This window comes from Telmatherina bonti, assembly GCF_933228915.1.
Source record: "Telmatherina bonti genome assembly, chromosome: 17".
In the NCBI taxonomy this organism is placed as follows: Eukaryota; Metazoa; Chordata; class Actinopteri; order Atheriniformes; family Telmatherinidae; genus Telmatherina; species Telmatherina bonti.
In genome coordinates this window covers 4,816,196-4,886,387 of record NC_136615.1, presented here as the reverse complement: position 1 = coordinate 4,886,387, position 70,192 = coordinate 4,816,196, and the positions used below count along the sequence as shown (strand labels likewise).

The 70,192-nt window shown below is 50.9% G+C and overlaps 4 protein-coding genes across 4 annotated transcripts in view; 2 read left to right on the top strand and 2 right to left on the bottom strand.

Moving 5' to 3' along the window:
- Positions 1 to 18,378: 18,378 nt before the first annotated feature.
- On the bottom strand, positions 18,379 to 23,193 carry cops4 (COP9 constitutive photomorphogenic homolog subunit 4 (Arabidopsis)). Its single transcript, XM_079256884.1, has 10 exons — positions 22,986 to 23,193; positions 21,804 to 21,883; positions 21,577 to 21,728; positions 21,378 to 21,481; positions 21,152 to 21,305; positions 20,932 to 21,082; positions 20,676 to 20,846; positions 19,596 to 19,711; positions 19,438 to 19,522; positions 18,379 to 18,831 (listed from the first exon to the last, which is right to left on the bottom strand). The coding sequence occupies exons 1-10, from the start codon at positions 23,057 to 23,059 to the stop codon at positions 18,698 to 18,700; spliced, it is 1,221 nt and encodes a 406-aa protein (XP_079113010.1). The 5' UTR covers positions 23,060 to 23,193; the 3' UTR covers positions 18,379 to 18,697.
- A 1,100-nt stretch (positions 23,194 to 24,293) lies between these two features.
- lin54 (lin-54 DREAM MuvB core complex component) lies at positions 24,294 to 41,744 on the top strand. Its single transcript, XM_079256062.1, has 14 exons — positions 24,294 to 24,403; positions 27,130 to 27,896; positions 32,671 to 32,782; positions 32,857 to 32,987; positions 33,069 to 33,218; positions 35,393 to 35,591; positions 35,669 to 35,742; positions 35,823 to 36,020; positions 36,092 to 36,183; positions 38,511 to 38,582; positions 39,059 to 39,161; positions 39,259 to 39,396; positions 39,465 to 39,667; positions 40,775 to 41,744. Exons 2-14 carry the CDS (start codon positions 27,159 to 27,161, stop codon positions 40,974 to 40,976), a joined length of 2,412 nt encoding a protein of 803 aa, XP_079112188.1. The 5' UTR covers positions 24,294 to 24,403; positions 27,130 to 27,158; the 3' UTR covers positions 40,977 to 41,744.
- A 2,618-nt stretch (positions 41,745 to 44,362) lies between these two features.
- Positions 44,363 to 51,079, bottom strand: ppp1r3b (protein phosphatase 1, regulatory subunit 3B). The gene is made up of 2 exons (XM_079256891.1): positions 50,949 to 51,079; positions 44,363 to 46,048 (listed from the first exon to the last, which is right to left on the bottom strand). Exon 2 carries the CDS (start codon positions 46,015 to 46,017, stop codon positions 45,181 to 45,183), a length of 837 nt encoding a protein of 278 aa, XP_079113017.1. The 5' UTR covers positions 46,018 to 46,048; positions 50,949 to 51,079; the 3' UTR covers positions 44,363 to 45,180.
- Positions 51,080 to 62,636: 11,557 nt separating this feature from the next.
- Positions 62,637 to 70,192, top strand: part of lmbrd2b (LMBR1 domain containing 2b) — a 30,358-nt gene continuing 22,802 nt past the window's right edge. The window contains exon 1 of the mRNA XM_079256850.1: positions 62,637 to 62,773. The gene's annotated coding sequence lies outside the window, so the exon portion shown is untranslated. The remainder of the gene's footprint in view (positions 62,774 to 70,192) is intronic.

Sequence of the window (70,192 nt, the reverse complement as noted above, 5' to 3'; positions counted from 1 at the left end):
TGATGAGGTGGAACGGGAGTTTCTCATCATGATCAGGTGGAACGGGAGATTCTCATCATGATGAGGTGGAACGGGAGATTCTCATCATGATGAGGTGGAACGGGATATTCTCATGGTGATGAGGTGGAACGGGATATTCTCATCATGATCAGGTGGAACGGGAGATTCTCATCATGATGAGGTGGAACGGGAGATTCTCATGGTGATGAGGTGGAACGGGAGATTTTCATGGTGAAGAGGTGGAACGGGAGATTCTCATGGTGATGAGGTGGAACGGGAGATTCTCATCATGATGAGGTGGAACGGGAGATTCTCATGGTGATGAGGTGGAACGGGATATTCTCGTGGTAAAGAGGTGGAACGGGAGATTCTCATGGTGATGAGGTGGAATGGGAGATTCTCATGGTGAAGAGGTGGAACGGGAGATTCTCATGGTGATGAGGTGGAACGGGAGATTCTCATCATGATGAGGGTGAACAGGAGATTCTCATGGTGATGAGGTGGAACGGGAGATTCTCATCATGATGTGGCGGAACGGGAGATTTTCATCATGATGTGTCGGAAAAGGAGATTCTCATGGTGATGAGGTGGAACGGGACATTCTCATGGTGATGAGGTGGAATGGGAGATTCTCATCATGATGAGGTGGAACGGGAGATTCTCATCATGATGTGGCGGAACGGGAGATTTTCATCATGATGTGGCGGAAAAGGAGATTCTCATGGTGATGAGGTGGAACGGGACATTCTCATGGTGATGAGGTGGAACGGGAGATTCTCATCATGATGAGGTGGAACGGGAGATTCTCATCATGATGAGGTGGAACGGGAGATTCTCATCATGATGTGGCGGAATGGGAGATTCTCATCATGATGTGGGGGAACGGGAGATTCTCATCATGATGAGGTGGAACAGGATATTCTCATGGTGAAGAGGTGGAACGGGAGATTCTCATGGTGATGAGGTGGAACGGGAGAATCTCATGGTGATGAGGTGGAACGGGATATTCTCATCATGATCAGGTGGAACGGGAGATTCTCATCATGATGAGGTGGAACGGGAGATTCTCATGGTGATGAGGTGGAACGGGAGATTCTCATGGTGAAGAGGTGGAACGGGAGATTCTCATGGTGATGAGGTGGAATGGGAGATTCTCATGGTGATGAGGTGGAACGGGAAATTCTCATCATGTTGAGGTGGAACGGGAGATTCTCATGGTGAAGAGGTGAAACGGGAGATTCTCATGGTGATGAGGTGGAATGGGAGATTCTCATGGTGATGAGGTGGAACGGGAGATTCACATCATGAGGTGGAACGGGAGATTCTCATGGTGATGTGGCGGAACGGGAGATTTTCATCATGATGTGGCGGAAAAGGAGATTCTCATGGTGATGAGGTGGAACGGGAGATTCTCATCGTGATGAGGTGGAACGGGAGATTCTCATGGTGATGTGGCGGAACGGGAGATTTTTATCATGATGTGGCGGAAAAGGAGATTCTCATGGTGATGAGGTGGAACGGGAGATTCTCATGGTGATGTGCCGGAACGGGAGATTCTCATCATGATCTGGTGGAACGGGAGATTCTCATCATGATGAGGTGGAACGGGAGATTCTCATCATGATGAGGTGGAACGGGAGATTCTCATGGTGATGAGGTGGAACGGGAGATTCTCATCATGATCAGGTGGAACGGGAGATTCTCATCATGATGAGGTGGAACGGGAGATTCTCATGGTGATGAGGTGGAACGGGAGATTCTCATCATGATGAGGTGGAACGGGAGATTCTCATCATGATGAGGTGGAACGGGAGATTCTCATGGTGATGTGGCGGAACGGGAGATTTTTATCATGATGTGGCGGAAAAGGAGATTCTCATGGTGATGAGGTGGAACGGGAGATTCTCATGGTAATGTGCCGGAACGGGAGATTCTCATCATGATCAGGTGGAACGGGAGATTCTCATGGTGAAGAGGTGGAACGGGAGATTCTCATCATGATGAGGTGGAACGGGAGATTCTCATCATGATGAGGTGGAACGGGAGATTCTCATGGTGATAAGGTGGAACGGGAGATTCTCATCATGATGTGGCGGAAAAGGAGATTCTCATGGTGATGAGGTGGAACGGGAGATTCTCATGGTAATGTGCCGGAACGGGAGATTCTCATCATGATCAGGTGGAACGGGAGATTCTCATGGTGAAGAGGTGGAACGGGAGATTCTCATCATGATGAGGTGGAACGGGAGATTCTCATCATGATGAGGTGGAACGGGAGATTCTCATGGTGATGAGGTGGAACGGGAGATTCTCATCATGATCAGGTGGAACGGGAGATTCTCATCATGATGAGGTGGAACGGGAGATTCTCATGGTGATGAGGTGGAACGGGAGATTCTCATCATGATGAGGTGGAACGGGAGATTCTCATCATGATGAGGTGGAACGGGAGATTCTCATGGTGATGTGGCGGAACGGGAGATTTTTATCATGATGTGGCGGAAAAGGAGATTCTCATGGTGATGAGGTGGAACGGGAGATTCTCATGGTAATGTGCCGGAACGCGAGATTCTCATCATGATCTGGTGGAACGGGAGATTCTCATCATGATGAGGTGGAACGGGAGATTCTCATCATGATGAGGTGGAACGGGAGATTCTCATCGTGATGAGGTGGAACGGGAGATTCTCATCATGATCAGGTGGAACGGGAGATTCTCATCATGATGTGGCGGAAAAGGAGATTCTCATGGTGATGAGGTGGAACGGGACATTCTCATGGTGATGAGGTGGAACGGGAGATTCTCATCATGATGTGGCGGAACGGGAGATTTTCATCATGATGTGGCGGAAAAGGAGATTCTCATGGTGATGAGGTGGAACGGGAGATTCTCATGGTAATGTGCCGGAACGGGAGATTCTCATCATGATCAGGTGGAACGGGAGACTCTCATGGTGAAGAGGTGGAACGGGAGATTCTCATGGTGATGAGGTGGAACGGGAGATTCTCATCATGATGAGGTGGAACGGGAGATTCTCATGGTGGTGAGGTGGAACGGGAGATTCTCATCATGATGTGGTGGAACGGGAGATTTTCATCATGATGTGGCGGAAAAGGAGATTCTCATGGTGATGAGGTGGAACGGGACATTCTCATGGTGATGAGGTGGAACGGGAGATTCTCATCATGATGAGGTGGAACGGGAGATTCTCATCATGATGAGGTGGAACGGGAGATTCTCATCATGATGTGGCGGAATGGGAGATTCTCATCATGATGTGGGGGAACGGGAGATTCTCATCATGATGAGGTGGAACAGGATATTCTCATGGTGAAGAGGTGGAACGGGAGATTCTCATGGTGATGAGGTGGAACGGGAGAATCTCATGGTGATGAGGTGGAACGGGATATTCTCATCATGATCAGGTGGAACGGGAGATTCTCATCATGATGAGGTGGAACGGGAGATTCTCATGGTGATGAGGTGGAACGGGAGATTCTCATGGTGAAGAGGTGGAACGGGAGATTCTCATGGTGATGAGGTGGAATGGGAGATTCTCATGGTGATGAGGTGGAACGGGAAATTCTCATCATGATGAGGTGGAACGGGAGATTCTCATCATGATGAGGTGGAACGGGAGATTCTCATGGTGATGAGGTGGAACGGGAGATTCTCATCATGATGAGGTGGAACGGGAGATTTTCATCATGATGTGGCGGAAAAGGAGATTCTCATGGTGATGAGGTGGAACGGGAGATTCTCATGGTAATGTGCCGGAACGGGAGATTCTCATCATGATCAGGTGGAACCGGAGATTCTCATCATGATGAGGTGGAACGGGAGATTCTCATCATTATGAGGTGGAACGGGAGATTCTCATGGTGATGAGGTGGAACGGGATATTCTCATCATGATCAGGTGGAACGGGAGATTCTCATCATGATGAGGTGGAACGGGAGATTCTCATGGTGATGTGGCGGAACGGGAGATTTTCATCGTGATGTGGCGGAAAAGGAGATTCTCATGGTGATGAGGTGGAACGGGAGTTTCTCATCATGATCAGGTGGAACGGGAGATTCTCATCATGATGAGGTGGAACGGGAGATTCTCATCATGATGAGGTGGAACGGGAGATTCTCATGGTGATGAGGTGGAACGGGATATTCTCATCATGATCAGGTGGAACGGGAGATTCTCATCATGATGAGGTGGAACGGGAGATTCTCATGGTGTTGAGGTGGAACGGGAGATTTTCATCGTGAAGAGGTGGAACGGGAGATTCTCATGGTGATGAGGTGGAACGGGATATTCTCATCATGATCAGGTGGAACGGGAGATTCTCATCATGATGAGGTGGAACGGGAGATTCTCATGGTGATGTGGCGGAACGGGAGATTTTCATCGTGATGTGGCGGAAAAGGAGATTCTCATGGTGATGAGGTGGAACGGGAGTTTCTCATCATGATCAGGTGGAACGGGAGATTCTCATCATGATGAGGTGGAACGGGAGATTCTCATCATGATGAGGTGGAACGGGAGATTCTCATGGTGATGAGGTGGAACGGGATATTCTCATCATGATCAGGTGGAACGGGAGATTCTCATCATGATGAGGTGGAACGGGAGATTCTCATGGTGATGAGGTGGAACGGGAGATTTTCATGGTGAAGAGGTGGAACGGGAGATTCTCATGGTGATGAGGTGGAACGGGAGATTCTCATCATGATGAGGTGGAACGGGAGATTCTCATGGTGATGAGGTGGAACGGGATATTCTCATGGTGAAGAGGTGGAACGGGAGATTCTCATGGTGATGAGGTGGAATGGGAGATTCTCATGGTGAAGAGGTGGAACGGGAGATTCTCATGGTGATGAGGTGGAACGGGAGATTCTCATCATGATGAGGTGGAACGGGAGATTCTCATGGTGATGAGGTGGAACGGGAGATTCTCATCATGATGTGGCGGAACGGGAGATTTTCATCATGATGTGGCGGAAAAGGAGATTCTCATGGTGATGAGGTGGAACGGGACATTCTCATGGTGATGAGGTGGAATGGGAGATTCTCATCATGATGAGGTGGAACGGGAGATTCTCATCATGATGTGGCAGAACGGGAGATTTTCATCATGATGTGGCGGAAAAGGAGATTCTCATGGTGATGAGGTGGAACGGGACATTCTCATGGTGATGAGGTGGAACGGGAGATTCTCATCATGATGAGGTGGAACGGGAGATTCTCATCATGATGAGGTGGAACGGGAGATTCTCATCATGATGTGGCGGAATGGGAGATTCTCATCATGATGTGGGGGAACGGGAGATTCTCATCATGATGAGGTGGAACAGGATATTCTCATGGTGAAGAGGTGGAACGGGAGATTCTCATGGTGATGAGGTGGAACGGGAGAATCTCATGGTGATGAGGTGGAACGGGATATTCTCATCATGATCAGGTGGAACGGGAGATTCTCATCATGATGAGGTGGAACGGCAGATTCTCATGGTGATGAGGTGGAACGGGAGATTCTCATGGTGAAGAGGTGGAACGGGAGATTCTCATGGTGATGAGGTGCAATGGGAGATTCTCATGGTGATGAGGTGGAACGGGAAATTCTCATCATGATGAGGTGGAACGGGAGATTCTCATGGTGAAGAGGTGAAACGGGAGATTCTCATGGTGATGAGGTGGAACGGGAGATTCTCATGGTGATGAGGTGGAACGGGAGATTCACATCATGAGGTGGAACGGGAGATTCTCATGGTGATGTGGCGGAACGGGAGATTTTCATCATGATGTGGCGGAAAAGGAGATTCTCATGGTGATGAGGTGGAACGGGAGATTCTCATCGTGATGAGGTGGAACGGGAGATTCTCATGGTGATGTGGCGGAACGGGAGATTTTCATCATGATGTGGCGGAAAAGGAGATTCTCATGGTGATGAGGTGGAACGGGACATTCTCATGGTGATGAGGTGGAACGGGAGATTCTCATCATGATGAGGTGGAACGGGAGATTCTCATCATGATGAGGTGGAACGGGAGATTCTCATGGTGATGTGGCGGAACGGGAGATTTTTATCATGATGTGGCGGAAAAGGAGATTCTCATGGTGATGAGGTGGAACGGGAGATTCTCATGGTAATGTGCCGGAACGGGAGATTCTCATCATGATCTGGTGGAACGGGAGATTCTCATCATGATGAGGTGGAACGGGAGATTCTCATCATGATGAGGTGGAACGGGAGATTCTCATCGTGATGAGGTGGAACAGGAGATTCTCATCATGATCAGTTGGAACGGGAGATTCTCATCATGATGTGGCGGAAAAGGAGATTCTCATGGTGATGAGGTGGAACGGGACATTCTCATGGTGATGAGGTGGAACGGGAGATTCTCATCATGATGAGGTGGAACGGGAGATTCTCATCATGATGAGGTGGAACGGGAGATTCTCATGGTGATGTGGCGGAACGGGAGATTTTCATCATGATGTGGCGGAAAAGGAGATTCTCATGGTAATGAGGTGGAACGGGAGATTCTCATGGTGATGAGGTGGAACGGGAGATTCTCATCATGATCAGGTGGAACGGGAGATTCTCATCATGATGAGATGGAACGGGAGATTCTCATGGTGATGTGGCGGAACGGGAGATTCTCATCATGATGAGGTGGAACGGGAGATTCTCATCATGATGAGGTGGAACGGGAGATACTCATGGTGATGAGGTGGAACGGGATATTCTCATCATGATCAGGTGGAACGGGAGATTCTCATCATGATGAGGTGGAACGGGAGATTCTCATGGTGATGAGGTGGAACGGGAGATTTTCATGGTGAAGAGGTGGAACGGGAGATTCTCATGGTGATGAGGTGGAACGGGATATTCTCATCATGATCAGGTGGAACGGGAGATTCTCATCATGATGAGGTGAAACGGGAGATTCTCATGGTGAAGAGGTGGAACGGGAGATTCTCATGGTGATGAGGTGGAACGGGATATTCTCATGGTGAAGAGGTGGAACGGGAGATTCTCATGGTGATGAGGTGGAATGGGAGATTCTCATGGTGAAGAGGTGGAACGGGAGATTCTCATGGTGATGAGGTGGAACGGGAGATTCTCATCATGATGAGGTGGAATGGGAGATTCTCATGGTGAAGAGGTGGAACGGGAGATTCTCATGGTGATGAGGTGGAACGGGAGATTCTCATCATGATGAGGTGGAACGGGAGATTCTCATGGTGATGAGGTGGAACGGGAGATTCTCATCATGATGAGGTGGAACGGGAGATTCTCATGGTGATGAGGTGGAACGGGAGATTCTCATCATGATGTGGCGGAACGGGAGATTTTCATCATGATGTGGCGGAAAAGGAGATTCTCATGGTGATGAGGTGGAACGGGACATTCTCATGGTGATGAGGTGGAATGGGAGATTCTCATCATGATGAGGTGGACCGGGAGATTCTCATCATGATGTGGCGGAACGGGAGATTTTCATCATGATGTGGCGGAAAAGGAGATTCTCATGGTGATGAGGTGGAACGGGACATTCTCATGGTGATGAGGTGGAACGGGAGATTCTCATCATGATGAGGTGGAACGGGAGATTCTCATCATGATGAGGTGGAACGGGAGATTCTCATCATGATGTGGCGGAATGGGAGATTCTCATCATGATGTGGGGGAACGGGATATTCTCATGGTGAAGAGGTGGAACAGGATATTCTCATGGTGAAGAGGTGGAACGGGAGATTCTCATGGTGATGAGGTGGAACGGGAGAATCTCATGGTGATGAGGTGGAACGGGATATTCTCATCATGATCAGGTGGAACGGGAGATTCTCATCATGATGAGGTGGAACGGCAGATTCTCATGGTGATGAGGTGGAACGGGAGATTCTCATGGTGAAGAGGTGGAACGGGAGATTCTCATGGTGATGAGGTGGAATGGGAGATTCTCATGGTGATGAGGTGGAACGGGAAATTCTCATCATGATGAGGTGGAACGGGAGATTCTCATGGTGAAGAGGTGAAACGGGAGATTCTCATGGTGATGAGGTGGAACGGGAGATTCTCATGGTGATGAGGTGGAACGGGAGATTCACATCATGAGGTGGAACGGGACATTCTCATGGTGATGTGGCGGAACGGGAGATTTTTATCATGATGTGGCGGAAAAGGAGATTCTCATGGTGATGAGGTGGAACGGGAGATTCTCATGGTAATGTGCCGGAACGGGAGATTCTCATCATGATCTGGTGGAACGGGAGATTCTCATCATGATGAGGTGGAACGGGAGATTCTCATCATGATGAGGTGGAATGGGAGATTCTCATCGTGATGAGGTGGAACGGGAGATTCTCATCATGATCAGGTGGAACGGGAGATTCTCATCATGATGTGGCGGAAAAGGAGATTCTCATGGTGATGAGGTGGAACGGGACATTCTCATGGTGATGAGGTGGAACGGGAGATTCTCATCATGATGTGGCGGAACGGGAGATTTTCATCATGATGTGGCGGAAAAGGAGATTCTCATGGTGATGAGGTGGAACGGGACATTCTCATGGTGATGAGGTGGAACGGGAGATTCTCATCATGATGAGGTGGAACGGGAGATTCTCATGGTGATGAGGTGGAACGGGAGATTCTCATCATGATGTGGCGGAACGGGAGATTTTCATCATGATGTGGCGGAAAAGGAGATTCTCATGGTGATGAGGTGGAACGGGACATTCTCATGGTGATGAGGTGGAACGGGAGATTCTCATCATGATGTGGCGGAACGGGAGATTTTCATCATGATGTGGCGGAAAAGGAGATTCTCATGGTGATGAGGTGGAACGGGAGATTCTCATCATGATGAGGTGGAACGGGAGATTCTCATCATGATGAGGTGGAACGGGACATTCTCATGGTGATGAGGTGGAACGGGAGATTCTCATCATGATGAGGTGGAACGGGAGATTCTCATGGTGATGAGGTGGAACGGGAGATTCTCATCATGATGTGGCGGAACGGGAGATTTTCATCATGATGTGGCGGAAAAGGAGATTCTCATGGTGATGAGGTGGAACGGGACATTCTCATGGTGATGAGGTGGAACGGGAGATTCTCATCATGATGTGGCGGAACGGGAGATTTTCATCATGATGTGGCGGAAAAGGAGATTCTCATGGTGATGAGGTGGAACGGGAGATTCTCATCATGATGAGGTGGAACGGGAGATTCTCATCATGATGAGGTGGAACGGGAGATTCTCATGGTGATGTGGCGGAACGGGAGATTTTCATCATGATGTGGCGGAAAAGGAGATTCTCATGGTAATGAGGTGGAACGGGAGATTCTCATCGTGATGAGGTGGAACGGGAGATTCTCATCATGATCAGGTGGAACGGGAGATTCTCATCATGATGAGGTGGAACGGGAGATTCTCATGGTGATGAGGTGGAACGGGAGATTCTCATCATGATGAGGTGGAACGGGAGATTCTCATCATGATGAGGTGGAACGGGAGATTCTCATGGTGATGTGGCGGAACGGGAGATTTTTATCATGATGTGGCGGAAAAGGAGATTCTCATGGTGATGAGGTGGAACGGGAGATTCTCATCATGATGAGGTGGAATGGGAGATTCTCATGGTGAAGAGGTGGAACGGGAGATTCTCATGGTGATGAGGTGGAACGGGAGATTCTCATCATGATGAGGTGGAACGGGAGATTCTCATGGTGATGAGGTGGAACGGGAGATTCTCATCATGATGAGGTGGAACGGGAGATTCTCATGGTGATGAGGTGGAACGGGAGATTCTCATCATGATGTGGCGGAACGGGAGATTTTCATCATGATGTGGCGGAAAAGGAGATTCTCATGGTGATGAGGTGGAACGGGACATTCTCATGGTGATGAGGTGGAATGGGAGATTCTCATCATGATGAGGTGGAACGGGAGATTCTCATCATGATGTGGCGGAACGGGAGATTTTCATCATGATGTGGCGGAAAAGGAGATTCTCATGGTGATGAGGTGGAACGGGACATTCTCATGGTGATGAGGTGGAACGGGAGATTCTCATCATGATGAGGTGGAACGGGAGATTCTCATCATGATGAGGTGGAACGGGAGATTCTCATCATGATGTGGCGGAATGGGAGATTCTCATCATGATGTGGGGGAACGGGAGATTCTCATCATGATGAGGTGGAACAGGATATTCTCATGGTGAAGAGGTGGAACGGGAGATTCTCATGGTGATGAGGTGGAACGGGAGAATCTCATGGTGATGAGGTGGAACGGGATATTCTCATCATGATCAGGTGGAACGGGAGATTCTCATCATGATGAGGTGGAACGGCAGATTCTCATGGTGATGAGGTGGAACGGGAGATTCTCATGGTGAAGAGGTGGAACGGGAGATTCTCATGGTGATGAGGTGGAATGGGAGATTCTCATGGTGATGAGGTGGAACGGGAAATTCTCATCATGATGAGGTGGAACGGGAGATTCTCATGGTGAAGAGGTGAAACGGGAGATTCTCATGGTGATGAGGTGGAACGGGAGATTCTCATGGTGATGAGGTGGAACGGGAGATTCACATCATGAGGTGGAACGGGACATTCTCATGGTGATGTGGCGGAACGGGAGATTTTTATCATGATGTGGCGGAAAAGGAGATTCTCATGGTGATGAGGTGGAACGGGAGATTCTCATGGTAATGTGCCGGAACGGGAGATTCTCATCATGATCTGGTGGAACGGGAGATTCTCATCATGATGAGGTGGAACGGGAGATTCTCATCATGATGAGGTGGAACGGGAGATTCTCATCGTGATGAGGTGGAACGGGAGATTCTCATCATGATCAGGTGGAACGGGAGATTCTCATCATGATGTGGCGGAAAAGGAGATTCTCATGGTGATGAGGTGGAACGGGACATTCTCATGGTGATGAGGTGGAACGGGAGATTCTCATCATGATGTGGCGGAACGGGAGATTTTCATCATGATGTGGCGGAAAAGGAGATTCTCATGGTGATGAGGTGGAACGGGACATTCTCATGGTGATGAGGTGGAACGGGAGATTCTCATCATGATGAGGTGGAACGGGAGATTCTCATGGTGATGAGGTGGAACGGGAGATTCTCATCATGATGTGGCGGAACGGGAGATTTTCATCATGATGTGGCGGAAAAGGAGATTCTCATGGTGATGAGGTGGAACGGGACATTCTCATGGTGATGAGGTGGAACGGGAGATTCTCATCATGATGTGGCGGAACGGGAGATTTTCATCATGATGTGGCGGAAAAGGAGATTCTCATGGTGATGAGGTGGAACGGGAGATTCTCATCATGATGAGGTGGAACGGGAGATTCTCATCATGATGAGGTGGAACGGGAGATTCTCATGGTGATGTGGCGGAACGGGAGATTTTCATCATGATGTGGCGGAAAAGGAGATTCTCATGGTAATGAGGTGGAACGGGAGATTCTCATCGTGATGAGGTGGAACGGGAGATTCTCATCATGATCAGGTGGAACGGGAGATTCTCATCATGATGAGGTGGAACGGGAGATTCTCATGGTGATGAGGTGGAACGGGAGATTCTCATCATGATGAGGTGGAACGGGAGATTCTCATCATGATGAGGTGGAACGGGAGATTCTCATGGTGATGTGGCGGAACGGGAGATTTTTATCATGATGTGGCGGAAAAGGAGATTCTCATGGTGATGAGGTGGAACGGGAGATTCTCATGGTAATGTGCCGGAACGGGAGATTCTCATCATGATCAGGTGGAACGGGAGATTCTCATCATGATGTGGCGGAAAAGGAGATTCTCATGGTGATGAGGTGGAACGGGAGATTCTCATCATGATGTGGCGGAACGGGAGATTTTCATCATGATGTGGCGGAAAAGGAGATTCTCATGGTGATGAGGTGGAACGGGACATTCTCATCATGATGAGGTGGAACGGGAGATTCTCATCATGATGAGGTGGAACGGGAGATTCTCATGGTGATGTGGCGGAACGGGAGATTTTCATCATGATGTGGCGGAAAAGGAGATTCTCATGGTAATGAGGTGGAACGGGAGATTCTCATGGTGATGAGGTGGAACGGGAGATTCTCATCATGATCAGGTGGAACGGGAGATTCTCATCATGATGAGGTGGAACGGGAGATTCTCATGGTGATGAGGTGGAACGGGAGATTCTCATCATGATGAGGTGGAACGGGAGATTCTCATCATGATGAGGTGGAACGGGAGATTCTCATGGTGATGTGGCGGAACGGGAGATTTTTATCATGATGTGGCGGAAAAGGAGATTCTCATGGTGATGAGGTGGAACGGGAGATTCTCATCATGATGAGGTGGAATGGGAGATTCTCATGGTGAAGAGGTGGAACGGGAGATTCTCATGGTGATGAGGTGGAACGGGAGATTCTCATCATGATGAGGTGGAACGGGAGATTCTCATGGTGATGAGGTGGAACGGGAGATTCTCATCATGATGAGGTGGAACGGGAGATTCTCATGGTGATGAGGTGGAACGGGAGATTCTCATCATGATGTGGCGGAACGGGAGATTTTCATCATGATGTGGCGGAAAAGGAGATTCTCATGGTGATGAGGTGGAACGGGACATTCTCATGGTGATGAGGTGGAATGGGAGATTCTCATCATGATGAGGTGGAACGGGAGATTCTCATCATGATGTGGCGGAACGGGAGATTTTCATCATGATGTGGCGGAAAAGGAGATTCTCATGGTGATGAGGTGGAACGGGACATTCTCATGGTGATGAGGTGGAACGGGAGATTCTCATCATGATGAGGTGGAACGGGAGATTCTCATCATGATGAGGTGGAACGGGAGATTCTCATCATGATGTGGCGGAATGGGAGATTCTCATCATGATGTGGGGGAACGGGAGATTCTCATCATGATGAGGTGGAACAGGATATTCTCATGGTGAAGAGGTGGAACGGGAGATTCTCATGGTGATGAGGTGGAACGGGAGAATCTCATGGTGATGAGGTGGAACGGGATATTCTCATCATGATCAGGTGGAACGGGAGATTCTCATCATGATGAGGTGGAACGGCAGATTCTCATGGTGATGAGGTGGAACGGGAGATTCTCATGGTGAAGAGGTGGAACGGGAGATTCTCATGGTGATGAGGTGGAATGGGAGATTCTCATGGTGATGAGGTGGAACGGGAAATTCTCATCATGATGAGGTGGAACGGGAGATTCTCATGGTGAAGAGGTGAAACGGGAGATTCTCATGGTGATGAGGTGGAACGGGAGATTCTCATGGTGATGAGGTGGAACGGGAGATTCACATCATGAGGTGGAACGGGACATTCTCATGGTGATGTGGCGGAACGGGAGATTTTTATCATGATGTGGCGGAAAAGGAGATTCTCATGGTGATGAGGTGGAACGGGAGATTCTCATGGTAATGTGCCGGAACGGGAGATTCTCATCATGATCTGGTGGAACGGGAGATTCTCATCATGATGAGGTGGAACGGGAGATTCTCATCATGATGAGGTGGAACGGGAGATTCTCATCGTGATGAGGTGGAACGGGAGATTCTCATCATGATCAGGTGGAACGGGAGATTCTCATCATGATGTGGCGGAAAAGGAGATTCTCATGGTGATGAGGTGGAACGGGACATTCTCATGGTGATGAGGTGGAACGGGAGATTCTCATCATGATGTGGCGGAACGGGAGATTTTCATCATGATGTGGCGGAAAAGGAGATTCTCATGGTGATGAGGTGGAACGGGACATTCTCATGGTGATGAGGTGGAACGGGAGATTCTCATCATGATGAGGTGGAACGGGAGATTCTCATGGTGATGAGGTGGAACGGGAGATTCTCATCATGATGTGGCGGAACGGGAGATTTTCATCATGATGTGGCGGAAAAGGAGATTCTCATGGTGATGAGGTGGAACGGGACATTCTCATGGTGATGAGGTGGAACGGGAGATTCTCATCATGATGTGGCGGAACGGGAGATTTTCATCATGATGTGGCGGAAAAGGAGATTCTCATGGTGATGAGGTGGAACGGGAGATTCTCATCATGATGAGGTGGAACGGGAGATTCTCATCATGATGAGGTGGAACGGGAGATTCTCATGGTGATGTGGCGGAACGGGAGATTTTCATCATGATGTGGCGGAAAAGGAGATTCTCATGGTAATGAGGTGGAACGGGAGATTCTCATCGTGATGAGGTGGAACGGGAGATTCTCATCATGATCAGGTGGAACGGGAGATTCTCATCATGATGAGGTGGAACGGGAGATTCTCATGGTGATGAGGTGGAACGGGAGATTCTCATCATGATGAGGTGGAACGGGAGATTCTCATCATGATGAGGTGGAACGGGAGATTCTCATGGTGATGTGGCGGAACGGGAGATTTTTATCATGATGTGGCGGAAAAGGAGATTCTCATGGTGATGAGGTGGAACGGGAGATTCTCATGGTAATGTGCCGGAACGGGAGATTCTCATCATGATCAGGTGGAACGGGAGATTCTCATCATGATGTGGCGGAAAAGGAGATTCTCATGGTGATGAGGTGGAACGGGACATTCTCATGGTGATGAGGTGGAACGGGAGATTCTCATCATGATGTGGCGGAACGGGAGATTTTCATCATGATGTGGCGGAAAAGGAGATTCTCATGGTGATGAGGTGGAACGGGACATTCTCATGGTGATGAGGTGGAACGGGAGATTCTCATCATGATGAGGTGGAACGGGAGATTCTCATGGTGATGAGGTGGAACGGGAGATTCTCATCATGATGTGGCGGAACGGGAGATTTTCATCATGATGTGGCGGAAAAGGAGATTCTCATGGTGATGAGGTGGAACGGGACATTCTCATGGTGATGAGGTGGAACGGGAGATTCTCATCATGATGTGGCGGAACGGGAGATTTTCATCATGATGTGGCGGAAAAGGAGATTCTCATGGTGATGAGGTGGAACGGGAGATTCTCATCATGATGAGGTGGAACGGGAGATTCTCATCATGATGAGGTGGAACGGGAGATTCTCATGGTGATGTGGCGGAACGGGAGATTTTCATCATGATGTGGCGGAAAAGGAGATTCTCATGGTAATGAGGTGGAACGGGAGATTCTCATCGTGATGAGGTGGAACGGGAGATTCTCATCATGATCAGGTGGAACGGGAGATTCTCATCATGATGAGGTGGAACGGGAGATTCTCATGGTGATGAGGTGGAACGGGAGATTCTCATCATGATGAGGTGGAACGGGAGATTCTCATGGTGATGAGGTGGAACGGGAAATTCTCATCATGATGAGGTGGAACGGGAGATTCTCATGGTGAAGAGGTGAAACGGGAGATTCTCATGGTGATGAGGTGGAACGGGAGATTCTCATGGTGATGAGGTGGAACGGGAGATTCACATCATGAGGTGGAACGGGACATTCTCATGGTGATGTGGCGGAACGGGAGATTTTTATCATGATGTGGCGGAAAAGGAGATTCTCATGGTGATGAGGTGGAACGGGAGATTCTCATGGTAATGTGCCGGAACGGGAGATTCTCATCATGATCTGGTGGAACGGGAGATTCTCATCATGATGAGGTGGAACGGGAGATTCTCATCATGATGAGGTGGAACGGGAGATTCTCATCGTGATGAGGTGGAACGGGAGATTCTCATCATGATCAGGTGGAACGGGAGATTCTCATCATGATGTGGCGGAAAAGGAGATTCTCATGGTGATGAGGTGGAACGGGACATTCTCATGGTGATGAGGTGGAACGGGAGATTCTCATCATGATGTGGCGGAACGGGAGATTTTCATCATGATGTGGCGGAAAAGGAGATTCTCATGGTGATGAGGTGGAACGGGACATTCTCATGGTGATGAGGTGGAACGGGAGATTCTCATCATGATGAGGTGGAACGGGAGATTCTCATGGTGATGAGGTGGAACGGGAGATTCTCATCATGATGTGGCGGAACGGGAGATTTTCATCATGATGTGGCGGAAAAGGAGATTCTCATGGTGATGAGGTGGAACGGGACATTCTCATGGTGATGAGGTGGAACGGGAGATTCTCATCATGATGTGGCGGAACGGGAGATTTTCATCATGATGTGGCGGAAAAGGAGATTCTCATGGTGATGAGGTGGAACGGGAGATTCTCATCATGATGAGGTGGAACGGGAGATTCTCATCATGATGAGGTGGAACGGGAGATTCTCATGGTGATGTGGCGGAACGGGAGATTTTCATCATGATGTGGCGGAAAAGGAGATTCTCATGGTAATGAGGTGGAACGGGAGATTCTCATCGTGATGAGGTGGAACGGGAGATTCTCATCATGATCAGGTGGAACGGGAGATTCTCATCATGATGAGGTGGAACGGGAGATTCTCATGGTGATGAGGTGGAACGGGAGATTCTCATCATGATGAGGTGGAACGGGAGATTCTCATCATGATGAGGTGGAACGGGAGATTCTCATGGTGATGTGGCGGAACGGGAGATTTTTATCATGATGTGGCGGAAAAGGAGATTCTCATGGTGATGAGGTGGAACGGGAGATTCTCATGGTAATGTGCCGGAACGGGAGATTCTCATCATGATCAGGTGGAACGGGAGATTCTCATCATGATGTGGCGGAAAAGGAGATTCTCATGGTGATGAGGTGGAACGGGACATTCTCATGGTGATGAGGTGGAACGGGAGATTCTCATCATGATGTGGCGGAACGGGAGATTTTCATCATGATGTGGCGGAAAAGGAGATTCTCATGGTGATGAGGTGGAACGGGACATTCTCATGGTGATGAGGTGGAACGGGAGATTCTCATCATGATGAGGTGGAACGGGAGATTCTCATGGTGATGAGGTGGAACGGGAGATTCTCATCATGATGTGGCGGAACGGGAGATTTTCATCATGATGTGGCGGAAAAGGAGATTCTCATGGTGATGAGGTGGAACGGGACATTCTCATGGTGATGAGGTGGAACGGGAGATTCTCATCATGATGTGGCGGAACGGGAGATTTTCATCATGATGTGGCGGAAAAGGAGATTCTCATGGTGATGAGGTGGAACGGGAGATTCTCATCATGATGAGGTGGAACGGGAGATTCTCATCATGATGAGGTGGAACGGGAGATTCTCATGGTGATGTGGCGGAACGGGAGATTTTCATCATGATGTGGCGGAAAAGGAGATTCTCATGGTAATGAGGTGGAACGGGAGATTCTCATCGTGATGAGGTGGAACGGGAGATTCTCATCATGATCAGGTGGAACGGGAGATTCTCATCATGATGAGGTGGAACGGGAGATTCTCATGGTGATGAGGTGGAACGGGAGATTCTCATCATGATGAGGTGGAACGGGAGATTCTCATCATGATGAGGTGGAACGGGAGATTCTCATGGTGATGTGGCGGAACGGGAGATTTTTATCATGATGTGGCGGAAAAGGAGATTCTCATGGTGATGAGGTGGAACGGGAGATTCTCATGGTAATGTGCCGGAACGGGAGATTCTCATCATGATCAGGTGGAACGGGAGATTCTCATCATGATGAGGCGGAAAAGGAGATTCTCATGGTGATGAGGTGGAACGGGACATTCTCATGGTGATGAGGTGGAACAGGATATTCTCATCATGATGAGGTGGAACGGGAGATTCTCATGGTGAAGAGGTGGAACGGGAGATTCTCATGGTGATGAGGTGGAACGGGAGATTCTCATCATGATGAGGTGGAACGGGAGATTCTCATGGTGATGAGGTGGAACGGGAGATTCTCATCATGATGTGGCGGAACGGGAGATTTTCATCATGATGTGGCGGAAAAGGAGATTCTCATGGTGATGAGGTGGAACGGGACATTCTCATGGTGATGAGGTGGAACGGGAGATTCTCATCATGATGTGGCGGAACGGGAGATTTTCATCATGATGTGGCGGAAAAGGAGATTCTCATGGTGATGAGGTGGAACGGGAGATTCTCATGATGATGAGGTGGAACGGGAGATTCTCATCATGATCAGGTGGAACGGGAGATTCTCATGGTGATGAGGTGGAATGGGAGATTCTCATGGTGATGAGGTGGAACGGGAGATTCTCATCATGATGAGGTGGAACGGGAGATTCTCATGGTGATGAGGTGGAACGGGAGATTCTGAATGAAGAGGACGGTACCAGAAGGTGGTGTTGATGAAGAAGACGATGGAAACTGCAGCTGCAGGACAGATGTTTTAGCTGGAACAACTTAATTTTGTGTAAATAGTACAAATCATTTGCAAATTTCTTCTGAAGAAAAAGACACGAAGATGAAGGTGAGGAAGGTTTTTTTATTTTAAATTTATTTCTCTGGACTGAAAATGAAAACATGCACCAACAAACCAGTTACAGATGTTTTGGCATCATCATTCTGAAACAGCAGAATATGCAGGAACATCTGCATCATCATGTCCAAATTTAAACATGTCAACAACATGAAGTCACACGTGATCATGTGATCATTTAGAGACGGATCAGAGAAGTGGTGCTGAGAATTCACCAGAAGAGAAGTACCTAGAACAAGTGAGACCGGATCCTCGGGTGCTTCTACTGCTGTTCTTCATTGCTGAGGAACAGCTCACAGGGAGGTGCTGACATGTTTATTGGCTCATCTGGGCTTCCATAGCTTGTGCGGCCCATTCTGGAGCAGCTTGGCGGATTTTTTCTAGAAGATTGTTGACTTGGAAGCATAGAGACTGGATCTGTTTGTCCCAGGTCGGAAGGGGCTCCCGCGCTGCCAAACACAAAAATCAATCATTAAAATCTTTATGACATTGAGGCTGAAGCTTCTTCACACTGCACCAGTCAGGAGGGTGATGAGCTCTCTGCTGCCGCCGTCTGGCTGCACACGCTCACTACATCGTCAAGTAAAACGAAGTCTCCATCATGTTGCCTCGTTAATTAAAACGTAACGTTTCTACTTCATAAATCTCCTCCTTCAGCATGTCTGATTTCATTTTCTGTCCCCGTCTCGGACGTTACCGTCAGTTTAAGCTCTCTGATTGGTGGAAAGTCTGACAGGAAGTGTCTTCATCATCATGTCCAGGTGAAAATAGAGGTCTCTTAGCAACATGGTAGTGATGGTGATGAAGATGTGATAAATAATGGTGGATTTACCATCTAGAGTCTCTGAATAAACACTACATGTTGTGTCTGGATTGTAAACCTCCTGGACGGATAGAAACGCTGGAAAACCTCCGCAGACCAGCTGGAGGGTCACATGACCATCCCAGTTACACACTGCTGGTCTGGGGAACTATCGGAGAGAGCGCTTGCGGAGATCTGCTGGAGTTTTACGAGCTAAATCTATTTCGAGCTCGCGTGTGTTGCTTTCACTCACTCTCAAAGTGAACGATGCCATCGATCTGGTCGATGAAGCCGTTCATTCGTCCTTCTGTGATCATCTGCGAAGCGATCTTCTCTGCCTGAAGGCACGAGGAAAAGCCGTTACCATGGTTACTGGATGCAATGGGCCGGTTGGTGCAGACGCCGCCTCACCTTTGCAGGGGGGATCTCCAACAGCGCTCCCAGTTCTTCAAAAGTGATGTTGTTGTAGAGTTTACTGGCAGACAGGAGGTTGTGTTCGATCACCGCCCGGTCCAGGATGCTGGATCCTGTCAGCAGGAGAAGACGTGTCTCAGGTGTCACCTGTCTGGTTGCTTATTACAACATGAGATCCTACTATGTTCACAGCTGCTCTGAATCAGGTGGGATGAAGGGAAACATTACCGGTGTGTTCAGACCAGACGTGTTCTGAGCAGCAGGAAAGTCCACATGGAGGCGCGTCAAGCTTCCTCGCGGCGCCTTTTCAGCGTTTGAATTGAAAACATGTCATAAGGGTGACGTGTGTTATGCGCTGCAAACACCAGAGATGGAAATCCGACCTTCTGCTGCTTGACGCAGAGCGTCAACCAATCAGAGCGATGTATAATTCAGCTCAGCAGGTTGTCAAACTGGGCCGGGTCAACGGAAATAGTGCTGGAAGCGAACCTCATCAGCACGCAGCACCAAACTCAGAACGCCGACGATTCATCTGGTGAACCCAGACACGGGGCTGAGACGCCCTACGACGGCCTTCTCTGTTTATGAAAGAAAACTCTCTACTGCACCGCCATCATTCAGACTGACCAGAAGGAAAGCTCCGCCTCTCCCTCTCTGCTTCGCCGCGCTTGCCGCTCGCTTCAGACAAGCAGCAAGCGCAGCAGGAGCGTTTTGGGCGTCGGACACTAACGTGACAGTTTAGTGAGCCGCGTCGAGCGTTTCTGACGCTCAAACACGTTTGGTCTGAACACACCGTTACTCGGAGATAATGGCGAGCTGTTTGGGGGGGGGGGGGGGTGCTGAGCTATTTAAGTCTCTAAACCAGAGGTCGGCGACTCCAGTCCTGCAAATGTTAGGAGTTTCCCTGCTGCAACGCAGCTGATTGTAACCAGGAGACTTGATGTGAAGCTCTGCACACGTCTGCTGGTTGGGTCTGATGTGAGCCAGGCGTGTTAGACGCCGTCAGCCCCCACCACGGCTGGGACATGATCCAGCAACCTGCCGTCGGGACCCCGCCGTGGACAGAGGGTCTCTTACCGTCTGCTGTGGTGGCTTTCTGGTGAGGCATCAACATGGCAGCAAACTCCTGCAGCTGGTTTCCTCTGATGATGCGGTCCAGGTACATCTTCTCCAGGATGCCGTACGCCGCCAGCTGCTGGCAGCGCTCATCCTTAAAGAGGGTGGCCAGCATCCGGGAGCGCTGCTGTCCTGAAAGGATCCAGTAAAACAACAGCAAGTGGAGCTTCTGCAGCTCTGAACCGTCTGAACATGGCGACAGGACTGCGGCTGGTACCTGCAGAGGCCAGTATGGTGCAGTTCAGGGCGTGTTTCAGTGCTTCCAGGCGCTCACTCTCGTGCACTATTGACTTATAAGACAGCTCGTTGTATCTCTGTGCTGCTTCGATGAACTTCCTCCTGAAATCGAGCACTCTGGCGTAGCACACCTGTGGAGCAGAGCAGCGTCAGACCCAGCGTGGAAGCTCCGGTCGACACGGGGACGGTGGATCCTTCACCTTGTAGTGAATCTGCAGCTGTTCGTTGGAGGACTCGTTCTGAAGCAGCGAGGCTCTGTTGATGTAGGCCTCGGCCTGCACCGGGTCGTCGTCTTCCAGGTAAAGCCGCGCTATTTTCAGGTACGTGTCCAGCTTGTAGTCAACGTTGTATTGCCTGAAGAGCAAAGCAAAGCGGCAGTGAGGGAGGGAGACGTCTGACAGCGTGGAAAACCTGAGGACAACCTACTTCTGGCCCGTTTCCAGGGGAATGCCCACCAACACCTGCGCAGCATTCCTCCAGTCTCCCTCCTTCTCATAAATGGTTGCTAGGTGCTGTCTGATGGAAGCTACCTGAGGAGCAACACGGTTCACACACAGCAGTCAGCATTCCTCGTCTGGAATGTCGCGAACAGTGACAAACAGGCGAGGCAGTGAGAGACTTCTACCTGCTCCTCGAACGAGATGACCCTCGGCTGAATCTTCTCCAAGGTGAAGTGATACACCGCCTTCGCCGTGGCGTCCGGCAGGTTGGGCAGGTGTGTGCAGAAATCCGTCAGCAGCTGTCTGGAGATGACCAGGCTGACATTTTCATTGACCACTGTAAAGGCAAAACTCAGTCAAAGCGCGGACATTGAAACGGTCACCGTGCAGGACGGGAGCAGCCGCTGCATACTTGCTTCCACAAAGGCCTTCAGGGACTCCAGCTGGTCTGCGTCTGTAAACTGAATGGCCTTCTCCAGGATCTGTCGATACCTGCAACAGATTCACTGATCAGAAACCAGCTTTCTGGGGGCAGACGTCAGGAATGACGAACGGACAGCGAAGGAGAGGAAAGTGGCAGAATATTCACACTGATGAGCCACTTTCACACACAAACAACAATCAGAAATATGTTGCTCCATCATTTTTCATGCTTTCTGGTTACAGCAGGGGATCCATGTGGAGGTGTGCTTTCACATCTGGAGACAAAACATCTGTCTCACTTCCACAGGAGGAAGACGTCTCTGTACTACGACTCATAAACTCCTTGACGACCGTTTTAGACACATCTGGAGCATCTCTGCACATGTCCTGATGGACAAACTAGTCTTGAGCATTGTTGGTGGAAAGAAAAGCTGAAATATTCTTGAAGGAGTGTGTTTTTACCGTGTTACTGGTGAACACAGCAGCTCTGAACTGGACCAATGCAACATCTTACCTGCAGGAATGTGATCCTGCTGCTGCTGAAAGGACCAAACATGACTGCTGCTACTGTAGGACTTCATGCAAAAAGTTGCAGAATTAGCTCATGTATAGATTTTCTCCATTGTAGACCCTTAAACATTCCCAGTTTGGATTTAGATGCATATGAAGACAGAATATTGAACACATTCTGATCAGATTTCTGGCAGGTCAACAGTAGCTTCATAGTCACATAATTTATAACAGATACAGTTACTTAGGGTGCAGAAAACTGCATTTTGCATCCTACATATCCCATGTTAGTGTTTTATGAAGCTGGTAAGGCTGATGGTGATGGTAAACCTGAAACAGATACAGCATCACACTAGCAGGGAAGCTAACCAGCTAGCTTCCAGATTAGCTCGCATTCTAACAGACAACTTAAACATTGGGTTGGTTCTCTGGATTTACTTTACATTAACTAATAGTTACATGAAATAGTGACAGCATAAAAAAATTAAATAATAAATGTAAAGCTGCATTTCTGTGATTTCCAGCCGGTCATGTGCACGGAGCGTGGCTAGCTAGGAGGCTAGCATTAGCTTAGCTCGCGCTGTTGCATCTGAACAGGAAACGTGTTTGTTTACTCCAAACAACAAACAGTAAACAATCACCACAATCAGCTGCTACATACTTCGCAGCAAGATCTTTGTGAGATCCGCTAGAATTCATCAGCTGGGCTAGCTCCTGTCGCACTTCGGCCGCCATCGTTTCCCCGGTCGAAGCGTCAACAATACCGGTCTCCTCCTCCTCCAACAGCGGGTCCTCCTCCTCCAGAGCGGGTCCTCCTCCTCCAACAGCGGGTCCTCCTCCTCCTCCAACAGCGGGTCCTCCTCCTCCAACAGCGGGTCCTCCTCCTCCAACAGCGGGTCCTCCTCCAACAGTGTTCCGTCTGCAGCCCCTCCTGGAGGCGAGGCGCGTTCTGAAACAACGAGGCGACGCAAGTGGTCGCGGGAGCGCGCACGCCGAACTACAAACGAGCCATTGTGCAGATAGATAGATAGATAGATAGATAGATAGATAGATAGATAGATACATACATACATAAATTGTATTGTACATAAATGTACAATAACCGAGTTTCAACTTAAAAATAGAAAATTCAAATGGCTCAGGTGGAAATAATTTGCACAACAAAAACTTTATTTACACTGTGGATGCGGATCATAAACTTTTCTTTAAATTAACTATAGCTTCACACAATTCATAAACAGTGCAACTCATATATCAGTGATATATATTGATTATATATTTAAACGTTTCTTTTATTATGTTATTTTCTTTTTTTTTCAACTTTTGTGCAATTTATTCTGCATATTTATTTATCTGTAATACTAATTGTCTTTCATATACTTTCATTTACTATAAATTATTGCTAGCATTATTCTTTGTATCATAACATAGGTGATATTATGGGGTAGGAAGGAAGTAATCAAACAAACAAACAAAAAAAGGCTGTAGCACTTCATGTAAGGATTTGTGTCCAACTGGACAGTCCACCAGCATCTTCCTACAATGTCCTCTGCTGTTTGATTTCGTGCTTGTGTTGTTCTCACTCATATGTAAGTCGCTTTGGATAAAAGTGTCTGCTAAATGACTGTAGAATATAATAGAATTAGTAAATTTTATTCAGTTAAATAATTTAGTTGATTGATGTAAAATTAGAAAGACAATCTTTGTATTCTCACCTTTCGTATTTGTACCATCAGCTGAGCATTATTTCTTTCATTGTTTTTTAATTCCGATGTGAATAAATGCTGAGAATATGAATAAGCCTAACAGTTTTTGCAGTATTTAAATATTTTATCTTATTTTTGTTTATTATTGTTTTCTAAATGAATGAATGAATGAAAGTATTGTATTCCGATGCAGCGCCAGAGGAAAGTACGTCCTGTACCTTTAAGCGTTCTACGTCACGGTGACGTGGCGCACAGAGGGCGTGGCCGGCCTGTGAAATGTCAGGGAGGAATGGCGCTCGGCGCGGTATTTTGAACAATCGCTCTTTCCTTTCCTCGATTTATCTGGAAACGCTGCTCAGCGTGGAAATCTTGGGTAAGCCCGACTCTATCTGGGTCCTTCCTGTACTTCATCACCCGGTTTGAGGCGGGAAGCCGCGCAGTGAGGGAGGTGTTGGGGATAATGTTGTGCTAGCTAGTGCGGGTTAGCCAGCTCAGCAACTTCGCTAGTTGTCCTGCCCGCTGGGTGGATGGGGCTCTGCTGCTCCTCCTGCTTCCCCTGCTGCTCAGAAGAAGGGCTCGAGGAGAAAGGTCTTCCTTTTAACTAAATTTCTACTGTGTTCTGGATTAATTAGGCACAAAGAAAGCGGGCAGTTGAGGAAGATACGGTCCTGTAGTGTTTTAAACCTTCCGCTGAGTGAACTAAGTGTTACTAGAAAGTAGAACCTGAGCTGGACAAAGACTGGAGCAGGTTCCTGTCTTGTTGGTTCTGCTGGTTCTGTTGGTTCTGCTGGTTCTGTCAGAGAGGACAGGACACAACCCACCCTTTGCTGTTAGGTCTTTACATCCATCAGGTTGTTCATGTTTTCGGCCCATAAGGTTGTTTGTTTACATAAAAAATGTTGTTTATATTTACATCCAGAAGGTTGTTTATGGTTACATCCATAAGGTTGTTTATGGTTACATCCATAAGGTTGTTTATGTTTACATCCTTGAGGTTGTTTATATTTACATCCTTAAGGTTGTTTTATGTTTACATCCAGAAGGTTGTTTGTGTTTACATCTTTAAGGTTGTTTATGTTTACATCCATTAGGTTGTTTATGTTTACATCCTTAAGGTTGTTTATGTTTACATCCAGAAGGTTGTTTGTTTACATCCATTAGGTTGTTTATGTTTACATCCTTTAGGTTGTTTATGTTTACATCCATTAGGTTGTTTATGTTTACATCCATTAGGTTGTTTGTGTTTACATCTTTAAGGTTGTTTATGTTTACATCCAAAGGTTGTTTGTGTTTACATCCATTAGGTTGTTTATGTTTACATCCTTAAGGTTGTTTATGTTTACATCCAGAAGGTTGTTTGTGTTTACATCCATTAGGTTGTTTGTGTTTACATCCATTAGGTTGTTTATGTTTACATCCTTGAGGTTGTTTATGTTTACATCCTTGAGGTTGTTTATGTTTACATCCTTAAGGTTGTTTATGTTTACATCCATTAGGTTGTTTATGTTTACATCCTTAAGGTTGTTTATGTTTACATCCTTAAGGTTGTTTGTGTTTACATCCATTAGGTAGTTTGTTTACATCCTTAAGGTTGTTTATGTTTACATTCTCAAGGTTGTTTATGTTTACATCCTCAAGGTTGTTTATGTTTACATCCATTAGGTTGTTTATATTTACATCCTTGAGGTTGTTTATGTTTACATCTTTAAGGTTGTTTATGTTTACATCCATTAGGTAGTTTGTTTACATCCTTAAGGTTGTTTATGTTTACATCCATTAGGTTGTTTATGTTTACATTCTCAAGGTTGTTTATGTTTACATCCTCAAGGTTGTTTATGTTTACATCCATTAGGTTGTTTATATTTACATCCTTGAGGTTGTTTATGTTTACATCCAGAAGGTTGTTTATGTTTACATCCAGAAGGTTGTTTATGTTTACATCCATTAGGTTGTTTGTGTTTACATCCATTAGGTTGTTTATGTTTACATCCTTAAGGTTGTTTATGTTTACATCCATTAGGTTGTTTGTGTTTACAGTTTTATAAAACTAGTTGTAATGAGCCCCAGCTGGAAGAGAGGAAATAAAAACATGACTTTTAATGAAATAAAACCATCAGGGCGACCACCTTTAGCCTGCAGGCTCATCCTGAAGAGGTGTTTTGGGAAACTGGTTTGTTTGGTGACATTTGTTGGGATAAGTCCTCCAAGCTGCAGCAATATCCCAGATGACAGCAGGACTGACCGGGAGCTATCCAGACTGTCCTGCAGAGTGTCCCGGCTGGTGACGGCTCTCATGGCCTGCTCTTGTGCAGCCGCCTGGTCTGGAGACGTACGGTCCGGGTCATGGTCTCGGGAACGGGTAGAACATGGAACACACTGCCATTCCCAGCTCAGAGAGAGCCGAGATGATGACGAGGGAAAAGTAGCAGATCTTTCCAGTCCGACCTCGGCCTGGGAGAGAGAGGCAGTCCGCAATCAGCTGGAGTTCCCCCCGGAGCCCCGCGTAGCAGGGTGTTTCTCTGGGAACCAGAAAGCAGCTCTGCTGGGGAACGTGTGTGTGTGTGTGTGTGTGTGTGTGTGTGTGTGTGTGTGTGATTAATGCTGAACAGAGAGCAGCAGGACAAAGATCTGCCGCGGCCTCGTGAACCCACCGGCTGCCAGCTCCTGTCAAAACGCGCACAGGAGAAACGGGGCTCGTGCACGTCTCACGTGACGACAGACTAACCTGCAGCTTTCACATCCCTCAGCAGGCTGCAGCATTCTTCACCATGTCTATATATACATATGTCTATGTCTGTCTATCTAAGATATATATAGATATAGATAAATATATATATAATCGATATTTATCAACTATATCTATCTATCCATGTCTATCTAACGATATATAAAATGTATATGTGTGTATGGTTATATAATTAGCTTGTCTGTATGTGAAGTAAAACAGAAAAGAGTCACACTGCAGACTTTATATTAATGCAGATGTAAATGTGTCCGGCTGGCTGCAGGATTGCGTATTAATACATAAAGTTTCCAACCTTTACAGTTTAACGTCTCTTGTCTGTTTGTGGCGTCTCTAACGATGATGTCGTGTTTCAGGCTAAACTGCGAGCGGAGACTTTGCAAACATGGACGTGGTGTCGCCAGAGCTGAACAGCCTCCTTCCTGATGAAATCATGGATACCGAGGCCATGGAGGATGTCCCTCCGCCGCAGCCCGATGGCCCTGCGCCACGGTCGGAGTCCAGCCATGACGCAGCGGTCCCCATGGAAACCGACGCGCCTGTTCTATCGGAGAACCTGAGCATCTGTTCCACAGAGCACGCTCAGACTTTGAGCACGTCCGCAGCTGCAGACTCCGCGCTCATCCCAGGAAGTCAGCCTTCCCTCTCCGTTTCCACGTCATCATCACCGCTTCTCACGCTCAGACCAGCCCAGGCTACGTCCACAGCCACGACCAAAACCACAGACAGCGTGACTGGGACCAGTGTGTCCACCAGCGGCTTGCAGAAGCTCACGGCTCCCTTCACCATCTCTGCCGCTAATCACCAGATCATCCTCAACAAGGTGGCCTCGTCTCAAGCCACAGAAGCTGCCAAGTCTGCCGGCGCTGCGCCCCAGGTCATCAAGCAGGAGGGACAAAAGCTTTTGGTTACGGCCATCGGGAAGTCGGGGCAGCCCATCGTGCTCCAGCTGCCCCCCGCCGGCAGCAAGCCCGGGAGTTCGCAGGCTTCCGGGGACGCCAAGTCTCAGACGCCGCAGTTCAAAGTGGTGACTATAGGCGGCAGGCCAGAACTGAAGCCGGTGGTGGGGAGTCCTGGCAACCAGGTGACCACGTTACAGGCCCAGCAGCTGAAGACGGTACAGGTAAGTCCGATCAGCATCAGAGCCAGCAGACGTTTGCTGTTTCATAAAACCTCTTTTTATTGTTTTCCCATAAAAACACGGCTGCTTTGGACTTAGCGTGATGCTCACCTCCATCAGTGTTTCTCACAGTGAGACAAACAGGAGCAGGTAAACGTGAACAGCCTGGTGCCAGCGGTCCGCCCAGCAGACCCGTTTGGTAGTCTTTACTCCGGATTTTCCAGCGTCTGTTACTGAAGCGGCTGGAGCTTCTTCTGACCGCTGGAGACAGAAAATATCTGCGAACCGGTTCATGTAAACATGTTTTTTGTTAAGATAAAGACGTTTTAGAGCAAATATGAAGTTTGTTTTTCTTACTAAAGAGCTTGATGACTAAATAAACACTAATTCCGTGATAAATATTAAAGTTTAACCTCAGCATGGAAACAACTCCTTTAACTGCTCTGACATGCGATAAAACACTTCTTCAGTGATTATAATCGTATGTTTTATTCATAATTTGTGGAAATAAACCAGCGTGAGCGTCTCCACCACCTGGTCTGGGTGTTTTCTGCCTTTTTATTATTATTTGGCCGGTGATGGACGGTTGAGCTGTCCTGGTGCCTCTGGGATAGACGCCAGCTTCCCGCGACCCGTAATCTGACTCAGCGGGTTGGAAAATGACCGAATGATGATTTTGATTTGATTGTAAAAAAGTTTATTTTTATTATCCTCAAAATGAAAAGGATGAAATGCGAACATGCTTTTCTGTTCTTGGTGTGAAACTGTGAAGATCTGAATAACAGGAACTGGCTGACATCCGCTCGGAGTGGAAACAAGTCAGGGTTTCCATCTGTACTGGTCTCATGATGTGATTTAATTCGTTAATGGTTCCCGCTACGCCCTGACGCTTCCCGCTACGTCCTGACGTTTCCCGCTACGCCCTGACGTTTCCCGCTACGCCCTGACGCTTCCCGCTACGCCCTGACGCTTCCCGCTACGCCCTGACGCTTCCCGCTACGTCCTGACGCTTCCCGCTACGTCCTGACGCTTCCCGCTACGTCCTGACGCTTCCCGCTACGTCCTGACGCTTCCCGCTACGTCCTGACGTTTCCCGCTACGCCCTGACGCTTCCCGCTACGTCCTGACGTTTCCCGCTACGTCCTGACGTTTCCCGCTACGCCCTGACGCTTCCCGCTACGTCCTGACGCTTCCCGCTACGTCCTGACGTTTCCCGCTACGCCCTGACGCTTCCCGCTACGTCCTGACGCTTCCCGCTACGTCCTGACGCTTCCCGCTACGTCCTGACGTTTCCCGCTACGCCCTGACGTTTCCCGCTACGTCCTGACGTTTCCCGCTACGCCCTGACGTTTCCCGCTACGCCCTGACGCTTCCCGCTACGCCCTGACGCTTCCCGCTACGCCCTGACGCTTCCCGCTACGTCCTGACGCTTCCCGCTACGTCCTGACGCTTCCCGCTACGTCCTGACGCTTCCCGCTACGTCCTGACGTTTCCCGCTACGCCCTGACGCTTCCCGCTACGCCCTGACGCTTCCCGCTACGTCCTGACGCTTCCCGCTACGTCCTGACGTTTCCCGCTACGTCCTGACGCTTCCCGCTACGCCCTGACGCTTCCCGCTACGTCCTGACGCTTCCCGCTACGCCCTGACGCTTCCCGCTACGCCCTGACGTTTTTATCATTAATTATGTCATAAATCCGCCGGAAAGGGTTAAAGGCCGGAACAAGACGAACATCCTGAACATTCCAGTTAAAAAACAAGTTATTTGAACTTGATTAGAAATATAAAAATTTTAAAAACGCTCAAAAGGAGAATGTGGGAGCGTAAACGTATATGACCTGACCCTGACCTGCGTGATGTCATCATTACGATCATCACCATGTACGATCGATACCACTTTATCAGATGTTTTTATTACGTAGTAAGCATAATATTCAGTCTGTACGTCTTCATTCCAGACTGTCTCTGTATTTTGCCTTAAAACCAGGAAGTGTCAGCTCTGTCTGTGTTCCTCCACCATTTCACACAGAAACTTTCCCGGCGCTTCTCGCCAACTGCGTTTCAAACCTTGTTCCATCGTACGTGAAACCTGTCCGCCTGAAAGGTTCCGTATCCTCGCATGTTCCTAGGTATAAACATCAGAACCGCATGGTGGGACGGATCCGGTCCAACAGCTCTGGCTTGTAAACGCAGGTCTTTGTAGACTTCTAAATGCCAACAAACTTTCATGAGATGTGATTTCATCTTCGTTATTAACCCTGAATTCGTGTTTCTGCGGGGTTCATCGCTCAGAACGTGAATTTGGGTTTCTGCATGGTTCATCGCTCGGAACCTGAATTCCGGTTTCTGCATGGTTCGTTGCTCGGAACCTGAATTTCGGTTTCTGCGTGGTTCGTTGCTCGGAACGTGAATTCATGTTTCTGCGTGGTTCATCGCTAGGAAGGTGAATTTGGGTTTCTGTGGGGTTCATCGCTCGGAACGTGAATTTGGGTTTCTGTGGGGTTCATCGCTCGGAACGTGAATTCATGTTTCTGCGTGGTTCATCGCTCGGAACGTGAATTTGGGTTTCTGCGCGGTTCGTCGCTCGGAACGTGAATTTGGGTTTCTGCGCGGTTCATTGCTCGGAGCGTGAATTTCGGTTTCTGCGTGGTTCGTTGCTCGGAACGTGAATTCATGTTTCTGCGTGGTTCATCGCTCGGAACGTGAATTTGGGTTTCTGCGCGGTTCGTCGCTCGGAACGTGAATTTGGGTTTCTGCGCGGTTCATTGCTCGGAGCGTGAATTTGGGTTTCTGCGGGGTTCATCACTGGGAACGTGAATTTGGGTTTCTGCGGGGTTCGTCGCTCGGAACGTGAATATGGGTTTCTGCGCGGTTCGTCGCTCGGAACATGAATTCAGGTTTCTGCGGGGTTCGTCGCTCCGAACATGAATTCAGGTTTCTGCGTGGTTCATCGCTGGGAACGTGAATTTTGGTTTTTGCGGGGTTCATCGCTGGGAACGTGAATTTTGGTTTTTGCGGGGTTCATCGCTGGGAACGTGAATTTTGGTTTCTGCGGGGTTCATCGCTGGGAACGTAAATTTGGGTTTCTGCGGGGTTCGTCGCTCGGAACGTGAATTTGGGTTTCTGCGCGGTTCGTCGCTTGGAACATGAACTCAGATTTCTGCGGGGTTCATTGCTCGGAATGTGAATTCGGGTTTCTGCGGGGTTCGTTGCTCGGAAAGTGAATTTGGGTTTCTGCGGGGTTCATCGCTCGGAAAGTGAATTTGGGTTTCTGCGCGGTTTGTCGCTCGGAACGTGAATTTGGGTTTCTGCGCGGTTCGTCGCTTGGAACATGAATTCAGGTTTCTGTGGGGTTTAGCGCTCGGAACGTGAATTCGGGTTTCTGCGGGGTTCGTTGCTCGGAAAGTGAATTTGGGTTTCTGCGGGGTTCGTTGCTCGGAACCTGAATTTCGGTTTCTGCGTGGTTCGTTGCTCGGAACGTGAATTCATGTTTCTGCGTGGTTCATCGCTAGGAAGGTGAATTTGGGTTTCTGTGGGGTTCATCGCTCGGAACGTGAATTTGGGTTTCTGCGGGGTTCATCGCTGGGAACGTGAATTTGGGTTTCTGTGTGGGTCATCGCTCGGAAGGTGAATTCGGGTTTCTGCGGGGTTCATCGCTCGGAACGCGAATTTGGGTTTCTGCGGGGTTCATCACTGGGAACGTGAATTTGGGTTTCTGCGGGGTTCGTCGCTCTGAACGTGAATATGGGTTTCTGCGCGGTTCGTCGCTCCGAACATGAATTCAGGTTTCTGCGTGGTTCGTCGCTCGGAACATGAATTCAGGTTTTTGCGGGGTTCATCGCTGGGAACGTGAATTTTGGTTTTTGCGGGGTTCATCGCTGGGAACGTGAATTTTGGTTTCTGCGGGGTTCATCGCTGGGAACGTGAATTTGGGTTTCTGCGGGGTTCGTCGCTCGGAACGTGATTTTGGGTTTCTGCGCGGTTCGTCGCTCGGAACATGAACTCAGATTTCTGCGGGGTTCATTGCTCGGAATGTGAATTCGGGTTTCTGCGTGGTTCGTTGCTCGGAAAGTGAATTTGGGTTTCTGCGGGGTTCATCGCTCGGAAAGTGAATTTGGGTTTCTGTGCGGTTTGTCGCTCGGAACGTGAATTTGGGTTTCTGCGCGGTTCGTCACTTGGAACATGAATTCAGGTTTCTGTGGGGTTTAGCGCTCGGAACGTGAATTCAGGTTTCTGTGGGGTTTAGCGCTCGGAACGTGAATTCGGGTTTCTGCGGGGTTCGTTGCTCGGAAAGTGAATATGGGTTTCTGCACGGTTCGTTGCTCGGAAAGTGAATTTGGGTTTCTGCGGGGTTCGTTGCTCGGAAAGTGAATTTGGGTTTCTGCGGGGTTTGTTGCTCGGAAAGTGAATTTGGGTTTCTGCGGGGTTCATCGCTCGGAATGTGAATTCGGGTTTCTGCGGGGTTCATCGCTCGGAATGTGAATTCAGGTTTCTGCGGGGTTCATCGCTCGGAATGTGAATTCGGGTTTCTGCGGGGTTCATTGCTCGGAATGTGAATTCGGGTTTCTGCGGGGTTCATCGCATGGAATGTGAATTTGGGTTTCTGCGGGGTTCGTTGCTTGGAAAGTGAATTTGGGTTTCTGCGCGGTTCGTCGCTCGGAACGTGAATTCGGGTGTCTGGGTGGTTCCTCGCTCGGAACGTGCCAGGAGACCAAAAACGCTGAAACGTTCGGGAAGGTTCTACTCTGATTGCTAATTGCTTTGTTTGCGTCTCCTCAGATTCCTAAGAAAACCCCCGCCTCCTCAGCGGCTCCCATCAAGTTTATCATCACCAAGACGGTAAACAGCAAAGGCCTGTCGCCACAGACGTCCGTCACGCCCGTCATCGCAGGTGGGTGGAACCGCTAGCCTTTCTGCTGCCGCCACCCTGCTGGTATGTTAATGCGGATGCGTTGCGCTTTACAGGCCGGGTTCTGACCCAGACCTCACCCGTCCTGCCCACGAGGACCATCACCCTGTCCGAGCCCCACAACAGCAGCATGCAGAGCATCCCTGGGAAAAAGATCGCCATCTCCCCTCTCAAGACTCCCAGCAAGGTGAGTTGTGCGCTGCAGCAGCCATGTTGAGCTGAGTTGTCTCCAAACCGTTGACCTCCCACCTGTCTGTCCGTCCGTTAGGTGACAGTGGTGTCCGTGGCGTCCCCGCCCTCCAGCGCCTCCCAGAAGTCTGTAGCACTTCCTGTCAATGTAGCACTTGGCCAGCAGATCCTTGCGGTCCAGCAGTCCACGTCTCCCGTCAAGGTGGCCACCAGCCAAACGGCGGCACAGGTGAGTCGCCGAGGTCCTGATCTCCTGTCCAGCCTTTCCTTCTGCAGCTGCAGGATTGGGGGTGTCGACGCCGGCTTCAGGAGACCCAGTTTAGTCCAGGACCTGGAGCTGGTCGCCATGGTGACACAAAGCGGCTACGATGTGACGCTTGCACAGCTCGCGACTGAATCTGGTGATGCAGCCAACACGCCTTCTGCCCTGTGAAGTTTCAGACGGTTGGTTGGACTGGTTTCACTGGTTGTGCTGGTCAAACTGGTTGAACTAGTTGGACCAATTGTACTGATCGGAGTGGCTTTGCTGGTTTAACTGGTTGTTTGGATGCATCTCTGCCAGTTTGAAAAGACAGAACGTCCGCTAGACTCGGTCCAGTCGGGGACGCGGTCCAGTCAGGTCAGGGAGTCGGTCCGGTCGGGGACTCTGTCTGGTCGGGGACTCTGTCTGGTCGGGGACTCGGTGCGGTCGGATCGGAGAATCAATCGGGGACTCGGTGCGATCGGAGACTCGGTGCAGTCGGGCACTTGGTGCGGTTGGATCGGGGACTCGGTGCAGTCGGGCACTCGGTGCGGTTGGATCGGGGACTCGGTGTGGTCGGGGACTCGGTGCAGTCGGGGACTCGGTGCAGTCAGATCAGGGACTCTGTCGGGGACTCGGTGCGATCGGAGACTCGGTCGGGGACTCGGTGCAGTCAGATCAGGGACTCTGTCGGGGACTCGGTGCGATCGGAGACTCGGTCGGGGACTCGGTGCAGTCGGACACTTGGTGCGGTTGGATCGGGGACTCGGTCGGGGACTCGGTGCAGTCGGGCACTCGGTGCGGTTGGATCGGGGACTCGGTCGGGGGCCTCGTCCTTCAGGACCGACTTTATATTCATGCTGCGCGACTCGATCCAATCGAACTGATTAAATCGCATCCCGCCGTCTACGAGTGGCAGTAAATATGACTGAATTAGACGAGAAAACCAATGAAGAAGAAAGCTGGTTTATCTATTGGTTAAAGACACTACCGAACGTTTCCCATGTCTCCGTCAGCTCCCCCTACTGGCGGTTAATCCATCCTGCATCCTGCCTGACCTGTTAGCTCTCTCCAGACAGCAGAAGACCATGACTCTGGTTTTGTCTCTTTTAATCTTGTTTCTTTGCTGAATCAGCGACGTTGTGTTCAGAACATCCAGTTCCTTCTGAAACTGTGAAGCCAAACGTCTCGTTCCGGATGTAAATGTTGTGTCGTGTCGGTTTCTCCGCCTTGGGACGCTGCTGGACAACAGCGTCTTTAGAAATACACGATAGATGTCACTGTGTCATCAAACACGTCCGGGACGCCGAGTTTTACTGTCAGAAAGTTACAGAATTTGTCTTCAATGCAGGATGTGTGTTTCCATGGGATCTGGATCAGATCCTGGTGGTTCGGGGTGGATCAGGTGGTTCGCTGCACCGAACTGCGATTTCCTGGGAACCCCGTGGAATAAAGAACGTTTCCACAGATGCTGCAGGTTGAGCTGCACTCCTGCCGTGCAGATGATGGTAAACCTGCACTCTTCTTTCCTGCTGTCGGACTTATTCTGGCTTTACTCTTCTCGGCGTTCCAGAATGTGTAAACGGGAATTTTACCATAAGGTTTGTTTACTGCCGTTGGAAATAAACAAACCTGCGCGTCAGCTGTGATGTGACTGTTGCACACATGGACATGCGAAGACGATGCTCAAACCCGTGCAGCTTCCTGTGTTTGGAGACGGACGCGTCGGCCCGCCCCGGATCAGTTTGTTGGCTTTTCCCCAAACCAAGCGGCTTTCCAAGCAGACGGACTACGATTGGATTCATGGGAGCGCATCCTTAGCTCGCCGCTGGAGGCGTGGCCTGTCGGTCATGGTGACACCACGACGACGGGAAGCTGCAGAGGTCAATATTCAGCTTTTCTTCTTCATTTGACTGTAGAACCAGGAGAAGCTCTTCGATGAGGATCAAACCCTCCTGGTGTTTGTTTTTACAGCTTCTCCGTGTCGTTCATCAGGCTGGAAGTCTGACGAACATGACGCGATGCGTAGCTGCTGGTCAGGCCACGCCGTCCACATCTTGAACCGGCGTTTCCTCAGTCAGGGCAGCGCCAGACCGAGACGTGTTCGATGCTCCAGAGTGACTGCAGCGACTAGTTTGATGACGGCTTGTTGTTTTCCTCAGAGTATTAAACCGGTTCAGTCGGTGGCAGTGGGAGGAGTCGGCTCCCAGTTTAAGACCATCATCCCGCTGGCCACCCAGCCCAATGTGCAGCAGATCCAGGTGCCGGGGAGCCGGTTCCACTATGTTCGCCTGGTCACGGCGACCACGGCCAGCAGCACGGGCCAGCCCAGCGGTCCCAGCACCAGCTCCGTACAGACAGGTGAACTGCTCGCTTCCTGCGCCAACGCGGCGGCTTGACGCCTTCTGCTTACTGCTCATGCTGCTGATGTCTGACAGGTAAACCGATGGTGGTCAGCACAGGAGCGGTTCGGATGTCGGTTCCAGTCGTCCCGGCGCAGGCCATGAAGCAGGTAACGCTGGTGCTGTCCGAGTCAACTCGCTCCGGTTTGGAATGTCTCCTGAATGTCGTCATCCCTCCTGTCTCCTGTAGGTGGCGCCCAAGCCTTTAACCTCAGCGGCACAAGTGGTCGCCAGCACTCAGAGCCAGCAACGCCTGATCATGCCTGCAACCCCGCTGCCGCAGATCCAGCCCAACTTCACCAACCTCCCCCCGGGCACCGTCCTGGCGCCGGCGCCTGGCGGCGGGAACGTTGGCTACGCCGTCGTTCCGGCGCAGTATGTCACCCAGGTCGGTTTACAACGCCAACGGCTGCTTTTGTCCGAGTTTCCAGCTGCTTCTGACATTGTCTGGTGTTGCAGCTGCAGCAGACGCCGTTTGTGACGCCCGCCAGCAGCTCCGGGTTCCCTGCATCCAGCAGCGTCCAGCCTCAGGCCAAGCTGCCGCTGAACGGGTGAGAAGCAACGTTCGCTAACCTTGGTTTTCACTCATTTCCATCCCAGTTCAGCAGACTGGAAAGCAGGAAAGATCTGTTCAGTGAAAAAGAAATGTACGTTTTAATCTGTTGTAGTTACAGTTAAACATGACAGGACTCTTCCGGTCCAGAGTCAGTCCTGGAAAGATGTCTCAGAGCTAGGAATGAAGGTTCAGGCCACTGTTGTCTCGCATTCCATCATGTCGGTCGGCCGGCGATACCGGCCAGTCAGACAGGGAAACCACCGTTTATTACAGTTATTCATGCATGTGTTGTCGAGATGGGAACTCGTCGTCTCTGGTCAGCGGCAACAAGGACATCCAAGCTGCTGGAGCGGTTTTTCATCCTTTTCTCTTTTTATTTATTATTATTTACACGAGTTATTCCCACGGGCGTCCTGTTGCGCTTGCCTTCCATGTTCCTGAGCTGGAGCTGATCAGACGGAGGCGTCGTGACAGTGTCTGTCGACAGATTCCAGCTCAAGGGGAGGATTCCGGCTCGAGGGGAGGATTCTGGGTCGAGGGGAGAATTCCGGGTTGGGGGGAAGGATTACGGGTCGATGGGAGGATTCCAGCTCGACGGGAGGATTCCGGCTCGAGGGGAGGGTTCCGGCTTGAGGGTAGAATTCCGGCTCGAGGGGAGAATTCCAGCTCAGAGGGAGGATTCCGGCTTGAGGGGATGATTCCAGCTCGACGGGAGGATTCCGGCTCGAGGGGAGGATTCTGGCTCGAGGGGAGGATTCCGGCTCGAGGGGAGGATTCCAGCTCGAGGAACCATTCCGGCTCAGAGGGAGGATTCCCGGTCAAGGGAAGGATTCCGGCTCGAGGAACCATTCTGGGTCGAGGGGAGAATTCCAGCTCAGAGGGAGGATTCTGGCTCAGAGGGAGGATTCCGGCTCGAGGGAAGGATTCCGGCTCGAGGGAAGGATTCCGGCTCGAGGGAAGGATTCCGGCTCGAGGGGAGAATTCTGGCTCGAAGGGAGGATTCCGGGTCGAGGGGAGGATTCCGGGTTGGGGGGAAGGATTACGGGTCGATGGGAGGATTCCGGCTCGAGGGGAGGATTGCGGCTCGAGGGGAGGATTCCAGCTCGAGGAACCATTCCGGCTCAAGGGAAGGATTCCGGCTCAAGGGAAGGATTCCGGCTCAAGGGAAGGATTCCGGCTCAAGGGGAGGGTTACGGGTCGAGGGGAGGGTTACGGGTCGAGGGGAGGGTTACGGGTCGAGGGGAGGGTTACGGGTCGAGGGGAGGTTTCCGGCTCGAGGGGAGGATTGCGGCTCGAGGGGAGGATTCCAGCTCGAGGAACCATTCCGGCTCAAGGGAAGGATTCCGGCTCAAGGGAAGGATTCCGGCTCAAGGGAAGGATTCCGGGTCGAGGGGAGAATTCCGGGTCGAGGGGAGGGTTACGGGTCGAGGGGAGGGTTACGGGTCGAGGGGAGGGTTACGGGTCGAGGGGAGGTTTCCGGGTCGAGGGGAGGGTTACGGGTCGAGGGGAGAATTCCAGCTCAGAGGGGAGAATTCTGGCTCGAAGGGAGGATTCCGGGTCGAGGGGAGAATTCCGGGTCGAGGGGAGAATTCCGGGTTGGGGGGAAGGATTACGGGTCGATGGGAGGATTCCGGCTCGAGGGGAGGATTCCAGCTCGAGGAACCATTCCGGCTCAAGGGAAGGATTCCGGCTCAAGGAACCATTCCGGGTCAAGGGGAGAATTCCGGGTCGAGGGGAGGGTTACGGGTCGAGGGGAGGGTTACGGGTCGAGGGGAGAATTCCAGCTCAGAGGGAGGATTCCGGCTTGAGGGTAGAATTCCGGCTCGAGGGGAGAATTCCAGCTCAGAGGGAGGATTCCGGCTCAGATGGAGGATTCCGGCTCAAGGGGAGTATTACGGTTCAAGGAACCATTCCGGCTCGAGGGGAGGATTCCGGGTCCAGGGGACCATTCCGGCTTTAAACGCCTTCCAGCCTTTTGAATTATCACCATTCAGTAGAGTTGGACTTGTTTTCCTCCACTGGTTGGTGGTCTTGATAGGGGAGTGAAGCTGAACCACTCTGGGCCCCTAGGCGAGGGCCCGGGGCGAGGACCCTGACAAGGCCCTGGATGAAGCCCCTGGGAAGCCTCTTTTCAGTCCTGCAGGTACTGCTGGTTCTTGCCCAGCGAGGCCCTGAGCAAGGCCCTGAGGGAGACCCTTTGTCTCCAGGGCAGCGTAGTCCAGCGAGGACGGGAAATGAATGCAGCATAAAAAATAATATGTATAAATAATGTGAAATAACATTATTGATTATGGATGATGTGATGGATGTTTGTCGTTTCAGTGTTTCAGCAGCAGAATCGACTTCCAGACCAAGAAAACCCTGCAACTGCACCAAGTCCCAGTGTCTCAAACTGTAAGCACGACTTTCATTCATTCATTTCTTGCAGCGCTCAGTCCAGTAGGGGGCCGCGCCGAGACTGGTCCCAGTGTAGACCTGGACAGGTCGCCAGTCCACCAGTTTCACATGGAACAGATGAAATCTTCTCCTTTCTGCATTTTGTTGTAATCATGTCTCAGTGTTGGTTAGGACAAATGGTCCTGGTCCTGCTGGCCTACATGGTCCTGGTCCTGCTGGCCTACATGGTCCTGGTCCTGCTGGCCTACATGGACCTGGTCCTGTTGGCCTACATGGTCCTGGTCCTGCTGGCCTACATGGACCTGGTCCTGTTGGCCTACATGGTCCTGGTCCTGCTGGCCTACATGGACCTGGTCCTGTTGGCCTACATGGTCCTGGTCCTGCTGGCCTACATGGTCCTGGTCCTGCTGGCCTACATGGACCTGGTCCTGCATGGACCTGGTCCACTGAGAGACCTGCTTGTGGTCCTGCAGGTACTGCGACTGCTTTGCAAACGGAGAATTCTGCAACAGCTGTAACTGCAACAACTGCTTCAACAACCTGGAGCACGAGACGGAGCGCCTCAAAGCCATCAAGGTGGGTGGAGCTTCCGTCCTCGCCGTGATCCGCGTCCTGTCTGAGGCGTGACTTCAGCTGAGTGTGTGTGTGTGTGTGTGTGTGTGTGTGTTCTCAGACGTGTCTGGACAGAAACCCAGAAGCTTTCAAACCTAAAATCGGCAAAGGTAAGGAAGGGGAATCGGACCGCCGGCACAGCAAAGGCTGCAACTGTAAACGCTCCGGCTGCCTGAAGAACTACTGCGAGTGCTACGAGGTGGGTTCCCCTCTTTCTCCCTGCTTACCCCCCCCCCCCTCCGGTTAAACTCTCTCTCCTCACCCCAGGCGAAGATCATGTGTTCGTCCATCTGCAAGTGCGTCGGCTGCAAGAACTTTGAGGAGAGTCCGGAGAGGAAGACGCTGATGCACCTGGCCGACGCGGCAGAAGTCCGCGTGCAGCAGCAGACCGCCGCCAAGACCAAGCTGTCCTCGCAGATCTCCGACCTGCTCATGCGGACCGCGCCAGTCATTTCAGGAGGAGGGGGGAGGTAACGCAACCTGATGTCTAGTCCTCCATGACACGGTGATAAAAGAACCGATCTTTAGACTCAGCTTGACCTGAAAACCTGAATACCAGGCAGACGTCTCCCCGACTTCCTTCATTTTGTGAAGAAATATGCATTTTCAGAAAATCACCATTTCTTCATTGGAATCCGTTAAAAGGAGGGGGGCGGCACTTCCGCTCAACATGCTTATCTTTCAGGCTCAATCTCCTGACGGTGCGCTGTGCGCACACACTCGGTTCATACACACTGAGATGCCTGGAAAACACAGCGACACACACCCCGCAAAGCTATCATATTTCACAATAATCTGTGATTTGTTGCAATAGTATCTGCTGCCGAACAAGCTGCGTGCGGTTGGCAGCCGCAACAAGAGACATTAAATAGTCTGCTCAAAAGCATTAGTAATTGATCTTATATCATTTCCTTTGTGAGTGACCATGGTAAAAGCGGGATAATGCCCTCCGAGGTGTCCATTATCAGAAATTAATGGACGACGTGGAGGGGTCTCACGGAGGACAGTTCGAGGCTCTGCGTCGTCCATTAATTTCTGATAATGGACTCCTCGGAGGCATTATCCCTTACTTCATCACCATCACCGCCATGTTGCTAAGAGACCTCTATATTCACCTGGACATGATGATGAAGACACTTCCTGTCAGACTTTCCACCAATCAGAGAGCTTAAACTGACGGTAACGTCCAATCAGGAGCAGCCAAAGATCAACAAGTGATGAGAAAAGCAGGAAAATAATGATCCTCTATGGCTGGAATAAAGCCAAGAAGATGTTTGGGATGCAGCTGAGGTGGAGGTGCTGCAGTGAGGACAGCAGGTAGATAGTAGCAGGAAGACGTGTCTTTATGCTGCTTTATTTCTTCATACATGCATTTTCCATCCTCTCAGCTTCATAATCTGACAGCTGAGGCTGAAACATCGCGCTGCCATGGAAACGTCTCACCTTGTTTCTCTCTGACAGACCAGTGTGTTTGCTCTGCAGAATGTGTGTGGTTTCCTGGTTGATGCGTGTTGCTGTAAGGTGTGTGTAAAGCAGGAAGTGGCATCCCATCTAAGATGTCCTCTGCCCCCCCGCAGGCTGCCCTACACGTTTGTGACGAAGGAGGTGTTTGAGGCGACGTGCGAGTGCTTGCTGGAGCAGGCCAAACGGGCCGAGCAGACTCAGCAGCCTCAGGCCGAGGCGGAGAGGATGATCCTGGAGGAGTTCGGACACTGCCTGATGAGCATCATCAGCTCGGCGGGGAAAGCCAAAGCAGACTGCGCTTCCATCAACTGCTAGGATCAACCCCCAGCTACCCCCCACTCCACCCGCCGCGGGGCTGACTGACTCCCGCCCAGGTTTCTGTCCTGCAGGGACACACCTCGCTTCCTAAACAAAGACCGGAACCGGGCCTGGCAAGCTGAGGACAGCAGGAGGAGCAGTGATTGGACCGTGTACCTGCTCCGGCTGACGGACAGGTGGACTCGTTTCTTCTGATTTGTTGCTGAACAGGAAGTGAAAACTGTCGTTCCCCTCCGAATACCCGGCATGTCTGTCTGTCCCTCTGCAGGTCTGTCCTCTGCAGGTCTATCCTCTGCAGGTCTATCCTCTGCAGGTCTGTCGTCTGCAGGTCTGCGGTGTTTGTCGAGCAACATGTATTTTCATATTTATGGCAGTGACACCTGTGAGCTCTGACGGTTTGTTTCTGACCCGGTCTCGGCTGACAGCCGTGTCGATGCTTTTCCATAAAATTTGACGGACGCAGACCTGCCGCCGGTGACCCTGCCGCCGGTGACCCTGCGGCTGAAGCGGCGTCTTCCTCCCACACGGATCCAGGGCCCTGCTGGACGATTCTTACCAGCATCTTCCGCGACGTTGCCAGGAGCGTAAACTATCTGTTGTTCACGAAAGCCAGCAGCGTTGTCCGGGGCAACCAGCCCCCGCCCTCAGCAGGAACATCTGGACATGTCCGTCTGGTGGTCTGCAGTCAAGATTCTGTTCTTAAGTCCACCGTCCTGCCAGGATCCGGGGGCTCTGCTCTGAATAAACCAATCAGCTGGCTCCACACACGTCATGTAAATGAATTAATGAATGAATCCCATTGGACGATTGATCTGGTCATTAAAGTGGAAATACTAGTTTGGTTTAATGTTTTTCCCAGTTCCAGCGTTCTGCATGCGTGTTCCACCTCTGCGGCCTGCAGGACACGTCCACGGCTCGGTGAGGACCAGGACTGGGTTTTCCAGATGTTTAGAGTCCAGCCCCGTTAGCCAAAACAAGTACAAGTCCCTGTACGTAGATTATCTTAACTCAGCTGCCACCGGCTCCTTCAACCCGCTTGTGGCTCCGCCCTGTTTTTTCTCCTCACACACACACACACACACAGACAATCAGAGCAACGCTAACAGCTAGCGAGGCTGTGGGATGGCGGCAATGTGCGGCTAGACGTTCAGGACACGGTGATGTTTCCAGAACAGCGTGGCCACTTTAAAAATGGTCGAGCTAGACAGAGGAGAGAGAGACGTACAGCATGTCAGCAGCAGAGGAAGTTAGCTCTGAGAAGCTAACTGTTTAGCAGCAAATGTTTTGCAACAAGCTTTAGCAATGAACACCACAAAGTCTGCTTCACTGCTGCTAGCTGTTAGCTGCAGGTCCTCTCAGCCTGTCGAGGAGGTTTACCAGCTGCTTCGGTCGGAGTTTTCAGACTGGAGGCAACATCAGAGCAGCAGGCTACTAAACCGTTGGAGAGATGTTCACTTCTGGACCAAAATTACCAACAGAAAGACCCGGAAAATGACTTAAGCTAAATGCTAACTGGCATTTAGTTGACCTGGTAAAGCAGCTGCTTTTTACACACAAGTTTTTAGTTCCTACATCTCCCTGATCCACTTTCTCATCTACTGCTGGAGAGTAGAGAACAGTAGAGCCCACACCATGTTAAACATAGAAATAAAGTGTTTAGATCACATCCAACAAAAATAGGTTGTACTGATTCCATTTGAGTATCTTCCATGTGCTGGTCAGGAAGACCAGGCGCACGCTCAGCAGCATCCAGACAGAATCCTGCACACGCTAATGAAGATCCCGGAGAAACCCGGAGCAGACATGATCCGGATTCATCCTGGAACCCGGAGCAGAGATGATCCGGATTCACGGTGGAACCCGGAGCAGAGATGATGCGGATTCATCCTGGAACCCGGAGCAGAGATGATGCGGATTCATCCTGGAACCCGGAGCAGAGATGATCCGGATTCATCCTGGAACCCGGAGCAGACATGATCCGGATTCATCCTGGAACCCGGAGCAGACATGATCCGGATTCATCCTGGAACCCGGAGCAGACATGATGCGGATTCATCCTGGAACCCGGAGCAGAGATGATCCGGATTCACGGTGGAACCCGGAGCAGAGATGATGCGGATTCATCCTGGAACCCGGAGCACAGATGATGCGGATTCATCCTGGAACCCGGAGCACAGATGATGCGGATTCATCCTGGAACCCGGAGCAGAGATGATCCGGATTCACGGTGGAACCCGGAGCAGAGATGATGCGGATTCATCCTGGAACCCGGAGCAGAGATGATCCGGATTCACGGTGGAACCCGGAGCAGAGATGATCCGGATTCACGGTGGAACCCGGAGCAGAGATGATGCGGATTCATCCTGGAACCCGGAGCAGAGATGATCCGGATTCATCCTGGAACCCGGAGCAGAGATGATCCGGATTCACGGTGGAACCCGGAGCAGAGATGATGCGGATTCATCCTGGAACCCGGAGCACAGATGATGCGGATTCATCCTGGAACCCGGAGCACAGATGATGTGGATTCATCCTGGAACCCGGAGCAGACATGATCCGGATTCATCCTGGAACCCGGAGCAGAGATGATGCGGATTCATCCTGGAACCCGGAGCAGACATGATCCGGATTCATCCTGGAACCCGGAGCAGACATGATCCGGATTCATCCTGGAACCCGGAGCAGAGATGATGCGGATTCATCCTGGAACCCGGAGCAGAGATGATCCGGATTCACGGTGGAACCCGGAGCAGAGATGATGCGGATTCACGGTGGAACCCGGAGCAGAGATGATCCGGATTCACGGTGGAACCCGGAGCAGAGATGATCCGGATTCATCCTGGAACCCGGAGCAGAGATGATGCGGATTCATCCTGGAACCCGGAGCACAGATGATCCGGATTCACGGTGGAACCCGGAGCACAGATGATCCGGATTCACGGTGGAACCCGGAGCAGAGATGATCCGGATTCACGGTGGAACCCGGAGCAGAGATGATCCGGATTCACGGTGGAACCCGGAGCAGAGATGATCCGGATTCATCCTGGAACCCGGAGCAGAGATGATGCGGATTAAAACCTTTTTGCTCTTCTCTCACTGACAAACGTTTCCAGGCAGCAGATTTATGGGTTTGACGACACAAAGCTGAGGAAAACAGCTCAGTTTTTTCTGCTAACTTAACTTCTGTATTCTGATGCAGAACCTGGTTTCTAGATTTCTGGTTTCCTGATCAGCTCTGCAAACATGATCAATATCTCTGAACAGGAAGGAAACAGAAGCAACGTCACATTAAAAATAGACTTTTTATTGTTCTTAAATCATTTTTCTGACAGCAGATCGATGCCACAGACAGAATTTCCCCTTCATGAGTAAAACATGGCAGAACTTTATTGACCAGCACGTTTTTTTAAAAATCCCTTTTCACATCAGAAGTTCATTCAGACTCATTCAATCCCTGAAATGGCGGCCTCGCGGCGGCCACATGGCAACCACGTGGCGAGCTCGCGGCGGCCTCACGCACACACGTTAACAGTGCCAACACAAACCCCAGGCCGTCCCGCTGAGCAGACAAAGAAAATTTAAACGTAGCTTATTTTTAGTGGTTTTATGTGCAGACGGACTCACCGAACGTGGAGCCCCAGCGCAGCCATCGCCATGGCGACTGTGACAACGTGAACCTGGCGCGGCCTTCCAGCTGCCGGTGACTGATGTGCAAACTCGTGCATCGCAGTGAAACAAGCAGAAAATCTGCAGTTCTGATTGTTCGGGCAGAAAAACGCTTTGAAGAACCAGTGACGACATAAAAACATGTCCGCCGCCAACAGCCCGTCTCCTAGCAACCACGTTCACCCTGACGTCACTCGGCCAGACCAACGGGGTGCAGGATCTCAGACCAGAGGTCAAGTCCCGGCGACGGCCCCCGGTCTGGGATGGGAACCTGGTTGGTGGGAGAGACGGCTGGACGGCGCCGTGACGTGAACCAAACGGCGTGATTAAAACGGGCCTGTTGCGCGTGGGGACGACTCGCAGCGCCGCTCGCTGTTTTGCCCTGCAGAGCGCCGGGTTCTGGAAACACCAATAAAATCTGCTCTGGAATGACGAGTTGATGACAGGAAGCGGGGGCCCGTCAGAACCGGCTCTGCTCCGGACCCACCGCTCATGGCTGCTGCTAAAACAAACCGGACCCCCGACAACCTGGCGCTCAGTAGTACGGGCCGATGTTCTCGTACCCGGCGTAGCTCGGCCAATCAGGGAAGAGGCCGTGCGAGCAGGTGGGGCTGCCGTAGCGGTCGAAGTGGATCCCAAAGGAGTCCGGACGCACGCCCCGCTTCATGTGGGACCAGACGATGCAGTAGTTCTGGCCCTGGTTGCTGTCCCAGTGCTGGCGCCCGTCCACCTCGTAGCAGACGGCGAACTCCACGCGCTCGTGCGGCCGCAGCTCGCCGGGCAGCGCCACCTCGAAGGAGAAGGTGTCGCAGTACGAGCTGGGGTACGTGTCCTTCATGTACTCGCAGCTGACGTCCGTGTGGCTCTTCCACGAGTCGAAGGTCACGCGCAGCTTCACCTGCTTCTTGAACGACACGTTCTTGACTTTGATGGTCCCGGCGAAGGCCTTCTCCTTCAGCACGCAGTGCTCCAGACTCACCAGGTTCCGCTCCAGGCTCTGGCGGAACAGCAGGTAGTCCGAGGAGGGCTGCGTGAAGTCCAGCACCAGCTTGTTCTCCTCGGCGGACAGCGTGAGCGCCGAGCTCAGCATCTCCTGGATGTTCAGAGGGATGTCGATGGGGTCGGTGAACTCGGAGAAGACCTTCACCCTGGTCAGAGAGAGACCTTTGTGGTCGGCGAACGTCACCCGCTTCTTGGCTTTTCTGGTCTCGTCGTCGGTGGTCCTGGTGTGGTCTGGCTCCGTCTGGTCCACGCACTTGGAGCTCTGGAACCTCAGGCAGGAGCTCTGGGCCGACCTCTGTGTCTTGGAGGTGGTCCTGAAGAAAAAGTCCTCGTGGGACAGGTAGAGGGGCATGGTCATGTCGATCGGCATGTCGGGCTCAGGAGGAAACACGCACAGGGACCTGAAAGAGACAACAGAGACCGTCGGTGCGTTCAAAGACAGGCAGAAAATCAGACGACATAAACACAGTTGCAGCAGCGGTTTCTGCTTTCCTCCAACGTCAGCCGTTTAAACCGCAACTCAATCGATATTTTCACACGATGTCAGCAGAAACTCCAGTTTCACCAGTCATTCCTATTAGTGTTCCATTACATCACATTAACTCACATTCAGCATCACTGCTGCCTTCGGATCTCAGAAATATTCTCAATAAAATCATCAAACTGGGCGGTAAAATTACAGACCAGCAACAGACCAGTACGACACCAGAGTCCTGGAAAGGTGCACAAATCTCCACTGACCCCTCCCACCCACTCAACGGTTACTACATCCCGCTACCTTCAGGACGCAGGTACAGATCCCTTCCACTGAGGACGAAGAGGACATCCTCTCGTTTAGTCCCAACTTCTGTCTGCTTGTCAGGGTTCATTCACATCAGGACAGTCCGGTCGGGGACCCCGGTCCGGTCGGGGACCCCGGTCCGGTCGGGGACCCAGTTTTTTCAGTCATTGAATGTTTTTAACGTGACGAACGTATGAATGTGTTGTGTAGACATGTGTTTACCTGTTTTTGTTGTGTCTCCGTGGCAAACCGAGTTCCAAACAAATGAATAAAGTGAATTTGATTCAAGTCTAAAGCCAGAACCAGAACCACCTCAGAGGGTCAGAATTTACAGATTAGACCAGGAATGTCCAAAGAGGGTCCTCCAGGGCCGCTGTCCTGCAACGTTTCTTTGTCTCCCTGCTCCAACACACCTGACTTCTGTAACATGGATCCAACAGCCTATGAAGTTCTGCACAATGACGGATCCATTTGAGTCATGTGTGTTGGAGCAGGGATGCATGGAAAACCTGCAGGACAGTGGCCCTGGAGGACCACAGCTGGACAGCCCTGATCTAAACTAAGGCTGCAACTAATGATTATTTTAATTGTCAACTAATCTGTAAATAATATTTTTGATTAGTCCTGATTATTTCTGTCCCGCCCACCATCTGTGCTTCCAGTTGACGCAGCTCTTTTTACTGGTTCCAGTATGTTTTACCCCACTGTCTCCATCTGCATCATATGAATGTCCCCTGATTCCCAGTCAGTCCCAACATCATGTCCTTTAGGAAGTTAAAAGAACGACTCCTGAACCAGTTGGATATTAAGCTTAACAGCTCACTACTAATTTATTCTGAAACATCCAAACTTAGCTATAGTGTATAGTATAGTATCCAAGCTGGACAGAATTTACCTCAAAAGGAAAAATAAAATATTTTAACATCTTAATTTTCCTATAATTGCATTAAAATTGCATTGATTATTTGCATCTGGAAAAAGCTTGTTTTGTAGGTAAATGAGAATCCTTTAAAACATCCCTGAATCCAAACGGTGATCCGGATCACCACCAGAACTAAATCACTTCTTCCTTTTCACATTTCCAACAACTCCTGAACATCTCATGAAAATCTCTCCATAACTTTCTGAGTTATCTGGAACACAAACAGATAAACGGCGGTAAAAACAGAAAGTCTTTGGCAGCGGAAACAACAGCACATCGCTACTCGCTAATGCTAACTTTAGCTAATGCTAACTTTAGCTAATGCTAACTTTGCCATCAGGAACGCTGGAAACCATGACTGCTTTCCTTCCAGATGATCATGCATGACCATCGTGCTGCTGTGGTACGCCGACTCTGCGTGGCAGACGACACGTTTCACCTTTCTGACTCTTTGTTTAGCGGGAAATATCCTCAAACTGTGGAAACAGGTTGCGCCGCCGTCACTTTCTTCTTCGTTGTTTAAACAAAGACGCTGCAGGACAATACTGCCCCCAGCACTTCCTGTGGCGCTTTGCGTCGTTTAGAGTTCTTCTTCTGTCTGAAAAGCCGCGGTCGGTAAACGGTGTTAAGTTGTCGGGAGCAGAGTTTTATTAGCAAAGCCGTTACGGCGTTTATAACGCAACGACGAAATTTTACATCGTTATATTTGACTGTTGACAAATTGTTGCAGCCTTCATCTAAACAGATGAGTTATAACCCCCCCCCCAGCAGTTGTCATGACGACTAGCGTGACCCGTTACAGCTAACGTATCAGGCTGTAAACATGTTTATTTCTGCAGTGTCTTCTCAACACGGGACTCGGCGGGGACCGCCCCCCTTCCGGAGGCCCTGGTGGACGAGGGGCCTTCGCTCTCAGCCGCCGGAGGTTGCTGCTTGGTGAAGACGGAGGAGATCCGGTTTCCTGGACCCATCTGTGAAAACACCTTTCCACCGCCAGCGGTCCACATTCCAACCCTGAACCCGCCTCGGGGTCGTCAACATGCCGGTCTCCATCTTCACCATCCAGGAGAATCAGCAGCAGGATGTCTCACATCCCAGCATGGACCAGCTCCAGAACCAGTTAGTTATGATGGGATGGATCGGCCTGATGGATGCACGGGCTGGCCCCGGCCGGACCCGTCTGGCCCCGGCCGGACCCAGCTTGACCCGTCTGGCCCCGGCCGGACCCGTCTGGCCCCGGCCGGACCCGTCTGGCCCCGGCCGGACCCAGCTTGACCCGTCTGGCCCCGGCCGGACCCGTCTGGCCCCGGCCGGACCCAGCTTGACCCGTCTGGCCCCGGCCGGACCCGTCTGGCCCCGGCCGGACCCGGCCGGACCCGTCTGGCCACGGCCGGACCCAGCTTGACCCGTCTGGCCCCGGCCGGACCCGTCTGGCCCCGGCCGGACCCGTCTGGCCACGGCCGGACCCAGCTTGACCCGTCTGGCCACGGCCGGACCCAGCCGGACCCGTCTGGCCCCGGCCGGACCCGGCTTGACCCGTCTGGCCACGGCCGGACCCGGCTTGACCCGTCTGGCCACGGCCGGACCCGGCTTGACCCTTCTGGCCACGGCCGGACCCGGCTTGACCCGTCTGGCCACGGCCGGACCCGTCTGGCCCCAGCCGGACCCAGCTTGACCCGTCTGGCCACGGCCGGACCCGTCTGGCCCCGGCCGGACCCAGCTTGACCCTTCTGGCCCCGGCCGGACCCAGCTTGACCCGTCTGGCCCCGGCCGGACCCAGCTTGACCCGTCTGGCCCCGGCCGGACCCGTCTGGCCCCAGCCGGACCCGTCTGGCCCCGGCCGGACCCAGCTTGACCCGTCTGGCCCCGGCCGGACCCAGCTTGACCCGTCTGGCCCCGGCCGGACCCAGCTTGACCCGTCTGGCCCCGGCCGGACCCAGCTTGACCCGTCTGGCCCCGGCCGGACCCAGCTTGACCCGTCTGGCCCCGGCCGGACCCAGCTTGACCCTTCTGGCCCCGGCCGGACCCAGCTTGACCCTTCTGGCCCCGGCCGGACCCAGCTTGACCCGTCTGGCCACGGCCGGACCCAGCTTGACCCGTCTGGCCCCGGCCGGACCCAGCTTGACCCGTCTGGCCACGGCCGGACCCAGCTTGACCCGTCTGGCCCCAGCCGGACCCAGCTTGACCCGTCTGGCCCCAGCCGGACCCGTCTGGCCCCAGCCGGACCCAGCTTGACCCGTCTGGCCCCAGCCGGACCCAGCTTGACCCTTCTGGCCCCAGCCGGACCCAGCTTGACCCGGGAGGAGTATCAACAGCAGCCTTGTTTGGACAGAGACGGGTTGGGTCTACATGGAAACCTGATCACACAGAAGCACCAGGACCCCGACCGGAACACAAACGGATCCGACACCGCGGGTCAGCAAGGTCGGGGAGACCGCCAGCAAACATCTTCCAGATGCAGGAAGGCTGCCTTGCCGTCCACGATCCAGAACCGTGTGGTGAGTACCGGCGGGCCGAGTCCTGCCGCGTGGTGCCGTGTTGAGGACGGCGAGGCAGCGGACTGGACTCCATGGAGCTGTCTGAGTCTGCTGCCTCGCCGTCCTCAACACAGCATCATGCGTCCGGGCTCGGCCCGCCGCCGCGCGTCCGGGCTCGGCCCGCCGCCGCGCTCCTGACCTTGCTCTCCAGACAAGGTGACCAGCATCAGCGTGTTGGGTAAACCACCAGAACCTGCCGGGTCGGGGACCAGCATGAGACCTGGAGCAGGTAATGCCGACCTTTGAGCTGTGTGGGTTAGGGGCCTGGAGGTCCGACGACTCCAACAGCTTCACGTATTCGGACGGTTCTGGAAAAGTCCAGAAAGGACGATGAGGTGGGTCGTCCTTTAGCTCCCCGGTTATGTTGGGACTTTTGGAAAACCGGACCATTTCTGGTTCTGGTTCAGGAAGCTTCCGGATGCTTCCGGTTTCCAGAACATTCCGGAGTAGAAAACTGCAGGTGTTCCTTCTGCAGGTGAACTCTGACCTCAGGGTCTCCGACCCGGTCCAGCTCAGCAGAACCGGCACAGAGCTGGGTTCTGACCCGGTCCTGGTTCTGACACGGTTGTGGTTCAACCCAGTCTGAGCAAGATCATCCGGATCAGCTGCGGCTGAAACAAAGCTCCGCACACTTTGCGCACCCACCTACCCCACTGCGGCGGCCATGTTTGCGGGTTTTCCTGAAGGATTTGCGGGTTTTCTGCTTCTTCCTGCCTGAAGCAACGAGTTTCCTCCATTCTGCGGATTGTTGCTGAAACTGCGTGGTTTCGCTGTGAAACGGCGCAGACGGAAGAAGACACCCCCCCCCCACCAGAAACAAGCAGCAGCTTTAACATTTTTCTTCCTAATTGAATCAAGATGGCAGCCAAGCCGCACGCGCAGGCTGCAAACAGGTAGCAGTCCACCCCTTTCTTTGCGCATCCTTGTTGCGCAGGTTTCACGAGACTTTTAAACTTTAAAATGTTTGTTTTTATTTTTCTGCAACTCAGAATTCCGCAACCCCCCCCCCCGACACAAAGCCCGCAGTTTGCGCACAAAGCGCCGCGCGCTGCGGATCTCACCTGGTGCGGGTCCGGTCCGGTCCGGTCCGCTGGGGTCACGTGCTCGAACCGCCGACACACCTGAAGCAGCCTGCTGCTCGCGCGCCCCTCTCCCCTGTCAGGACTCAGGCTGAGCAGCTCTCTGCTCGCGTTCACAAACGCACGCGGGGTTCACGTGAACACGTCCCCGCAGCCAATCAGAGCGCGCGCAGACGGAGTGATCCGGGGGGGGGGTCCTGAGGGGGAGGTCTTTGTCAGGATCGATCTGTCCGTCCATCAGCTGGCGGGGAGTAACGGAGTCTCCGTTACTTCTCCTGCAGGAGTACTTCCGGTCCAGTCTGCAGATTCCTGATGTCCAGCCCCAGTTTAACCAGCCCCAGTTTAACCAGTCCGGACTGGGTTCCCAGCTGCAGACACCAGCATCTGATCAGCTGATCCTCCCAGCTACACGCGCGTCTCACACACAGAACAACAACAACAAACAAACAAACATCAATAGACATCATAAATAATAAATGAGACTGATGAGTAAATTAAAAACAAGATGAAATGAATCATTTTAAAATAATGAATTAAAATGAAATAATTCACTTTTATTAAACAGAAAATAAAAACAATGACAACGTGCCTTTAGCTGACGTCATCACGTTATCCTCTCATCTGATTGGCTGCCATGGTCATGTGACTGAAGGAAACTTTGTGGCCTGAAGTTCCCTGAGGTGAGAAGAAATGTCATGTTTGCCCAGCAGAACTCCCAGTGGGAACTGGTTCTGAACACGTCCCAGTCTCAGCACCAGTAACATACTGGGAGCGTCTTCCCGTCAGCTGAGGGGGTTGATCGGAAGGAGCAGCAGAGAGGAGCCATCATGTCAGATTAAAGCTTCTTATGTTCAGATTGTTTTCATTTCATCTCCTGTTTAAAACTGGGAATAACAAAACGTCATCCAGTTGAAAACATGAGCAACTCACGGTAAACTCATCGTAGCAGGAGGCTGGGAACGTAGAGAAGCAGGTTTAATCCAGTCAGTGACACGACTGGGTTTAATGGGACCAGTTCAAATTCACCAGTCTGAGACAAGCTGCAGATACACAGCTGGAAAGCAGCTGGAAAGCAGCTGGAAAGCAGCTGGAACACAGCTGGAAAGCAGCTGGAACGCAGCTGGAACACAGCTGGAACGCAGCTGGAACACAGCTGGAACACAGCTGGAAAGCAGCTGGAAAGCAGCTGGAACACAGCTGGAAAGCAGCTGGAACGCAGCTGGAACACAGCTGGAACGCAGCTGGAACACAGCTGGAACACAGCTGGAACGCAGCTGGAACACAGCTGGAACACAGCTGGAAAGCAGCTGGAAAGCAGCTGGAACACAGCTGGAAAGCAGCTGGAACGCAGCTGGAACACAGCTGGAACGCAGCTGGAACACAGCTGGAACACAGCTGGAAAGCAGCTGGAAAGCAGCTGGAACACAGCTGGAAAGCAGCTGGAACGCAGCTGGAACACAGCTGGAACGCAGCTGGAAAGCAGCTGGAAAGCAGCTGGAAAGCAGCTGGAACACAGCTGGAACGCAGCTGGAACAGAGCTGGAAAGCAGCTGGAACGCAGCTGGAAAGCAGCTGGAACACAGCTGGAACACAGCTGGAAAGCAGCTGGAAAGCAGCTGGAACACAGCTGGAAAGCAGCTGGAACACAGCTGGAACACAGCTGGAACGCAGCTGGAAAGCAGCTGGAAAGCAGCTGGAACACAGCTGGAAAGCAGCTGGAAAGCAGCTGGAACGCAGCTGGAAAGCAGCTGGAACACAGCTGGAACACAGCTGGAACACAGCTGGAAAGCAGCTGGAACACAGCTGGAACACAGCTGGAACACAGCTGGAACGCAGCTGGAAAGCAGCTGGAACGCAGCTGGAACACAGCTGGAAAGCAGCTGGAACACAGCTGGAACACAGCTGGAACACAGCTGGAACACAGCTGGAACGCAGCTGGAACGCAGCTGGAAAGCAGCTGGAACGCAGCTGGAACGCAGCTGGAAAGCAGCTGGAACGCAGCTGGAACACAGCTGGAAAGCAGCTGGAACACAGCTGGAAAACAGCTGGAACACAGCTGGAAAGCAGCTGGAACGCAGCTGGAACACAGCTGGAACGCAGCTGGAAAGCAGCTGGAACACAGCTGGAAAACAGCTGGAACACAGCTGGAAAGCAGCTGGAACGCAGCTGGAACACAGCTGGAACGCAGCTGGAAAGCAGCTGGAACACAGCTGGAACGCAGCTGGAACGCAGCTGGAACACAGCTGGAACACAGCTGGAAAGCAGCTGGAACGCAGCTGGTAAGCAGCTGGAAAGCAGCTGGAACACAGCTGGTAAGCAGCTGGAAAGCAGCTGGAAAGCAGCTGGAAAGCAGCTGGAACGCAGCTGGAACGCAGCTGGAACGCAGCTGGAACGCAGCTGGAACGCAGCTGGAACACAGCTGGAAAGCAGCTGGAACACAGCTGGAACGCAGCTGGAAAGCAGCTGGAACGCAGCTGGTAAGCAGCTGGAAAGCAGCTGGAAAGCAGCTGGAACACAGCTGGAACGCAGCTGGAACACAGCTGGAAAGCAGCTGGAACACAGCTGGAACACAGCTGGAAAGCAGCTGGAACGCAGCTGGAACGCAGCTGGAACGCAGCTGGAAAGCAGCTGGAACACAGCTGGAACACAGCTGGAACACAGCTGGAACACAGCTGGAAAGCAGCTGGAACACAGCTGGAACACAGCTGGAACGCAGCTGGAACACAGCTGGAACGCAGCTGGAACACAGCTGGAAAGCAGCTGGAACACAGCTGGAACAGAGCTGGAACACAGCTGGAACAGAGCTGGAAAGCAGCTGGAACACAGCTGGAACAGAGCTGGAACACAGCTGGAACACAGCTGGAACACAGCTGGAAAGCAGCTGGAACACAGCTGGAAAGCAGCTGGAACACAGCTGGAAAGCAGCTGGAAAGCAGCTGCAACACAGCTGGAAAGCAGCTGGAACACAGCTGGAACACAGCTGGAACACAGCTGGAACACAGCTGGTAAGCAGCTGGAACAGAGCTGGAAAGCAGCTGGAACACAGCTGGTAAGCAGCAGGAACACAGCTGGAAAGCAGCTGGAAAGCAGCTGGAACACAGCTGGTAAGCAGCAGGAACACAGCTGGAAAGCAGCTGGAAAACCAGCCGAAATCAGAATAATGAAGCCCAACATTTTTACAACCTAGCTTTATTCGTATCACGTCGCAGTATTTTCAAGATGCGCTCTACGACATACAGGATGCGATATATAACCAAACATGGAGGAAGACGGTAGCAGACGTCTTTCAGAGCAGATAATTCACTAACAGATGACCAGCCGACCCAAACCGATGAGCTTGTTCCTGAAAGAGGGGCATCTTGTGTCTGGATGTGGTTTGGATAACAAAAGACCAACGTGGAACCGACAACAGCCGCCAGTCCCAACAACGTCTCTGACACAACTAACTAAACATCACCTGCGCAGGAATCCCACTGAGTCAACGGACAAAAGTCACACAAGCAGCGTGGAGCGGCGGCGCAAACACTCATGATGAACTCCAGACGCTGCAGCAGCGTTACGGTGGAACGCCATGCAGCCTGCAGATGGAAGATCACTGCTGCCGTTGCCAAGATCATCTGACACATCGCTGATGGCACAGAATGATACGTTATCGTCATGTTTATTGTTATGAGGACATAAAGTGAGCGATATCGGGTGATGTGGGTCATATCGTCCAGCCTGAGCTTCGGGGAGGCGGCTTCTGCTGGCAGGACAAAACAGAGCGGATGCTGAACTTTAAACTCGGTATTAATCATCTACAGGCCGCCGTTATCTGTCTTCAGCAACGCTCAGCAGGTCACTGCCAAACTCCAGAACCTGCTGGAGGGTCTGCTGCACCATCCAAACTCCAGAACCTGCTGGAGGGTCTGCTGCACCATCCAAACTCCAGAACCTGCTGGAGGGTCTGCTGCACCATCCAAACTCCAGAACCTGCTGGAGGGTCTGCTGCACCATCCAAACTCCAGAACCTGCTGGAGGGTCTGCTGCACCATCCAAACTCCAGAACCTGCTGGAGGGTCTGCTGCACCATCCAAACTCCAGAACCTCCTGGAGGGTCTGCTGCACCATCCAAACTCCAGAACCTGCTGGAGGGTCTGCTGCACCATCCAAACTCCAGAACCTCCTGGAGGGTCTGCTGCACCATCCAAACTCCAGAACCTGCTGGAGGGTCTGCTGCACCATCCAAACTCCAGAACCTGCTGGAGGGTCTGCTGCACCATCCAAACTCCAGAACCTGCTGGAGGGTCTGCTGCACCATCCAAACTCCAGAACCTGCTGGAGGGTCTGCTGCACCATCCAAACTCCAGAACCTGCTGGAGGGTCTTCTGCACCATCCAAACTCCAGAACCTGCTGGAGGGTCTTCTGCACCATCCAAACTCCAGAACCTGCTGGAGGGTCTGCTGCACCATCCAAACTCCAGAACCTGCTGGAGGGTCTGCTGCACCATCCAAACTCCAGAACCTGCTGGAGGGTCTGCTGCACCATCCAAACTCCAGAACCTGCTGGAGGGTCTGCTGCACCATCCAAACTCCAGAACCTGCTGGAGGGTCTGCTGCACCATCCAAACTCCAGAACCTGCTGGAGGGTCTGCTGCACCATCCAAACTCCAGAACCTGCTGGAGGGTCTGCTGCACCATCCAAACTCCAGAACCTGCTGGAGGGTCTGCTGCACCATCCAAACTCCAGAACCTGCTGGAGGGTCCTCTGCACCATCCAAACTCCAGAACCTGCTGGAGGGTCTGCTGCACCATCCAAACTCCAGAACCTGCTGGAGGGTCTGCTGCACCATCCAAACTCCAGAACCTGCTGGAGGGTCTGCTGCACCATCCAAACTCCAGAACCTGCTGGAGGGTCTTCTGCACCATCCAAACTCCAGAACCTGCTGGAGGGTCTGCTGCACCATCCAAACTCCAGAACCTGCTGGAGGGCTGCTGCACCATCCAAACTCCAGAACCTGCTGGAGGGTCTGCTGCACCATCCAAACTCCAGAACCTGCTGGAGGGTCTTGCTGCACCATCCAAACTCCAGAACCTGCTGGAGGGTCTGCTGCACCATCCAAACTCCAGAACCTGCTGGAGGGTCTGCTGCACCATCCAAACTCCAGAACCTGCTGGAGGGTCTGCTGCACCATCCAAACTCCAGAACCTCCTGGAGGGTCTGCTGCACCATCCAAACTCCAGAACCTGCTGGAGGGTCTGCTGCACCATCCAAACTCCAGAACCTGCTGGAGGGTCTGCTGCACCATCCAAACTCCAGAACCTGCTGGAGGGTCTGCTGCACCATCCAAACTCCAGAACCTGCTGGAGGGTCTTCTGCACCATCCAAACTCCAGAACCTCCTGGAGGGTCTGCTGCACCATCCAAACTCCAGAACCTGCTGGAGGGTCTGCTGCACCATCCAAACTCCAGAACCTGCTGGAGGGTCTGCTGCACCATCCAAACTCCAGAACCTGCTGGAGGGTCTGCTGCACCATCCAAACTCCAGAACCTCCTGGAGGGTCTGCTGGAGCATCAACCAACAGGCCACATGTCCCCTCACTGACCTCCATGGCTGCCTGCGTAAATCCAAGCCCCTTTAGGAGCCAACGGACAGATTTCTGGCTCTGTTTCAGTTCTTCAGGCTTCTGCTCCTTCAGACCGAAGCGATCCCCTCAGGAATCTGGTCTGGATCTGTCGTCTCAGGCCTGCTTTGTCAGCCATCCACCATGAAACCTCTGGTGGACTGAAACTTCCTTCTCCCTCATGGACAAGCTCGTCCGCCACAGAACCCGCTTCAAGCTAAAAGGCAGATTTGGTTGAAATGATCCTTCTCTTCCTGTGCATCGCTGCTCAAGATAAAACTCTGTCAGATGCAGTAAAAGCAAAATCTCAGAATCTTCCCTGCACGTCCGAGTTCGGGCTGCACGACGGTATCCATCCGATACCAAGTCAACCCAGGGCTGGTATCGCAGATACTGGCACCAATACTTTTTGTTGGAAATTTCAGTCATTAAATATTAATAAAAACATTTATCTTGATAATGATCACATAAAAACCATTACAAAGATTTTTGTCAAATAAAACATTGAATTAACACACTGAAAGCAGAACGGAGAACTTTAAATTTAAGCTTTTTGTTTGGAAACAATGTAACAACTTAAACATGGAACAAATTAACAAACTGTTATTTTCTGTTATCACAGTATTGTTTGATAAAAATAAATTCGACCAGTAAAACCTGATATTGGGTTCATTCACATTCTCTGTCTTTTTATCCCCAAAACCTTCTGCCAGAGAAAAACCGTCCCATCACGCGGTCTGGAATGATTCCAGTACCAGCCTTGGTATGGATACTATTGGTATTCGGATCAATGTGCCCAGCGCAGCTTCCTGAAAGATCAGTCTGATGCAGATTATTTACACCTGAGCTGGAATCTCTTGACATTTGCTGAATCATGATAGAAAGACGTCTTCATACAGCCCCGACATCAGACACGTTTGGGCCAAATCCGGACTACTTATGGCTCAGTTACGGCACTGCCGATCCTCCGTACAACTGAAGTGGTCTAGATGTCACTTACACACTCAGAAATAGAGGTACCAATGCTACCGAAAAAGGTACAAATGCTTGTCGCTGGGGGTGTGCTCTTTTGAGAGACATTTCTGTTCCCTTCAGTTCTGGTCTATATTTGTACCATATCAAGTTCAACCTCCCCTTATCAAGTTATGTTTTTTATGTTTTTCCCAGCATTAGGCCTGGTCCATGCCACTTAGCAATATTATCTTATCTTGAATCTAGAAATGCTCTTCAAAAACTCAAAATACTGGCGTTGTGGGCTACAGCAAATGCTGTGCGTCTCAATCGGTCTGAACAATACATTTCTTTTGAGGCGACTTTTTAATTTTTTTAAAATAAAATGATCAAATATCAGTTGTAATATGTGGTGAAGTCGTGGGGGGTATACTGATTGCTGAAGAAAAGCTGGTAAAAGTCCCAGTATGCACTATACGCTGTAAAAAATAGTCCCGGTACGCAAAAGGATAGAATTTAAAAGTGCCGGTACTGTGTACCGCTGCGTACCGGCCCACTTAAAGCACTGCTGCTAACAATAGTTTTTGTCATGACAAACATTTTTCAATGCTGCAGGTACCCTTATGGTTAAAATGGTACAAAGTTCTGTACTTTATGTCACTTCGAACCCTTTTTCATACTCTGAAGGTGTGCTTCTGGTCTCTTAAAGACCAGTATTGTACTTTTGAGAGAACATTTCTTTAAAATGTACTTATAGGTACAGAAATGTCCTTATCTTGTACCTCTATTTTTGAGAGTTTAGGGTGAATTCCCATCAGGATAGTCCGCTAGACTTTGTCCGACTGGGGACTCGGTCCAACAGGGGATTGGTTCAGTTGTAGGGGGGGTGTATCCGTGCAGACTGAGATCGTGTTCACGCTGCACTTTGGTCAATCCATCCATCCATCCATCCATCCATCTTCTGCCGCTTATCCGGGGTCGGGTCGCAGGGGCAGCAGCCTAAGCAGGGAAGCCCAGACTTCCCTCTCCCCAGCCACATTTGCCAACTCTGCGGGGGGATCCCGAGTCGTTCCCAGGCCAGCCGAGAGATATAATCCCTCCAGCGTGTCCTGGGTCTTCCCCGGGGTCTCCTCCCAGAGGGACGTGCCTGGAACACCTCACCAGGGAGGTCCAGGAGGCATCCTGACCAGATGCCCGAGCCACCTCAACTGGTTCCTCTCGATGCGAAGGAGCAGCGGCTCTACTCTGATCTCCTCCCGGATGACCGAGCTCCTCACCCTATCTCTAAGGCATCCCTCACTTCACCAACGAGTCCTGGGATTACCGCCATGACAGGCACCAGCGACCTTACAGCCACAGCTCCGACTGGCCACCTCAACAATAGAGGTACGGAACACAGCCCATTCGGACTCAATGTCCCCCGCCTCACTCGGGACATGGTTGAAGCACTGCTGAAGGTGGAAGTTGAAGCTCGCTCTGACGGGGGACTTAGCCCAACACGTTTGGGCCTGCCAGATCTGACCGGCGTCCTCCCCCACCATCTGAGCCAACTCACCACCAGGTGGTGATCAGTTGACAGCTCCGCCCCCCTCTTCACCCGAGTGTCCAAGGCATGTGGCCGCAGGTCCGACGATACGAGTACAAAATGGATCATCGAACTGCGGCCCAGGGAATCCTGATGCCAGGTGTACATATGGACACTCTTATGTTGGAACATGGTGTTCGTTATGGACAATCCATGACAAGCACAGAAGTCCAATAACAAAACACCATTTGGGATCAAGCCAAACCATTAGAATAATATCTCCCCATTCCCACCAGAGGTGGCGCTGCACTAGTATTTAGCAGAAGAGAGGACCAGACCGGCGTGAAGAAGAAAACTCTGTTTCCTCCACCTGCCAGTTAAACCTGGAGACCAAACTATGGCTGTTTTGGGTTTTTATTGTGTCTTATGCAAGTATACTGCAGAAATACACTGCAACAATGGACGCAGTATGAACACCAGATGAGGCAGAGGACCCTTAACGCCATCGCTATGGATTTACCCACAATGCAACGCTACACCACATGGGGGAAAGGACATTTTTGTAGTCCACTTCCTGTATTTGGTCCGCTTGAAACGGCCGAGACCTGCGTTTGTAGGCGGACCGAGTCCCCTTCTTTGTGGGCCAGAAGTGGTCCTGATACAGGAAGCCATTATTATGGCAATTTCCACGTGGCTACAGGTGGCGGTCATGTGACTGAAGGCCACATTTGGGACAAACAGGTTTTCTTTCTGGGTCCCCAGCAGGTGTGGGTTAGGAGGTGGAGCTAACTTCCTTTACACCTCTCATGGATGCTTGATAGCCTCCCCACCTAGCAGACATATTTTGGCCGAATCCAGGCCACTTATGGCTCAGTTACGCCACTGGCGGGTGTCTTGTAGGCCACAAGTGGACCAGATGTCTGTTTCCAGCGTGGCTTGGAGTCTCCTCAGGACTTTGTGTTCTCTGAAGAACCAGCAAGCTGAGCCGACACTTCCAATGACGATTCAGCATCATGTTGGAGGTTGCTGACCTGCGTGACACGACGTGTCTCTTGCAGCTGTTTGCAGCAGAACATCAGCTTATGTAACCGTGTTGACGGAGAACAGCTTATTTTAGCAGGCGATGAGGAACACTGTTTAACCCACTGGGATTTTGGCAGGTTTATCATGTAAATATTTGTTGAGGGATAAACCGAGCGACCGCAGAGGTTCAGGAGGGGAAAGAGCAGCTTTCCAGTCTCTGATAAGGACTTTATTTCTGTCCACTGCACCTCTTGTGACCTGAAAACAGACTTTTCTTCATCAGTGTGACTGAAAACACGTCTTCCTGTTAGAAATCACTTTAACTGATTACAGATCAATTGAATTGGATCACTCTGTCACGTTTCTTCATCCTCAGCTTTCATTGACAGAGGTATGGTGATAAGGAGCTTCTACGGTATAGAGATGGTGTCATGGAAAATATGATGTGAAAAGTCATGAGGCTTCATTTGATGCAGGAGCAAAGACCTGAAACCTGGTTTTGTCCTGGATCTGACCGGTTTATCACGGACCCATCATGGACGTCATCTACCTCGCAGCAGCCTGACGTAGTTGTAATCTTTTAAAATGCTCATAACCAATAGATCTCAAGCTTTAAGAACTCACAAAGTTTTTCTTTGCCGTGTTTTCTATTTAGAAAAATGTCCAAAGAAGCCATTTAATCTTCTGGTTCTTCGTCACAAAGACTCATCATTTGTTCCCGTTTCTTTAGTTTAATCAGTTAAAACCAGACAATATCAGACAAAAAACAGGATGAAAGCAGCAAGAAGGTGATTTGCTTTCAGTTGCTAGCTGTTAGCTGTTAGGTGTTAGCTGTTTGGTGCACGCCGTAAGTTGTTAGGTGCAGGCTTTTAGTAGCTAGCTGTTAGCTATTAGGTGGTCGCTGTTAGATGCTAGCTGTTTGCTTCTAGCTGTTAGGCGCTACCTGCTAGCTGTAAGCTTTTAGGTGTTAGCTGTTAGTTGATAGCTGTTAGCTCGTAGGTTCTAGCTGCTAGCTGTTTGGTGCTCGCTGCTAGCTGTAAGGTGTTAGCTGCTAGCTGCTAACTGTTAGGTGCTTGCTTTTAACTGCTAGGTGTTCACTGTTAGCTGCTAGCAGGAAAGTCATAGGTACTTGCTTTTAGCTGCAAGCTGTTAGCTGTTAGCTGCTAGCTGGAAATGGTCTCAGCATGGAGGCAGAAACTGGACATGTGAAGAACAAAAGAAAGAAGATTCAGGGTCTGAAATCCCCCAAAGACCTGAACCAAGACCTTAATAGATCCATCTGGACCTTCAGCTGGTCCATCTGCTGTTGCTGAAGTCTCATCAGTTATGGTCTCCGTGGAAACATGGCTGTCAAGAAGCCTGAAAAGGCTGAGGTCTGATGACTCAAGAACTAGACCTAAGACCAGTGAAAACAGGTCAGATGGAGACTGGATCCTTCCCAGAACTCAAACCTGAACAGTTGTCATTGCGAAATGGATCCAGAACCCAGACTTCAACAGGTTTCGTGGTGGAACGAATCCTTCACAGATCAAGGATCTGAGATTTAAAAGGAGTTTTAATATCTGCTCTCCTGCTCAAAGCAGGTTTATTTTTTTCACATTTTTTGTTTTACACAAAGACATTTTAATTTGCATTTTAATATAGAAAAGATAAAAACACAAACGTTAAAACAATTCAAATCCATGTGAAGACATGAAAAAATATAAGTTATTTCAGAAGTTATTCACATGTTACAAAAAAGTTTTGCAGTAAAAACAAGTGAGAGATGATTTTACTGAGAATCATTTAGAGTAGAAACAAGTGAGAGATGATTTTACTGGGAATCATTTAGAGTAGAAACAAGTGAGAGATGATTTTACTGAGAATCATTTAGAGTAGAAACAAGTGAGAGATGATTTTACTGGGAATCATTTAGAGTAGAAACAAGTGAGACATGATTTTACTGGGAATCATTTAGAGTAGAAACAAGTGAGAGATGATTTTACTGGGAATCATTTAGAGTAGAAACAAGTGAGAGATGATTTTACTGGGAATCATTTAGAGTAGAAACAAGTGAGAGATGATTTTACTGAGAATCATTTAGAGTAGAAACAAGTGAGAGATGATTTTACTGGGAATCATTTAGAGTAGAAACAAGTGAGAGATGATTTTACTGGGAATAATTTAGAGTAGAAACAAGTGAGAGATGATTTTACTGGGAATCATTTAGAGTAGAAACAAGTGAGAGATGATTTTACTGGGAATCATTTAGAGTAGAAACAAGTGAGAGATGATTTTACTGGGAATCATTTAGAGTAGAAACAAGTGAGAGATGATTTTACTGGGAATCATTTAGAGTAGAAACAAGTGAGAGATGATTTTACTGGGAATCATTTAGAGTAGAAACAAGTGAGATGATTTTACTGGGACTCTAGTGAAGTGGAAGTAGTACCAGTACCGTCCTGCAGGGGGCAGTGTGGCGCCCAGCAGCTGAGAAGGGAAAAAGAAGTCGATGTTGACAAAATTCCGCGCACGCGCAGTACTTTGGCTTGCAGTCTGACGTCACCGTCTGCTCCAGGAAGAACCGGGATGTGACGGATGCTCCTCCACCGGAAAACCGGGGAATTCTGACGGTAAACACCGCGGGACATCTTCACAGCGGCTCCCGGGAGGACTGTGACCGCCTGGCGCGCGGCTGACGGCGGACACCGACTCGATCAGATCACGGTAGGAACCGACACGTCGGGTGTTGCTGGCTGACGTCAGCAGGTGAAGCTCGGTCAGCTGACGTGTTTCAGGTGGAGGTGTTGTTAACAGGCCGTTTTCAGCGCGAGCGGATCAGACATGTAATTGCGAGGGAGGGGTCGGTCCTGGTGAACCCCCCCATCCAGTCCTAGTGGACCCCCCCCCCCCCCCCCCCCCCCCAGCCTTCCGGCCACCGGGAGGAAAGTGTCTGTTCTGGGAGTCACATGGAAGTCAGGATTCCCATCTGACTTCCAGCGGGATGTCTCACCCTGCTGGGAGAAGGTGTAGGTCCTGCTACCCTGATACTCCCCCCCCCCCCACCCCCAGGGCCGGAACAAAAGCTCACAGGTCCCTGGGCCCCAGAGTGCTCCAGGGGCCCCCTTCCCCATCGCAGCATTGTGAAAATTGTGAATGATTCGCTGGGAAACGACATTTCTAACATCTCTCAGCCAGTGGAACCATTAGCAGCACACTGGAGGAACTCTCTGGCTTTTATTTACATTTAGTTTCATGTCCAGACTGCTGCTGTTTTCTGGCCTTACCCCCCCCCCCCCCCCCAGAAGGTTGTATCTGCTCCACCTGGAGTTTTTCTGTGTTCAGAGCTGGAGGAGGAAAACCTGCTTCTGAAACTGGACCCGCTGGTTCTCTAGGAGAAACTGGACCCGCTGGTTCTCTAGGAGAAACTGGACCCGCTGGTTCTCTAGGAGAAACCGGACCCGCTGGTTCTCTAGGAGAAACCGGACCCGCTGGTTCTCTAGGAGAAACCGGACCTGCTGGTTCTGAAGGAGAAACTGGACCCGCTGGTTCTCTAGGAGAAACCGGACCTGCTGGTTCTGAAGGAGAAACTGGACCCGCTGGTTCTCTAGGAGAAACCGGACCCGCTGGTTCTCTAGGAGAAACTGGACCCGCTGGTTCTCTAGGAGAAACTGGACCCGCTGGTTCTCTAGGAGAAACCGGACCCGCTGGTTCTCTAGGAGAAACCGGACCTGCTGGTTCTGAAGGAGAAACCGGACCTGCTGGTTCTGAAGGAAAAACCGGACCTGCTGGTTCTGAACCGGTTCTGTGTGACAGGAGGTTCCGGGTCGTCAGAGCTGGGATGTTCTGAGTGGATCCTCGAGCTGTGTTGGGAACGCTGGGAACGGGTCACCGTGACATCACCTCAACATTTTAATGAACGTCCAGTTCTGTCAGCGTGGCCATAGCCCCCCCGCCCCCCCCCGACACAAAGAGCCTCTCAGCGCTGCAGGTCGGCGAGCTTCTGATCGCTGCTGCGTGTCTGGAACGGTTCCATCTCGTTAGTAGCTGCAGCTGAACCATCATCATCATCATCATCATCATCATCACCATGGTGGGAACAGCTTTACTTCCAGCCCATGGTTTTTGTCTGCAGTTGCCATGGTAACCAGATGAAAGGTACGGTAACGATCAGAACCCAGTCAGGACGAGTTGGCCACGATGAAGAGGAAGGTGGGAGGGGCCTTCCAGCTTCACACGGAGCGTCTGCTGATGTGATCCAGGTGTTGATGTGCGCAAACCGCCGTTGGATCAAGCCGCCTACGCCAGGGCAAACTGCCGTCGGATCATTGGAGCAAACTGCCAACGTTGGAGCAAACCACCTCTGTCAGAGCAAACCGCTATTGGAGCATCAGAGCAAACCGCCTCTGTCAGAGCAAACCGCTATTGGAGCATCAGAGCAAACCGCCTCTGTCAGAGCAAACTGCCGTTGGAGCATCAGAGCAAACCGCCTCTGTCAGAGCAAACCGCTATTGGAGCATCAGAGCAAACCGCCTCTGTCAGAGCAAACCGCTATTGGAGCATCAGAGCAAACCGCCTCTGTCAGAGCAAACTGCCGTTGGAGCATCAGAGCAAACCGCCTCTGTCAGAGCAAACCGCTATTGGAGCATCAGAGCAAACCGCCTCTGTCAGAGCAAACCGCTATTGGAGCATCAGAGCAAACCGCCTCTGTCAGAGCAAACTGCCGTTGGAGCATCAGAGCAAACCACCTCTGTCAGAGCAAACCGCTATTGGAGCATCAGAGCAAACCGCCTCTGTCAGAGCAAACTGCCGTTGGAGCATCAGAGCAAACCGCCTCTGTCAGAGCAAACCGCCGTTGGAGCATCAGAGCAAACCGCCTCTGTCAGAGCAAACCGACGTTGGAGCATCAGAGCAAACCGCCTCTGTCAGAGCAAACTGCCGTTGGAGCATCAGAGCAAACCGCCTCTGTCAGAGCAAACCGCTATTGGAGCATCAGAGAAAACCGCCTCTGTCAGAGCAAACCGCCGTTGGAGCATCAGAGCAAACCGCCTCTGTCAGAGCAAACCGACGTTGGAGCATCAGAGCAAACCGCCTCTGTCAGAGCAAACCGCTGTTGGAGCATCAGAGAAAACTGCCGTTGGAGCATCAGAGAAAACCGCCTCTGTTGGAGCAAACCGCCGTTGGAGCATCAGAGCAAACCGCCTTGCAGCTGCAGCCATGGAGCTCCTGCTGGTAAACCTCTGTGGCGTAACGGAACAGCTGTCCTAAACCAGGAGGTGGAGCTTCTGGAACGATCCGCCTCACGCCGCCTGGCTGCAGAGTAGCGGCGTCAGACGCGTGGAGGCGGGCAGAAGTCTGTGGGTCACGCTGCAGCGACTCCTGCATCAGCACAGCCTCTGATTGGCTCATCAATAAGACGTTATCTGTGATAGGCTGCAGGACGGAGACGGTCACATGACCATCACTGTTGCCATGGATACGAGCGGTGTTTGTTCTTAACGTTGTTTTAAACAGCGAGGATTGTGTGTGTTGGTGTGTGTGTCTGTGTGTAAGTGTGTGTGTCGGTGTGTAGGTGTGTGTGTCGTTGTGTGTTGGTGTGTGTGTCGGTGTGTTGTTGTGTCTCGGTGTGTGTGTAGGTGTGTAGGTGTGTGTGTCGGTGTGTTGTGTGTGTCAGTGTGTTGTGTGTCGGTGTGTAGGTGTGTGTGTCAGTTTGTGTGTAGGTGTGTGTGTAGGTGTGTGTGTCGGTGTGTTGTGTGTGTCGGTGTGTGTGTAGGTGTGTGTGTCGGTGTGTTGTGTGTGTCGGTGTGTAGGTGTGTGTGTCGGTGTGTGTGTCGGTGTGTGTGTAGGTGTGTGTGTCGGTGTGTTGTGTGTGTCAGTGTGTTGTGTGTCGGTGTGTAGGTGTGTGTGTCGGTGTGTGTGTCGGTGTGTAGGTGTGTGTGTCGGTGTGTGTGTCGGTTTGTGTGTCGGTGTGTCGGTGTGTGTGTCGGTGTGTGTGTCGGTGTGTGTGTCGGTGTGTCGGTGTGTGTGTCGGTGTGTTGGTGTGTGTGTCGGTGTGTTGGTGTGTGTGTCGGTTTGTGTGTCGGTGTGTAGGTGTGTGTGTCGGTGTGTGTGTCAGTGTGTTGTGTGTAGGTGTGTGTCGGTGTGTGTGTCGGTTTGTGTGTCGGTGTGTTGGTGTGTGTGTCGGTGTGTTGTATGTCGGTGTGTTGTTGTGTGTCGGTGTGTTGTGTGTCGGTGTGTGTGTAGGTGTGTTGTTGTGTGTCGGTGTGTGTGTAGGTGTGTTGTTGTGTGTCGGTGTGTGTGTAAGTGTGTTGTTGTGTGTTGGTGTGTGTGTAAGTGTGTTGTTGTGTGTCGGTGTGTGTGTAAGTGTGTTGTTGTGTGTCGGTGTGTGTGTAAGTGTGTTGTTGTGTGTCGGTGTGTGTGTAGGTGTGTTGTTGTGTGTCGGTGTGTGTGTAGGTGTGTTGTTGTGTGTCGGTGTGTGTGTAGGTGTGTGTGTAAGTGTGTTGTTGTGTGTCGGTGTGTGTGTAAGTGTGTTGTTGTGTGTCGGTGTGTGTGTAAGTGTGTTGTTGTGTGTCGGTGTGTGTGTAGGTGTGTTGTTGTGTGTCGGTGTGTGTGTAAGTGTGTTGTTGTGTGTCGGTGTGTGTGTAAGTGTGTTGTTGTGTGTCGGTGTGTGTGTAGGTGTGTTGTTGTGTGTCGGTGTGTGTGTAAGTGTGTTGTTGTGTGTCGGTGTGTGTGTAAGTGTGTTGTTGTGTGTCGGTGTGTGTGTAGGTGTGTTGTTGTGTGTCGGTGTGTGTGTAAGTGTGTTGTTGTGTGTCGGTGTGTGTGTAAGTGTGTTGTTGTGTGTCGGTGTGTGTGTAAGTGTGTTGTTGTGTGTCGGTGTGTGTGTAAGTGTGTTGTTGTGTGTCGGTGTGTGTGTAGGTGTGTTGTTGTGTGTCGGTGTGTGTGTAGGTGTGTTGTTGTGTGTCGGTGTGTGTGTAAGTGTGTTGTTGTGTGTCGGTGTGTGTGTAGGTGTGTTGTTGTGTGTCGGTGTGTGTGTAGGTGTGTTGTTGTGTGTCGGTGTGTGTGTAAGTGTGTTGTTGTGTGTCGGTGTGTGTGTAGGTGTGTTGTTGTGTGTCGGTGTGTGTGTAAGTGTGTTGTTGTGTGTCGGTGTGTGTGTAGGTGTGTTGTTGTGTGTCGGTGTGTGTGTAAGTGTGTTGTTGTGTGTCGGTGTGTGTGTAAGTGTGTTGTTGTGTGTCGGTGTGTGTGTAAGTGTGTTGTTGTGTGTCGGTGTGTGTGTAGGTGTGTTGTTGTGTGTCGGTGTGTGTGTAAGTGTGTGTGTAGGTGTGTTGTTGTGTGTAGGTGTGTTGTTGTGTGTCGGTGTGTGTGTAAGTGTGTGTGTAGGTGTGTTGTTGTGTGTCGGTGTGTGTGTAGGTGTGTTGTTGTGTGTCGGTGTGTGTGTAAGTGTGTTGTTGTGTGTCGGTGTGTGTGTAAGTGTGTTGTTGTGTGTCGGTGTGTGTGTAGGTGTGTTGTTGTGTGTTGGTGTGTGTGTAGGTGTGTTGTTGTGTGTTGGTGTGTGTGTAGGTGTGTTGTTGTGTGTTGGTGTGTGTGTAGGTGTGTTGTTGTGTGTCGGTGTGTGTGTAAGTGTGTGTGTAGGTGTGTTGTTGTGTGTCGGTGTGTGTGTAGGTGTGTTGTTGTGTGTTGGTGTGTGTGTAGGTGTGTTGTTGTGTGTCGGTGTGTGTGTAAGTGTGTGTGTAGGTGTGTTGTTGTGTGTCGGTGTGTGTGTAAGTGTGTGTGTAGGTGTGTTGTTGTGTGTAGGTGTGTTGTTGTGTGTCGGTGTGTGTGTAAGTGTGTGTGTAGGTGTGTTGTTGTGTGTCGGTGTGTGTGTAGGTGTGTTGTTGTGTGTCGGTGTGTGTGTAAGTGTGTTGTTGTGTGTCGGTGTGTGTGTAAGTGTGTTGTTGTGTGTCGGTGTGTGTGTAGGTGTGTTGTTGTGTGTTGGTGTGTGTGTAGGTGTGTTGTTGTGTGTTGGTGTGTGTGTAAGTGTGTTGTTGTGTGTTGGTGTGTGTGTAGGTGTGTTGTTGTGTGTCGGTGTGTGTGTAAGTGTGTGTGTAGGTGTGTTGTTGTGTGTCGGTGTGTGTGTAAGTGTGTTGTTGTGTGTTGGTGTGTGTGTAAGTGTGTTGTTGTGTGTTGGTGTGTGTGTAGGTGTGTTGTTGTGTGTCGGTGTGTGTGTAAGTGTGTTGTTGTGTGTTGGTGTGTGTGTAAGTGTGTTGTTGTGTGTCGGTGTGTGTGTAGGTGTGTTGTTGTGTGTCGGTGTGTGTGTAAGTGTGTTGTTGTGTGTTGGTGTGTGTGTAGGTGTGTTGTTGTGTGTCGGTGTGTGTGTAAGTGTGTTGTTGTGTGTTGGTGTGTGTGTAAGTGTGTTGTTGTGTGTTGGTGTGTGTGTAAGTGTGTTGTTGTGTGTTGGTGTGTGTGTAAGTGTGTTGTTGTGTGTTGGTGTGTGTGTAGGTGTGTTGTTGTGTGTCGGTGTGTGTGTAAGTGTGTTGTTGTGTGTTGGTGTGTGTGTAGGTGTGTTGTTGTGTGTCGGTGTGTGTGTAAGTGTGTTGTTGTGTGTTGGTGTGTGTGTAGGTGTGTTGTTGTGTGTCGGTGTGTGTGTAAGTGTGTTGTTGTGTGTTGGTGTGTGTGTAGGTGTGTTGTTGTGTGTCGGTGTGTGTGTAAGTGTGTTGTTGTGTGTTGGTGTGTGTGTAAGTGTGTTGTTGTGTGTTGGTGTGTGTGTAGGTGTGTTGTTGTGTGTCGGTGTGTGTGTAAGTGTGTTGTTGTGTGTCGGTGTGTGTGTAGGTGTGTTGTTGTGTGTCGGTGTGTGTGTAAGTGTGTTGTTGTGTGTCGGTGTGTGTGTAAGTGTGTTGTTGTGTGTTGGTGTGTGTGTAGGTGTGTTGTTGTGTGTTGGTGTGTGTGTAGGTGTGTTGTTGTGTGTTGGTGTGTGTGTAAGTGTGTTGTTGTGTGTTGGTGTGTGTGTAAGTGTGTTGTTGTGTGTCGGTGTGTGTGTAGGTGTGTTGTTGTGTGTCGGTGTGTGTGTAAGTGTGTTGTTGTGTGTCGGTGTGTGTGTAGGTGTGTTGTTGTGTGTCGGTGTGTGTGTAAGTGTGTTGTTGTGTGTTGGTGTGTGTGTAGGTGTGTTGTTGTGTGTCGGTGTGTGTGTAAGTGTGTTGTTGTGTGTTGGTGTGTGTGTAGGTGTGTTGTTGTGTGTCGGTGTGTGTGTAAGTGTGTTGTTGTGTGTCGGTGTGTGTGTAGGTGTGTTGTTGTGTGTCGGTGTGTGTGTAAGTGTGTTGTTGTGTGTCGGTGTGTGTGTAGGTGTGTTGTTGTGTGTCGGTGTGTGTGTAAGTGTGTTGTTGTGTGTCGGTGTGTGTGTAAGTGTGTTGTTGTGTGTCGGTGTGTGTGTAAGTGTGTTGTTGTGTGTCGGTGTGTGTGTAAGTGTGTTGTTGTGTGTCGGTGTGTGTGTAAGTGTGTTGTTGTGTGTTGGTGTGTGTGTAAGTGTGTTGTTGTGTGTTGGTGTGTGTGTAGGTGTGTTGTTGTGTGTCGGTGTGTGTGTAGGTGTGTTGTTGTGTGTCGGTGTGTGTGTAAGTGTGTTGTTGTGTGTTGGTGTGTGTGTAGGTGTGTTGTTGTGTGTCGGTTTGTGTGTAGGTGTGTTGTTGTGTGTCGGTGTGTGTGTAAGTGTGTTGTTGTGTGTCGGTGTGTGTGTAAGTGTGTTGTTGTGTGTCGGTGTGTGTGTAAGTGTGTTGTTGTGTGTCGGTGTGTGTGTAAGTGTGTTGTTGTGTGTCGGTGTGTGTGTAAGTGTGTTGTTGTGTGTCGGTGTGTGTGTAAGTGTGTTGTTGTGTGTCGGTGTGTGTGTAGGTGTGTTGTTGTGTGTCGGTGTGTGTGTAAGTGTGTTGTTGTGTGTCGGTGTGTGTGTAAGTGTGTTGTTGTGTGTCGGTGTGTGTGTAAGTGTGTTGTTGTGTGTCGGTGTGTGTGTAAGTGTGTTGTTGTGTGTTGGTGTGTGTGTAGGTGTGTTGTTGTGTGTCGGTGTGTGTGTAAGTGTGTTGTTGTGTGTCGGTGTGTGTGTAAGTGTGTTGTTGTGTGTTGGTGTGTGTGTAGGTGTGTTGTTGTGTGTCGGTGTGTGTGTAGGTGTGTTGTTGTGTGTCGGTG

What these genes read in the sequence shown, in the direction of transcription:
- cops4 (XM_079256884.1), bottom strand. Translation starts at nt 23,059, where the DNA reads ATGGCGGCCGAAGTGCGACAGGAGCTAGCCCAGCTGATGAATTCTAGC. An exon ending in CACAAAGATCTTGCTGCGAA is followed by an intron (nt 21,884 to 22,985) that starts GTATGTAGCAGC and finishes AATCTGTTGCAG; the next exon opens with GTATCGACAGATCCTGGAGA. An exon ending in GAAAGCCACCACAGCAGACG is followed by an intron (nt 19,712 to 20,675) that starts GTAAGAGACCCT and finishes TCCTGCTGACAG; the next exon opens with GATCCAGCATCCTGGACCGG.
- lin54 (XM_079256062.1), top strand. Translation starts at nt 27,159, where the DNA reads ATGGACGTGGTGTCGCCAGAGCTGAACAGCCTCCTTCCTGATGAAATC. An exon ending in CTCTCAAGACTCCCAGCAAG is followed by an intron (nt 32,988 to 33,068) that starts GTGAGTTGTGCG and finishes TCCGTCCGTTAG; the next exon opens with GTGACAGTGGTGTCCGTGGC. An exon ending in ACTACTGCGAGTGCTACGAG is followed by an intron (nt 39,397 to 39,464) that starts GTGGGTTCCCCT and finishes TCCTCACCCCAG; the next exon opens with GCGAAGATCATGTGTTCGTC.
- ppp1r3b (XM_079256891.1), bottom strand. Translation starts at nt 46,017, where the DNA reads ATGCCGATCGACATGACCATGCCCCTCTACCTGTCCCACGAGGACTTT.